The sequence below is a fragment of the Schistocerca serialis genome, chromosome 5, assembly GCF_023864345.2.
Source record: "Schistocerca serialis cubense isolate TAMUIC-IGC-003099 chromosome 5, iqSchSeri2.2, whole genome shotgun sequence".
Classification (NCBI taxonomy): domain Eukaryota; kingdom Metazoa; phylum Arthropoda; class Insecta; order Orthoptera; family Acrididae; genus Schistocerca; species Schistocerca serialis.
Genome location: NC_064642.1, coordinates 247,436,779 through 247,508,867, shown reverse-complemented (window position 1 = coordinate 247,508,867; position 72,089 = coordinate 247,436,779).

The window sequence follows — 72,089 nt, the reverse complement described above, 5'->3', positions numbered from 1 at the left end:
TGCCGTATCAATATAAATCTTTAATTAACTAAAGTTTTACCATAAAGCTCTTCTTTGTCCAACTCGATTCAGCACATCTTCAATAGTTTTTCATTCTGCCCATCTACTTCTTAGCAGTGTTCTTAGACACAATATTTCTAAAGCTCCTATTCTCTTCTTGCCTGTAATGGTCGTCGTTCACGCTACATATCCACATAACACTGTACTCAGACAAATATTGTGAGAAAATTTTTACCAACAGTTAAATTTATATTCCATGTTAACAAAAAATGGTTCAAATGGCTCTGAGCACTATGGGACTCAACTGCTGAGGTCATTAGTCCCCTAGAACTTAGAACTAGTTAAACCAAACTAACCTAAGGCCATCACAAACATCCATGCCCGAGGCAGGATTCGAACCTGCGACCGTAGCGGTCGTGCGGTTCCAGACTGCAGCGCCTTTAACCGCACGGCCACTTCGGCCGGCCCATGTTAACAAATTCCGCTTTTTTTCAGAACCACTTTTCTTGCTATTGCCAGTGTGCACTTAATATGCTCTTTGCATCTGCCGTCATAAGTTTTGTTGCCCAGTTAACACAGTTCCTCAGCTGCATTCAACGTCTCTTTTTCTAAAGTAAGAGGGCCATTACAAAAGTCAAGTTGAAATTCATGTCTGTTATGAGCGAGACTTTAGGCAGGACGGTCATATATGTGTTTGGCGGTTCGCGTGACTTTGTAGTGAGTAATTCAGATTTATAATGGAAGCTGAAACCGAGTCACTTCTGATTACACCTAATGACCAGCATTCCTACATGAGAATCGAACCTCAGCGAGGAGAGAACGCAACGGAAATTTACAACGCATAGAGAGAGGTGTGTGGGAATAGAATAGTGGAAGTAGCACAGTATCACGGTGGTCTGCTCGTCTCCATGAAGATCGGGTAAGCTCTGAGGACAATCCAAGAAGTGGTAGGCCATCTACCACAATAGACAACACCTCTCAGGTATTCGTTAACAACATTTTGAGAGAAGATAAACAAGCATGTGAGGTGATTTATATGAGGAAAGAATGTCACTTCAGTTTACAGAAACGTAACTGAAAAAAATGACAAAAGCTGCTGCCAGGTGGCATCCACATAGTCTGAGTGGAGAGCAGAAAGCAGATCGCAAAAGAATCTCTGAAGAATTGCTCCAACGTTATCGAACAGAAGGAGAACAGTTTCTGAAAAGGGTGGTTGTACTCGATGAAACGTAGATACGAGATTTCAGTCGACACAAAGGAAAACTTTCGATCCTCTTGAGTCCGAAAAAATTCTGCCAACAAAAATCAAAGGTGAAAGTGATGATGATATTTAGGTGCGACATAAATGAAGTTACAGAAAGAGTTCCCCATGGACGGTTGGCGAGCATCCTTGGCCGAATTTAGATGATCTTTTTATCTTCCGTGTGGGTGTGTAAATTACCGAGATGTTCCAGTTTCTCAAGGTTTTTCCTATGCGTCAGTCACGTCCGTAATGAATGGCAGGAAAACATAGCGACGCCATCCGTCTGTTCCGTGAAAGAATACAATAATAGAAGCAGAAAAATTTTGGTAAACATGGGCCTGTAAATGACCTGTTTGCGACTGCGTGGTTACGAGATGCGCTCAGAGAAGCGCACATTCCACTTTTTAGCTAAACTACCCAGGCAGACAAGCTGCCACCCGTAATCAGCCGAACGTCCAGGCTGTGTTACTCCCATCCAAGCCGAACAAAGTTCACCCCATGCAAGCTGAAGGTGTCTTGGTTGGCTACCCGTCTTTCCCCGGTGCTATGCTACATAGCACATGCTACATGCTACATAGCATATTCTGTACATTTTCACTATAGCGTTATGAGTAGGGAACAGAAATTTTTTATCCGAATATCATAGATTGAAGCCAAATATACTACACATATTCAGTGACTCGTTGTAACCCAGAAAACTGTGGATTTGTTCGTCCTTTTTTCGCTTTCTATGTATTTCAGGCTCATTTATTTGTTTCCATATGAATGGTTTTCTTTGCAACTTCGCCCTCTTTCGACATGTATAGGCTATTGTCAATTCGAACAACTATCAGGTCATGTGTAATCTGTGTTTTCTATAGCAAACAGAACCGTCTCTGAAAGTTGATGTTGTTGTTGTTGTGGTCTTCAGTCCTGAGACTGGTTTGATGCAGCTCTCCATGCTACTCTATCCTGTGCAAGCTTCTTCATCTCCCAGTACCTACTGCAACCCACATCCTTCTGAATCTGCTTAGTATATTCATCTCTTGGTCTCCCTCTACGATTTTTACCCTCCACGGTGCCCTCCAACGCTAAATTTGTGATCCCTCGATGCCTCAAAACATGTCCTACCAACCGATCCCTTCTTCTAGTCAAGTTGTGCCACAAACTCCTCTTCTCCCCAATCCTACTCAATACCTCCTCATTCGTTACGTGTTCTACCCACCTTATCTTCAGCATTCTCCTGTAGCACCACATTTAAAAAGCTTCTATTCTCTTCTTGTCCAAACTATTTATCGTCCATGTTTCACTTCCATACATGGCTACACTCCATACAAATACTTTCAGAAACGACTTCCTGACACTTAAATCTATACTCGATGTTAACAAGTTTCTCTTCTTGAGAAACGCTTTCCTTGCCATTTCCAGTCTACATTTTATATCCTCTCTGCTTCGACCATCATCGGTTATTTTACTCCCTAAATAGCAAAACTCCTTTACTACTTTAAGTGTCTCATTTCCTAATCTAATTCCCTCAGCATCACCCGACTTAATTTGACTACATTCCATTATCCTCGTTTTGCTTTTGTTGATGTTCATCTTATATCCTCCTTTCAAGACACTGTCCATTCCGTTCAACTGCTCTTCCAAGTCCTTTGCTGTCTCTGACAGAATTACAATGTCATCGCCGAACCTCAGAGTTTTTACTTCTTCTCCATGAATTTTAATACCTACTCCGAATTTTTCTTTTGTTTCCTTTACTGCTTGCTCAATATACAGATTGAATAACATCGGGGAAAGGCTACAACCCTGTCTCACTCCTTTCCCAACCACTGCTTCCCTTTCATGCCCCTCGACTCTTATAACTGCCATCTGGTTTCTGTACAAATTGTAAATAGCCTTTCGCTCGCTGTATTTTACCCCTGCCACCTTCAGAATTTGAAAGAGAGTATTCCAGTTAACATTGTCAAAAGCTTTCTCTAAGTCTACAAATGCTAGAAACGTAGGTTTGCCTTTCCTTAATCTTTCTTCTAAGATAAGTCGTAAGGTCAGTATTGCCTCACGTGTTCCAACATTTCTACGGAATCCAAACTGATCTTCCCCGAGGTCAGCTTCTACCAGTTTTTCCATTCGTCTGTAAAGAATTCGCGTTAGTATTTTGCAGCTGTGACTTATTAAACTGATAGTTCGGTAATTTTCACATCTGTCAACACCTGCTTTCTTTCGGATTGGAATTATTATATTCTTCTCGAAGTCTGAGGGTATTTCGCCTGTCTCATACATCGTGCTCACCAGATGGTAGAGTTTTGTCATGACTGGCTCTCCCGAGGCCATCAGTAGTTCTAATGGAATATTGTCTACTCCCGGGGCCTTGTTTCGACTCAGGTCCTTCAGTGCTCTGTCAAACTCTTCACGCAGTATCTTATCTCCCATTTCGTCTTCATCTACATCCTCTTCCATTTCCATAATATTGTCCTCACGTACATCGCCCTTGTATAAACCCTCTATATACTCCTTCCACCTTTCTGCCTTCCCTTCTTTGCTTAGAACTGGGTTTCCATCTGAGCTCTTCATATTCATACAAGTGGTTCTCTTTTCTCCAAAGATCTCTTTAATTTTCCTGTAGGCAGTATCTATCTTACCCCTAGTGATACAAGCCTCTACATCCTTACATTTGTCCTCTAGCCATCCCTGCTTAGCCATTTTGCACTGCCTGTCGATATCATTTTTGAGACGTTTGTATTCCTTTTTGCCTGCTTCATTCACTGCATTTTTATATTTTCTCCTTTCATCAGTTAAATTCAATATTTCTTCTGTTACCCAAGGATTTCTACTAGCCCTCGTCTTCTTACCTACTTGATAGTCTGCTGCCTTCACTACTTCATCCCTCAGAGCTATCCAATCTTCTTCTACTGTATGTCTTTCCCCCATTCCTGTCAATTGTTCCCTTACGCTCTCCCTGAAACTCTCTACAACCTCTGGTTCTTTCAGTTTACCCAGGTCCCATCTCCTTAAATTCCCGCCTTTTTGCAGTTTCTTCAGTTTCAATCTGCAGTTCATAACCAATAGATTGTGGTCAGAATCCACATCTGCCCCAGGAAATGTCTTACAATTTAAAACCTGGTTCCTAAATCTCTGTCTTACCATTATATAATCTATCTGATACCTTTTAGTATCTCCAGGATTCTTCCAGGTATACAACCTTCTTTTATGATTCTTGAACCAAGTGTTAGCTATGATTAAGTTATGCTCTGTGCAAAATTGTACAAGGCGGCTTCCTCTCTCATTCCTTCCCCCCAATCCATATTCACCTACTATGTTTCCTTCTCTCTCTTTTCCTACTGACGAATTCCAGTCACCCATGACTATTAAATTTTCGTCTCCCTTCACTACCTGAATAATTTCTTTTATCTCGTCATACATTTCATCTATTTCTTCATCATCTGCAGAGCTAGTTGTCATATAAACTTGTACTACTGTAGTAGGCATGGGCTTTGTGTCTATCTTGGCCACAATAATGCGTTCACTATGCTGTTTGTAGTAGCTAACCCGCACTCCTATTTTTTTATTCATTATTAAACCTGCTCCTGCATTACCCCTATTTGATTTTGTATTTATAACCCTGTAATCACCTGACCAAAAGTCTTGTTCCTCCTGCCACCGAACTTCACTAATTCCCACTATATCTAACTTTAACCCATCCATTTCCCTTTTTAAATTTTCTAACCTACCTGCCCGATTAAGGGATCTGACATTCCACGCTCCGATCCGTAGAATGCCAGTTTTCTTTCTCCTGATAATGACGTTCTCTTGAGTAGTCCCCGCCCGGAGATCCGAATGGGGGACTATTTTACCTCCGGAATATTTTACCCAAGAGGACGCCATCATCATTTTATCATACAGTAAAGCTGCATGTCCTCGGGAAAAATTACGACTGTAGTTTCCCCCCTGCTTTCAGCCGTTCGCAGTACTAGCACAGCAAGGCCGTTTTGGTTAATGTTACAAGGCCAGATCAGTCAATCATCCAGACTGTTGCTCCTGCAACTACTGAAAAGGCTGCTGCCCCTCTTCAGGAACCACATGTTTGTCTGGCCTCTCAACAGATACCCCTCCGTTGTGGTTGCACCTACGGTACGGCCATCTGTATCGCTGAGGCACGCAAGCCTCCCCACGAACGGCAAGGTCCATGGTTCATGGGGGGCTGAAAGTTGATATCCTTCGCATTTAGGAACCTGAAGATGTCTACTACACTGCAAAGACAACTAAAATAAGGTTTCAGAAGTCTAGTTTCCGTAATGTTGTTGCGTGTCAGCCAAATATGAACCAACTTATAACAATTTAAATTACTCTTCCATGATGTGTATTGCGCATTCACTGAATTCATTTTAAGAAGCTAAAATAGCTCCGTCTGCATTCTGCAAATGCATTTTAGCTGCTAAACAGCCTCAAGTCCTTAGCGCACATTTCCACTCACTTGCCAGCCACTAAATCTTCGCCCTACTAAAATATTACTACTACTAACAATATCGAGTGCTGGTTAAATTTACGAGTGAATGAGTATTTAGTAACTTTTAACACAGTATCCACTGCAAGACACCTACATTTTTATTTGAAGCTGACTCATAAGCGCACGAAAACTTTTCCCTTGCTGGAGTTGGACTGTCGTGACTGGTGTATATTCCCTAATTCTTAATTTCTCCCCAGTTTCTATTAAGTTTTGTTTGTTCATTTTACTGCTCACACTGTTTAGGTAGCTCAGCTACAATGTATCTACCAACGTGTGTACCTGACTATTCTGTAATCACGTTGGATGTACAGCGCAATCTGTTGGCAGGTACAGCAAGTTGAATGGGTCACAGGGTCCCGTGAAGTTTGCCAGACTGCCGTAACCTAAGTAGCTTGCTTGAACCACCGTGGCTCAGTACACATGCGCTCTTGTGTCTCCGTTTCGACAAGCTGAGCGGCATTAATGGTAGCGGCGGCGGTACGGGCAGGCATACTGGAAGAAGAATTTGTACACCTCTGGCTGCGACAGAGTTTATCATGTAATGTCCAAGTTAGTATGAACAAATTTGAAACGCAAACTTTTTGATCAAGTCCCCATCTAAATTTCTCTCAAAACACATGCAAGGTAAGGTAAACCCCTACGTTTTCTGGCCCAGTCGACCACCATGTCTTCTCTGCCAATGATATCATTGGATGCACTGTTGAGTGACACGTGGCTAACACAACGCACTCACAGACGATTTTGGGTCCTTGACCTTGGAACATGAAGTGTTACTTGTACTACCTAAAGAGCTATTTTTTCTTCGTAATAAAAGTGAATATTTATCGAAGAAGCTAAGGTAGAATTTCTACAGGATGATCGGATGGGAGAAGACATATCTGCCACGAATAGGGAAGCGATTTCCTCTGAGAAGAACTACCCATGCGCTCATAGATCGTCAGATCCGGGGGGCGCGTAGATATTTCAATACGAATGCCGTTCATCGCCAAACCCCAGGCCAAAGGAAGATAGGCGAGGTCACAGGCTGGAAACCCATTCCGGACCAAGATCGCTGTGCCACATACGTCTGGAATCGGCGCCAGCTAAGTGCTACAACCATGCATGTCTGGAAGAGCACTTTTCGCAAGCGATCATAAATTATTAATTGTCACTGTTACCACATTATATGCTTGTTTCCCGTATCTCTTCGACTGGCTGTGTCCAGTCACATTGCTGTTCAGTATCAGAAACGACTTCTGCTGTATTTCGACGTGACTCCTTCATCAGCATTTCGGTTCAGTGTCAATGAATCAATGAAGAGGGACAGTCTGAGAGGCAGGACATACAGTCACCATCCGAAAGCAGCCTTTCGACGTCCACTAAAGGCACGTGTTTCATGTTATGCACCTTCGGTTCAAAAAATGGCTCTGAGCACTATGGGACTCAACTTCTGAGGTCATCAGTCCCCTATAACTTAGAACTACTTAAACCTAAGTAACCTAAGGACGTCACACACATCCATGCCCAACGCAGGATTCGAACCTGCGACCGTAGCGGTTGCGCGGTTCCAGACAGTAGCGCCTAGAACCGTTCGGCCACCACGGACGGCTGCACCTTCGGCTCTTTGCCCAGATCTTCTGTGTACCCTAGGTTAGGTCAGGACGTGTCACCCTTTTGTGAATAGCTAGAATGTGTGCAACTTGAGACGCTTGATGCGCCAAGCATCCGCTCTGACACCACCCTCTCCGATCAAAGGCTCTCCCCATGGGCGTCACTCAGCCATATCAAGGGCCGCTTGGCACGGCGCTCGGTATGAGACAGCCAGTATACGAGCACAAATTCAGAACTTCCACATCTCTGACCCCCTCCCCCCCCCCCCCCCCACCTCTTAGCTCGCTGCCCCGTGCCTCTTGACCGCTTGTGTCTCAAAAATCAACTCTGCACAGACCGCAGTTGCGTTACTAATTCTCGGAATTCTCATATCAACCGAACTCTGAATCAAGTATTGATTCCAAAATTTTATGTTCAAATAAAACAGATTGTGACGCTGCTGACACATAGTTTATTTTACCAACAGACGTCCTAGAATTGCAGTTCAGTCCAAGCTGTTATAAGATAGTAAACAGTCCGTCAGGTTGTCAACTAAGGTCAGACCGAGAGAATTGTGAAGCTGTCCACTGGCAGAACTGGTTGACTGGAATCAGCCACCAGCTGATTCCCGTGTGGTGTATTAACTGGTTCGGTGTGAGGCGTAGCGCCGTATACCGATCCTGCCTTGGGGGCGGTTAAGTGGGAGATGAGTATCAGAGCTGGATAGTGACAGATGGTGACGCGAGACTAGACGCGCACGTAGCTTACGTATCAGCCGATAGAGGACAATATTGGATGGGGGACTCACTTAGTTTCGATTCTGACCAGTAGAGTGCACTAAACTAATAGAATGTTTTTCGTAAACTGTTCTAGTATTTTCATAAAGTGTTATTATGTCTTTTTGTGTATGTAAAATGTTATAAATGTGTTTTAGCAGTATGACTGATGCGTGAGTGGGGTTTAAGGTTAATATGAAGATAATTGTTTAACGAGTTATGTAGGGGCATTTAGTGCGGGAACATTCCGAAGAAGTATGGATGCGGACAAAGGGGATTTTTGTAGAATAGATTTGTAAAGTAAGTTTATGGTAAAGGGAAAGTTAATTCAGGTATAAATAACAATAGTAAATAACTTGATGCATAAACAAAACTTCAGCATATTAGATAATTACGTCGGTAAAAAGTGCTGTCGTTAGGTTTACTATTTTGCGATTGGTTATTGATGAAAAGCGCGGGCTGACGCGGGAGAATGTTGTTGTGCTATTGGCTGTTGAGTAAACTGACCAACGGTAGAGCAATATTCTTCGCGCGCCTTTCTCTGTTGGTAGAGAAGACTTAGAGTATTCTAGGGAAGAGTCGGAGCCTAGCCATGAAACACTTCGGACTGTGTAGTAGTAGTTCCGATGGAAATAAGTTGCCGGATCTAGCAGTGTTTCATACATCAAAAGTGTGGTAAAGTGACCCATAATTATTCCGATGGGTGTGTAGAAATGTCGGAATTTTTAAGTGAATTTTGTGACGAGAAAAGACATATATTTCGCGTGGCGTATTGAGGAGATCGGTGGCTAAAAACAGTGACTGCATTAGGTACCGACAGACTTAATATTTGGCGAGCGTTCTCAACCAAAAACAATACGTATTTTTGTAGCTATTACGTTTTCGGGAAATGCAACACCATAAACTTGCTAACGTGAGTGAAAGGGATAGTGAGTGACTGCGTTAAGACTAGCACGGGCTTGGCAGTGATACTTGTTCACCTAAGTTTCAGAGTGTATTAATTAAGGAAAAAATTTCCAACCTTTCATTTCGTGTGAAAACTTTCTCCCGAAACGTAGATTTAGTGACTTTAATTGCAGCCTGGTTCACGTCGAAGTATAGTAGGTTTCGCTCGGCTTCCCTACTGATGATCTGTTGAGACAATGTTCACAGGTAGGTGAACGCAGTGCAATTACTGGAACAATGATCCGATTACCGTTCCGAATCCAAACGGATGGCGACACAACCGATCAGCAACCGCTTCTGGTGTGACGTCAACGAGTGACAAGACTCTTTAACCACGCGTTGACGCAGCATTTCGGCAGACGGCCATAGAGGCCTCTACCGCCACACTTTCAAGTAACTCAATGCGGAAATGCTATAAATAGGCGGTCACAATGGCGTAGCCGCAGCAGAGATTTAGGTGATAGAATGCAGCAGACGTATATGTCACGTGAGATAGCTTCCTCTAGCCAATTGCTGGCCACGCTTCTCAGGGTACTAAGTTCGACGCCGTTGGGTTGCTCATGGAATCCAGTGAGCCCACAGCTGACTGCCGCCGGCTGCAGTAACTACTTGTCATTCGGGACTGTAACGATGCTACGCTAGCTTCGGCTGGGCGCTGTTACCGCCACCGGTGTCACTCAGCACTTGCTCTGCAGTGCGCGTTGCCTTCAGCGACGATTGCCTCCAGTGCGCAGGTACGAATACGCCGAGGATCGATATCTAAATGTGTCCACCGAATGATAGTGCAAACATGTGTCTACTCTAATTTTATATTACAATTGGGGTTTCCTGAAATCCATCTATCGTTCTGCAGCTACCTAAATCTTTGAAAAGTTCCAGTCTCCCTCACTTACCGATAGAACCCACAGTGCCCAGGTAGAAGAGTAGCTACGGCATCCAGGCAGACTGAAATAATGTTCCCCACCGCTGAAGTAATGGACATACCTAACTGGTCTGTTATAGAGTGCAGGGGTAGCACCAGACACCTCCTTCCTTTAACTACACCGTAGGATCACTGGGATGGCATGGGAGAAGCTGCTAAGATATACTCAACTTACTGATCAGTGGTAGTGATGGGTGTTTGTGATGCCAGGTGATCCACTCGTAGTTATTTGGGACGACAAACATCTAAACTATGATCAATACTCAGGCTACTTTCTATCATACTCTGAGTTATAGTGAGGTTACTGTTATGCTATTAGAGTCATGGTGTAATCCATATGGTTATGTAACCATGTTATAGCTTTGAGGACTTTCAAATCATATAAAAGAAAGATACAATGCTTATCTAATTGACGTACTGCTTTTATTTTCATGTGACAATGGTCGGTACGACCGAAACTTGTAAAGACTAAAGAAAAATTCGTACAGTTGATTGCTAAAATGCCGCTCTTCAGAATGTTATTTGGACCACTCACGCAAAACTATAGAGTGAGGCAACCAACTGGCCGTGAAATTTCACATTTTACGATGTAAATGGTCTGTCACAGAGACAATACCAGCCCTCCCCCTTCCTTTAACTGTACCATAGGATCATAAGTGAAGTATGTTGCCCGCACTGGTGCGGCAGGGGAGAAGCTGCGAAGGGGGCATTCATCTTCGGATCCGTGGTTGTAATGGTTGCGATGATTCCCTGTCCCTGACCCACCGATGTTGGCGCCTTGGTCTGTGGCGATGGATCGACTTCCGTAGGCGGCCAGACTTCACCTCTCAGTTCCCTCTGTTCTTGTAGCGGCAGTGTATCGTGACAGTGCAAATGTGATACCGGAGGATGATCACTTCAGAGTGGGCTAGGTATGGTCGCTGTAGGTATCTGATGATTGCCGAGGAACAGGCGGAGTTATTTGTACCATTGGTCTGCCACGTTCCTAGTTGATTCCGATGCCACGTGAACCACTCGTTGTTATTTGGGACGACAAACATCTAAACTATGATCAGTACTCAAGCTACTTTCTTTTCATACTCTGTTCTGAGTTACTGTAAGGCAAATTTTATGCTATTTAGAGTCATGGCGTATTACGTATGGTCATGTAAGTATATTGTAGCATTCAGGAATTTCGCCTCATCTGAAGGGAAGATGAAATACTTATCTCTCTGATGTGCTGCTTTTTCTTCCTGTGACGATGGTCACTCTGACCGAAACTTGTAAAGAATAAAAAATAATTCTTACATCTGATCGCTAAAACATCGTTCTTCAGGATGTTTTTTCGACCACATACGTAAGATTAAAGAGTGAGACCAGCACTAGGAACAAAATTGATAACGGGGGTGATTCTAAGAAGCCAATGCGGATACTACAATAACTCACACACTCGTTGGTTGCGCATATTTGATGAAGCATTCGCAATGTAATGCCTTCGTAGATGCGGGACACAAAAGTAGCTGAAACTCGTTGTAATTCTACCACAGTTTGTTGCTGCTAGTGTTACCTTACTCGTGACGGATGTTTCTTGGTTCGGGTCGGACGCGAAGTTGTTCATATGAAAGCGATGACAATCTCGTCCAGAACTGGACAAGCGTCTTGCTCTGTAGCACCCTCTCTCACTAAGGCTGTACAACACTTCAGCAGGTATTTGTGAAAGGTTCGGGGCAAGGAGGGAATGGACTGCAAAGTTGAGGCTCCAAGTATCTGTTTTGTGAGATCGCATACGAAGAGAGAAACAATCGCTTACAGTCTTACAGTCTGAACCGAATTGTCACAATTACTAACGACCGATCGGGGCGCCAAGCTGAAAGGGGCACGCCCATCGAAGATCTGTATGCAGTGCGTATCAGATCCCCTGCATGGATCTCATAGACAGCAGGCTCCACGCCTTCTACCACGTGGCGCATTGTAGCCCGACCGAGCAGAGTCAGGAGACTGGATGCCCAGCACTTCAGCCATGTTGACGAGGTAAGACGAGACAGCAGCCATCGTGGTCTCCTTGGTGGCTGTCCCATTGACAGCGAGGCACGTCACATCGCGTGCGAGGATAAACCGTGTCGAATTCTCGAAAGCTCCCTCCAGTGAGGTTGCGTCCGCTGTGGACACAACCATACTCTCTGTAGACAGCGTAAACTTCTGTATCCTCTCAATTATATTTCAATGAATGTTAGCTGTTGCAAACTAACTGCAATAAAAAATTATTTAGTTAAGGGTGAAGTACTCAAGCCAATGAGCATGGATTCTGAAAACATCGATCATGAAAAACCCAACTCGCGCTTTTCTCACGTAACATACTTAAAGTAGTGTGAAGGCAGTCAGGTAGATACAGTATTTACTGAGTTCCGAAAAGCCTTCGATGTAGTGTCATATCAACCCTCATTATCATTACGATCGTAGGGAGTATCGAGCGAAATGACTGGACTGAGGGTGTTTTTGGGAGGGAGGACGGAGCAAGTTATCCTGGATGGAGAGTCATTGACAGATGTAGAAGTACTTTAGGGTATGCGGCGAGGTACTGCGTTCGGCCCCTTGCTGTTCATGTTTCATACTAATGACCTTGCGGAGAATATTAAAAGTAACCTCAGACTTTTGGCAGATGATACAGTTATCTATAATGAAGTACTGCCTGAATGAAGCTGCATAAATACTCAGTCAGACCTTGATAAGATTTCAAAGTGCTGCAAAGCTTGGCAGTTTGCTTTAAACATTCAGAAATTTAAGATAGTGCACTTCACAAAATGAAAAAAAAATACTATCCTATGACTATTATATGAATAAATTACTTTTGGAATCGGCCTACTCATACATGTACCTGGGTGCCACATTTTGTAGTGATATTAAATGGAATGATCTGATAGGCTGAGTCGTTGGTAAAGCAGGTGGTAGACTTCGGGGTATTGATACACTACTGGCCATTAAAATTGCTACACCAAGAAGGAATGCAGATGATAAACGGGTATTCCTTGGGCAAATATATTATACTAGAACTGACATGAGATTACATTTTCAAGCAATTTGGGTGCATAAATCCTGAGAAATCAGTACCCAGAACAACCACCTCTGGCCGTAATAACGGCCTTGATACGCCTGGGCATTGAGTCAAATAGAGCTTGGATTGCGTGTACAGGTACAGCTGCCCATGCAGCTTCAACATGATACCACAGTTCATCAAGATCAGTGACTGGCGTATTGTGACGAGCCAGTTGCTTGGCCACCATTGACCAGATGTTTTCAGTTGGTGAGATATCTGGAGAATGTGCTGGCCAGGGCAGCAGTCGAACATTTTCTATATCCAGAAAGGCCCGTACAGGACCTGCAACATGAGCTCGTGCATTATCCTGCTGAAATGTAGGGTTTCGCAGGGATCGAATGAAGGGTAGAGCCACGGGTCGTAACACATCTGAAATGTAGCGTTCTCTGTTCAAAGTGCCGTCAGTGCGAACAAGAGGCGACCGAGACGTGTAACCAATGGCATCCCATACCATCACGCCGGGTGATCCGCCAGTATGGCGATGACGTATACACGCTTCCAATGTGCGTTCGCCGCGATGTTGCCAAACACGGATGCGACCATCACGATACTGTAAACAGAACCTGGATTTATCCGAAAAAATGACGTTTTGCCATTCGTGCACCCAGGTTCGTCGTTGAGTACACTATCGCAGGCGCTCCTGTCTGTGATGCAGCGTCAAGGGTAACCGCAGCCATGGTCTCAGTGCTGATAGTCCACGCTGCTGCAAATGTCGTCTAACTGTTCGTGCAGATGGTTGTTGTCTTGCAGACGTCCACATCTGTTGACTCAGGGATCGAAACGTGGCTGCACGATCCGTTACAGTCATGCGGATAAGATGCCTGTCATCTCGACTGCTAGTGATACGAGGCCGTTGGGATCCAGCACGGCGTTCCGTATTACCCTCCTGAACCCACCGATTCCATATTCTGCTAACAGTCATTGGATCTCGACCAACGCGAGGAGCAATATCGCGATACGATAAACCGCAATCGCAATAGGCTACAGTTCGACCTTTATCAAAGTCGGAAACGTGATGGTACGCATTTCTCCTCCTTACACGAGGCATCACAACAACGTTTCACCAGGCAACGCCGGTCAACTGCTGTTTGTGTATGAGAAATCGGTTGGAAACTTTCCTCGTGTCAGCACGTTGTAGGCGTCGCCACCGGCGCCAACCTTGTGTGAATGCTCTGAAAAGCTAATCATTTGCCTATCACAGCATCTTCTTCCTGTCCGTTAAATTTCGCGTCTGTAGCACGTCATTTTCGTGGTGTAACAATTTTAATGGCCAGCAGTGTAGAATATTTGGAGAATGCAATGAATCTAGGTTTGATTGATCCGCGGGAGAGTACCACAGAGATGCTGAAGAAACTGAACTGGCAGATTCTTGAAGATAGAGGTAAATTATCCCGAGAAAGCCTATTTACTAAGTTTCAAGAACCGGCTTTATATGATGACTTTAGCGGTATATGAGGTGCGTTCAATAAGTAATGCAACACATTTTTCTCGGCCAATTTCAGTTGAAAAAATGCAGAATTTGTTATGGGACGTAGTGGAATATTCCCACTTGAGCCCCTATGTTTCATGAAGTTCAGATAGGTGGCGGCGCTAACGTAGCCTTCAAAATCGCGTCTGTAATGAAGGTGCTATCCAAGTTGAGAGCTGCAAATGAGTTTCTTTTGACAGAAAATCAGAGCACTGCAGGTATTCAGACGCTCTGCAGAATGCCTGCTGAGGCCTGGCAGTGAATGAAAAAGACAGTGAGTCGCTCGGCGAGGCGTCTGTCATTATAGCAGCAATGTCGCGCGGACCAGTCTGATCCCCCGCGTGCCGGCCGGCCGCACGCAGCTGTGAGACCGCCAATGTTGGAACACACGCCAGCCGCTGTAGCCGAGCGGTTCTAGGTGCTTCAGCCCGGAACCGCGCTGCTGCTACGGTCGCAGGTTCGAATCCTGCCTCGGGCATGGATGTGTGTGATGTCCTTAGGTTGGTTAGGTTTAAGTAGTTCTAAGTCTAGGGGACTGATGACCTCAGATGCTAAGTCCCATAATGCTTGGAGACATTTGAATCATTTTTGTTGGAACATGCGCACACTGTCATTCGAGGTAATTAACGGGTGACCTCGCTGTGCAACTGGACGCCTCTGCTGGTAGTGCTGAAACACAGGCCCACCAGCTGTGGCGGTCAAAGATGTGTGTACGCTGCATTCCTCGTCGCGTAACGGAAGACCGTTAAGAGCAACGAAGGGCAATCTGAGCGGAATCCCTTACGCGTCACGAGACTGATTTTGTCAGACATTGTCACAGGTGATGAAACATAGGTTCATAACTTCGAACCTGGAACGAAACAGCAATCCATGAAGAGGCGCCACACCACTCCTCCGAAGAAAAAGTTCAGTGCCACACTCCCAACGGTTAAATCATGGAAACGATCTTCTAAGACTCTGAGAGGGTTTTCCTGTTTGATGTCCTCCCTCACGGTGCAACAGTTAACTCTGAAGTGTACTGTGTTACTCTCAGGAAACTGAAGAATCGACTTCAGCGCATTTGTCTTCACAAAAAATTCGAAAGTCTGTGCACCCTTGCGGAGCTCATAAAACTGAATAGAATTGTTCTCCCTGATCCCCGCTTCAGCCCGGGATTCGCATCTCCCGACTTCAAGCTGTTTGGCCCAGTGAAGCAGTGTGTGGATGTTGGGGAGGTTATTGATGCAGTAAGACGTTGGCTCCGACGTCAAACTGTAGAGTGGTATCGTGCGGGCATATAAGTTCTCCCGGTAAGGTGACGTTGAAACGTCCCCTTTGAACAATTTTTACAGGACTGTGCTTAACCTGACACACAATATTTTTTAGCGCAACGCAATCTGACTTTCAATAATCCCTACAAAAGAATGGGCCCTGACTAACAGTAAACTATACCTTTCACAAATCACTTACCTCACAAAAATCTTCGCTACTCAAGCTACTGCAATACAGCAAGCGCCACTACTGCCAGCTAAATAAAAGATTCCAACTACTGAAGGCACTAACTACTGATAGGGATAGTTAGCAAATGAAAGATATTAATAGAGAACAAACAATGTATTTACCTTGATATCATCATATATAAATATAGCAGTTCATGACAAATTTCAAAACTCCCCCATCTCTCTCTTCACATCCACCACTGCTGGCGGCTCACCTCCAACTGCGCAACGCTACGCGCTGTTCGCATCCAGCTGCCGCTGCCCAACACTACAATGGCAGACAACAATGCAAACTAGAGACTGCACACAGCACAGCCAGTGATTTTTTTATACAGAGGTGGCATTACCAATAAAAAAACCTAAACAGCCTACTTACATAGCCCCCATGCTCCCCACAAAAAATTTTACAAATTGTTTTGGACAGTGGGCAATAACGATTTGATAATTTTTTTTTATAGTTACAATAACAAAGATATCAATTGCACACACTTATTGATAGAATGTTGGTCAAAAGCTAAACTTTCGCACAGTTCATAAAGACAGTCCTAATCGTTCATCACAGTACAATTGCAGTGTTTTTCTCAAAGTCTGAGCAGTAAATGAAAATGCACACGGAAGTAGTGGCTTTCCATGCTGTCTTGAAGAAGTAGTGTTGTCCTTCCAACGGAAAGACAGTGCTGACTCTTGACATGCTGACAGGTAATGGGCCACAATGGAGCAAACCCACAGCAGAGTCATTCGAAGTTTTGAAGAATATTGGTAGGTAGGTCATCACAGAGCAGACCCACTGGAGTCCTGGTAGAGATTGTGGTATTGCTGGGCCACCAGAGGTGCAGACCCACTGCAGTCCTTGTAGAAATAATGGCATCTTGGGTCATCAAAGATGCAGACCCACTGTAGTCCTTGTAGACATAATGGTATTGGTGGGCCACCAGAGGTGCAGACCCACTGTAGTCCTTGTAGAGATGGCCAGCAGCCATCTGTTGCGTTTGTGCAGGTGCACATTCACCATCGAAGAGTCTTGCGGAGAATATAGCAAGTCCATAAACCCCCACTTGTGCACTCACAAAGTTTTTGGAATTGTCCTTAGAACCAGCAATGCTGTTATCCAGTCCCTTGCTGAATTATTAACACACGTGCAAACACTAACAGTCCCAACTTCTCACATATTGTCCATATACTACGACCAACAGAAACGTGTGCAGTGAAATGTAACTAAAAAGTTAATAATATCATGAACTGGTCACAATTACAATTTTATAACATAAGAATACAATGACAAAGGTACAAAATACATCATTAAAAACATAACAATACAGATAACATTTGTAGTACAGGCTTTACAAAAGAATCGAACTAACATATACATCAGTGGAATTATGACATGAGTACATACATAAAAGATCAGAATAACTTTTGGAACATCAACTTTACACATGAGCATTAAAACAAAACAGAATAAATAATGTCTAAGCATATTTAGAAGGTAAATAACATATTATTAATGCCAATTATATTTGAGGATAACAGTATTCCTCATCATAGTGAATGTAGCTTAATATTAAAAGAAAAAAAAAATTCTATGAAACTACACAGAGACAGGAAGAAAACAAATACACAAGGGTACACAAACACATAGTGGGATAACACAAAAGGGAAAGGACAGGGTTTGTTTTACTGCAGTATTTTCCATGGAGATCTCCCGTTGTTCATCATTATTCCCAAAAAGTCCTATCTAAGCCTGCTTTCTGTATTCTGTTCATATTTCTTTCAAAATAATTATTTCTGATTGTACAACACTCATTTGGGCCCAAATCTTTTTCGTATAACTTCGCAATGCATTCTTTACCTATTCTCCATAGTCAGTTTCTTATATAGTCTACCCCCTCTTAAGCTAACTTAAATCTACTGAGCTCAGATGCTAAACTAAGGGACGAGGCAATGCAGCAGCACATAAAACAATTAATATAAACAGCAATGAAAGAAAAATGGAAAATCGCAAAGCAAGCTACAGTAAATCTAAATTACCAAGCAATTCAACATTACAACTAATATGAGGCAATGCGCAGCAAACAAAAAAAAATAAATCTGGCTTAGCAGAGTAACACAAATTAAAGTTCAGTAGCACTATGCCTGGTAAACAGCAGCTTATATCTAAACATGACATAGCTCAAGCAGAAAAAATAGTACACTAAAGATAACAATGCAGATAAGGGAAATGTATAATCACATCTTAATGTCTAAGTAATTAAAGTGGTGCACCACAACAACTTATTGTAAAAGAAATATTACCATGTACTTGAAAAGAATATTATGTATGCAGTTACTGTTACTAGTCCCTTCTTATTGTTCTTTCCTTTCCAAGTGCACCTTTTTTGAAGAATGTGGATCACAAAATTATTATTTAATAGATCTGTTGACAGAAAGTGTTCACATTAGCAAATGCATTTAATTTTATTTTATGAAACCAATGCTGCAACACAGCTGGAAAACAGATGTCAAATGAAATAAGCAATTACGCAAACCAAAGCATAAAAACATCATTGAATAGCTATGTGGCATTTCGTAAGTCAGTAGCTCTCAACTCTCGTAGAAAGACACTTGTCATTATCAGGTTTGCAGATGTAAGAATATTTCCCATCAATTCATAAGCATTTCAGTAAATATCATAAATTACGAGCTCCACAGTATGCTTTCGACAAGGAAATGTCAATAGCGAGGATAATGGCCCCCCTTTTTTTTTCTACCTGTGCCGCTGAAAGGCTAATGGCTTTTTTTCGGGCGGCTGTCGCCCAGGTGGGTGCCCACGACGCATTACGTGCAGGTGGTCACTTAACTTTCTAACGGAAATATTTACGACAGCAGTTTCCGCTACAGTGACAGTCACATATACAAAATTTCACAGGTCGAGAATTTACGTTGCGAATGTGTAGAAACAAAATCCTATGAATACAACAGTGTCCAAAAAAATTTTCAGTGGCATTGTGATACATTCACACATGATTCACACATGTACACACATTTCATAATTCTAAAGTATGATTCTTGGTTTCCAACACCCTTTTCCATAAGTCAGAGTCCCTAATCACTATTCATTACTCCTTACCTTATTACACATATATATATTCGTCGACACGTCAATCTTGCGACGACACTTCAATATTTCATCATAATAAATACATAGCATAACCAAATTCCTCATATAGCATCAGCTTATTGATCATAAACATACCTCAACAGCATAATACACATCGTCGTCGTAAAAATAACATCATAACACCTCAGTCAAATCTCAAAAACGTCGTAGCTTTCTGCAATAATTTCAAAACCTAAAAAAAATTCTCTGCTCATTTCAATAGTGTCATCTACCTCAAACGTACTTTAAAATCATGCTCCCTTACCAAATACATCATTCAAAGCTCTCATAGTATCACAATGATTCCGAAAAAATATGAACAGTTTACAAAGTACAGACAAAATACAGTTTCATAAGTGTGAATTTATCCAACTGTGTAATTGCGTAAACATCTGTCACTGATGTAGTAAAAAGAATGTTTGTTTCTCTGTCAAATAATCAGATAGCTGTGTAATTTGTGTGTTAGAGAAATATGGTACCGATGTGTAAAGTTGTATAAGCAAATACCATATTAGCTAGGGTTCCTTGTGGCTGCCACACACATGGTACACAAAGTAAGCGTGTACCCCCCTGAGGATTAATGTAATTATACCCTCAGGTGTTACAGATTACAGCAATGGAATGAAATGTATCATGGAAAACTTTCTTTGTAATTCAAAAATCTTTAAAAATAAATGTTTTAAGTACAAAATTAATCACTCAAATACGTGTACTGTAGCGCTAAATGTGCATCTTGTTGCAACATAATCTGTCTGGAAGTGTCGTAGTTGTCGTCCTCCGAAAGCTAAGTTCTGCAGAAGTCAATGTACTTACCTCATGATAAAAAAAGTGAAATGCTTTGCGTATAGATATCTTAGTTATTACGCTTATTGCCATGATGAAGAAAGTACTGTGCTGTAACGTATTGTTGTGCTACGGAAAAGGCAGTCTCATTGTAGCTATACCACAAAAGTTACTACTAAAACATGTTTTACTTTCCAGAATAAAACAGAAAACTGTGCAGATATAAAACAGAAACACTGCAAAAGCAACATTGTAAATTGTCACTCATTAGTAGCGTCGTGATAAAATCGTGTAGCTGTCACATAAACTAACCACTGTGCCATCTGGTATCTCACTGAAAGTACTTTAAATCCAGAATGTATTTTCAAGTAAACCAAAATGTTGCATTAAAATCTCATTAGCAGTACCAGTATGTGTCCTAAGTATGTAAGCCTGATAGTCGTTACGTACTCGTGCAACTAACAAGCAAGAATGTACAAATACAACACTGTGTCGTCTGTTCACTATAACAATGCATTCGTAATTTCTGTTTAAAAATGTTCCCTCAGTTCTAGACTAGATATTTAACTTCAAACATTGTTGCATGTTAACAGTTTCTTAAGTCAGACAAAGCATACTGGAAATGTGAAGTGAAAAGTTTTATGGCAAAGACAAAGTTAAAAAGTAGATTATCTTTCAATAAACGGTTTTACCTGTGAAATGTGGTACAATCTTTTACTCTTCCTAGCGCACAGAGTTTCAACTTCAAAGCAATTATCATGTTGTATACATCGGTAAAGAATGCTAAAATTTTTCTCAAGGCTAGCGTCTTATGTTATTTTTCTCGGAGCGAGCGGGCGCACGCGGCTGCCTGCTGTGCGAGTCATTGTCTGTCTCTTTGTTGGCGCACGCCGTTATTGGGATTAGGAGACCTAACTTCTACAAATTCACTCTGTCGAGAAGGCCCTGCTCTGTTTGAATCACGCCAGTTCTGATGCAATTCAGGTCTGTCGTTACGATCATATCGTCTGTCGTCATGTCGGTAGTTCCTGTAGTTTCTTTGTTGTCGGTTAAGTGGTGGAGAATTTCTCCCTGAATCGTAACTGCGCGCTGGACCGTTGCGTCTAAAGTTATTCTGCCTCCCTTGATAATAATTGTTTTGGTTCCCATATTGTCTGTTTCTCTTATTGTCTCTGTGATAGTCATTACCACGGAGAGGTGATCTTTCCCTGTAGTTATTACTACTCTGCCAACGGTTGTCATACGGGTGGTGTCTGTTTTGGTCACGATTTGTGTTGTAAGAATAGCCTTGTCGCGTCCAGTTATTATTCCTTTCATCGTGGAATTGAGACGGATATGACCTGTAATTGTTATGTTCCTGTTTCCGCTTTCCGCGATTGTCAGTGTCAGTTTCTAATTCTTCTAACAGTCCCTGAAAAGCTTCAATGTCGTCTTTGCAACGTCCTGCCAAAATAATATGTCGTAAATGTTCAGGTAATTTGATTAAGCAAATGCGGATGAGTTCTGAGGGGCTGTATGGGTTTGACAGGTACTGATTCTTGTGCAACATGTCTTCAAAATATTTCATAAGACTGGAAAATTCTGATTGTTCGAAACGTTTCATCATTATGATGCTGTGTTTTACTCGGTCTTGTGTGGCTTGAGACCAATATGCTGAGAGGAAGGCATGGTAAAATTCTCCTTCACTGTAACAATCATGAATGACCGATCGCATTCTTACAGCTGGTTCATTCTCTAAATAGCCACACATAAATTCTAACCTGTGCTCCAATGACCAGTTGGGAGGAAAATAATGAGAGAATTGATGGAGCCACGCTTGTGGATGAATGTCGTTGCTGGAATTCTTAAATGTTTTGAATTTACGTGTAGTAATGAACAGCTTATAGTCAAAATCATCATGTCGGCAAGTCGCATGTCGGTCATTGTTATGTCGTGTCGGCTGTTCAATCTCAAAATTCGGTGCACATTGCCAATTTCTTTCATAATTTCCGAAATGCGCTGTGTTATTATTTTGTGGCTGTTCCGTATTTCTATGTCCCTCTTCCCGTATTGGGGCGCGAGTGTCCTCTGAAATACGTAATTCTTGTACTACTTGTGCCAACTGATCTTGCACTTCCCGGATTTCTCTTTTGTACTGTGTATTGATTTGATTTTGATTTTGTTTGAATTTTCTAATTTCTACATACTCTTCAGTGTCAGTGAAGGCTACAGGTGTTGTGTTATTCAGATCATCATCTACCTTTGTAGATAAGTTAGTGAACTGATCTGAAAGTTCGGCTACTTTATCCGATAGTGAAATTATTTCCTCTGTATGTTTTTCTGAACCAAGTTTCAGAGTATCTACTGTGTCCTTTAAGTTTTCCTAAGTTTTTGCAAGTTGCGTAACCAAATCGGTAGATGCAACTGAGTCAATTTTAGCTTGCAAGGTCTCATGATTTTCATGAACAATAGTTTGCAGTTCTTTTATGGCTGCTTCGTGATTCTGTAATACATTTTCATGACACGAAAAAATAGGTTGGAAATGGTCACAAATTTGTGTTTTTACGTCATTACAGACTTTTTGACATTTCGATTCAATGTTATGTAACTCACTAGTTAAATCTTCACGTGTTTGTTCAAGTGTGGTGTCTAACTTTTGAAGATTTTGTCCCATTGCGTCTAACTGTTGCTGTGTTTGTCTCTGGTGTTGTTCCATTGTGTCTAACTTTTGAAGATTTTGTTCCATTGTGTCTAACTTTTCAAGCTTTTGTCCCATTTGTTGCATTAATTGTAATAACAATGCACTGGTGTCTGAAACATGTTCCTCATTGCTTTTCGGCAGTGAATTTGCACCGGCAACATTCACATTTTGACAAGCGGAAAATGTGTCTTGACTCATTTGAGAAAACGGTGAGGACGCAAAACCTGAATCTACAGTATTTGCAAAATTGTGTTCTGTCATTTCGGATTCCTGCGGCGAGCTGTTGCCGACCGATCGATCGATAATGCTTCCCTCTTCACTAATTGTTTCACTGTCCACGCCATTGTTTGCCGCCCGCTCCATTTCCCTATGCACAATTACCAAATTACTACTTTGCACATCAGTTAATTCATTACTCGGTGGCGCTAACACACTGCTTTCATTTTCACTGACATTTCTCAGTTTACTTTGGAGCCTGGTATTACGTTTTTCACACGCCATTATTGTCACAGTATTTCACACGACAACACAGAAAAACACAATTTGAAGATCAAAAATAAGAGAACACATTAACATAGCACTGAAAATAATATCTAGTTAATTGCAGCTGCGAAATACTTGGTGCACATCTACATGCATGCCACAACTGTTTTACTGTACAACAATGAAAGTCTGCAACTACAAAGGAGATTTTCTCTACAATTACGCGCTAGCAATAAACAAAATCTACACTAACTACACAAACTACACGAAAAAATCAGAAGATTCCAGTGAGGTATCCTGGCAGGGTTGCCATATGAAACGTCCCCTTTGAACAATTTTTACAGGACTGTGCTTAACCTGACACACAATATTTTTTAGCGCAACGCAATCTGACTTTCAATAATCCCTACAAAAGAATGGGCCCTGACTAACAGTAAACTATACCTTTCACAAATCACTTACCTCACAAAAATCTTCGCTACTCAAGCTACTGCAATACAGCGAGCGCCACTACTGCCAGCTAAATAAAAGATTCCAACTACTGAAGGCACTAACTACTGATAGGGATAGTTAGCAAATGAAAGATATTAATAGAGAACAAACAATGTATTTACCTTGATATCATCATATATAAATATAGCAGTTCATGACAAATTTCAAAACTCCGCCATCTCTCTCCCCACATCCACCACTGCTGGCGGCTCACCTCCAACTGCGCAACGCTACGCGCTGTTCGCATCCAGCTGCCGCTGCCCAACACTACAATGGCAGACAACAATGCAAACTAGAGACTGCACACAGCACAGCCAGTGATTTTTTTATACAGAGGTGGCATTACCAATAAAAAAACCTAAACAGCCTACTTACAACGTAATTTCATAAGACTGAACGGAAATTACGTTGCAAAATGGGGTTTTGTAGCTAAAGGAGTAGGGAATAATATACTGTATTGAAATTCTGAATGAAACCAACCTGCTTTCAGAAGAAAAAAAGTTTGATTTCTTATTGAAAGCTCCTCTTACAACAACATATCGCTCCCATAGGGATCGTGAGGACAACATTAGATTAATTACAGCACACACTGAAGCATTTAAACAATCACTTTTCCAGACGTGTATGGAACGGGAAAAATCCTAATGACTGGTACAGTGGGATGTACCCTCTGCCATGCACGTCGCAGCAGTTGTCAGAGTATAGAAGTACCCCTCCTTCTGTTGCGACTTTAATGCAGTGTGGTATTGTTCAATGAGGGTTCATAGATGCCGTAACATCTGTGACGTCACAAACGTTTTAACCAAAGCAGCGGAAACATTTAGTTACTACAGAAGTTACCTCAGCCGTCTACCTCGGAGTACGAAATGCCTCTTACGGTTACATAAACGTATTTATCCGTCAATTTCTTATCAGACGTTTACCGTGGCTTCTTCGATGGTCGTCAGGTACTGATATTTCCCTGATAACAGCCGTGTCGGTAAATTGGTGGACGTCAATAAACTTCATTTTAAGTGCCAATTGGAAAGTAATGAATCTATTATCTCACTTACATTTCCGTACGAATGAACTTTAAACTGGGTCAGATCGAATAGCAACTTCTTAACGCAAAACAGATATAGAAATAATGACCCATACATATAGAATATCGTCAGTCGCCTGGTTTCATCATATCAGAAGTCTCAGTTAGATCCTAGAAGGGTCAGTCGATTTACCAGCTGCACGTAAACACAAATGTTGAAATGTTCCTGATGGAGTACATCGATCAAGGTTTTTTCATCATTAGTTATTTCTGCATCTTCACAAATACGACACTGCTTCTCTATCAACGGGAACAACCAGAATCACCTCAAATGGATGAACGATATTTGCATACTCCAGCTTACACTTTGTATGTTAATTTTTTGGGTAATCACGATAATTATACTTTATTAAATATCAGATGCTTTATGCTCTAACATTTTCCGTCAGAGTACTTGATACTTGATCAGAGTCCCCGTTTCAAACATTGTAATTATGTAGTAGTAGTAGTTTCATTTATCCATGGCTCAGTTTGACAAGGATATTGGACATATCATTCATAAATACAGGTATTTAACAACTACCGGACTACTCTATAAAGATCATGCAGTTAGTCTGCCGTGGCTTATACCCGTAACCATACCAGCATTTACCTGGAGAAATTCACGGAAGCAACGGAAAATACAAACCAGGATGGCCGGATGGAGGTTAAAGCCTGCATTCTCCCAACTACAAGACCGGAATTTATAAAACAGCGCAACCTCATTTGGGTTACCCATAGTATACAACAGCATTTTGTTTACACATTCTTGCAGAGAAGTTGTTCCATATTGCAAACAGTTATTTGCTACTAAAATGTTCATTCATTTTAAAAGTACCATCACTTTTCAGACTGTACACACATTATTGCATAATGCAAAAAGCTGGTGCTACAATGTTCATTCGTTTTTGAACATCAACAGTCATTCGGAATATGTTTTTTGTTAATCTCGTTATTATTTTTATTCAAAGTATTGTAGTATTCTTCCACTGCTAGGAAATGCTCTTTTATGTTGACGCATGTTGCACCACAGAAACAATTATGGGCAATGTAAAATATTCTAAAGTTTGTCCTCAGTAGTGACACAGCTGAGCACAGACAGGCTCAAAGGCACTGCCTCGATCGGGATGTAAACCAGGACCAAAGCTCCTGTTGCAAATATCGAGGCACGCGACTGGCGCACTGCTACACGATACTAGATCAGAGAGAGCAGAATGCGACCACAGCAGAATGGCTACACTATAACGCCATTCTACCAGCACTGGAAGGTGAAATAAGACCGCCTGACACACACGAAAAAGCGCCTACACTACATGCAGATGTTGCAGAAGGTACCGAGCTTAAGATCTGAAAACATCCACTGGGATACCACGGTGTGGCATAGAGCACTGATAAGTCTAGAAAACGGGGACACATTTGCTGCTTGCTACGCCTCGGTAATGTCATAGGCGCGACCTAGTCGCCACAAATACTTGACCTTCTGAAGCGGACAGGAACTGTGTCGGTATGAAATCCTTGTAAGTTACAGGAAATCCACAACGATGCTGTTCTGTGACGTGACGCTTATCGTTCATTTGATGACTTCGGCTACAAGACGCCAGACATCAACGCTGATACATTCCACTGTTGAGAACTGCCGTTGCTGTCACACTTAGACGTCACCGATGTGTAAACAAATGGTTCAAATGGTTCTGAGCACTGTGGGACTTAATTTCTGAGGTTATCAGTCCCCTAGAATTTAGAACTACTTAAACCTAACTAACCTAAGGAACATCACACACATCCATGCCCGAGGCAGAATTCGAACCTGCGACCGTAGCAGTCGCGCGGTTCCAGACTGTAGGGCCTAGAACCGCTCGGCCACACCAGCCGGCGATGTGTAAACCTGAGTGCCTTCGACCAACGGCCCAGTAATCGAGGGTGGTACGCGAGCTGCCAACCTCACGCCTTCCGGGAGAGCCGAAATCGTGCTCCCCCTATCGGTCGCTGTGAGCAGGTACTGGTGTCTTCTCTTCTCTTGCTGGGAGGCCAGGGCATAATTCTACACGGCTACTGTCATCCTGTGCAAAGCTATCGGGCAGCTACCAGAGCGCAAACTACGACAGTCGGAGAGAGCGTCTTGGTGGAAGCAGTCGCCAAGCTGTTAGCACCCAACCGGACGGGCAACGCCTGCAGACCTTCGGGCCAGCATTCTGTAAGACGGGACCTCTGCTTAATTCTTGGCACCTGGCCGCGCTCAGCAACGTTTACACCTACAGACCAGACGAATTAGCAGATCTCCGACACACGCGCCATTCTACCACCACCTGTTAATGCCACAGAATTTCTGTTCAACACTGTATGGAACTTGAAAATAAATGTATTCATAGCCAACACTTTCTTATTAACGACTTCGAGTGTACCTTCGGACCACACTTCCACACTCTAAGTTTTGCATTCTGAGCAAATATAGACTACCTTTCCGCAGGTCTTCACACCTGGTGTCAGAACTGGCTGCCAACTTCGTTGATAGTGGAACCACATCTGTAGTATTAACCATCGTCGACTGCTCAGACTTGCAGTCCATCTCGAGGCAATGCAGTGAGTGAACATTTTTCTGCTGACCTTGTTTCTCGTGGTCATTTTGTTTTAGCGGTGGTAGAACATGCTGATGTGCACCGTCATCCTAGGGTTACATCTGTGAGGCCGCATGAGCCTGCAGACTTGTCGTAGCTTAAAAGGAATTTTAGGGAAACATTTTTAACGCCAGTTAGATCTAAATTCTGTAATTTGTCAGAGCACGAGTACCAATGTACTCAGTGTCAACCAAATTTGTCATTTGTAGACGATTTGTTCTGTTGGTACAAGACTGTTTTGAGTCACATAGGAACATGATACGCTGTAAACACTAATTTAGTTTAATTTTTGTTGTGTATTGTAAGTACTCTTTTTTCCCATTATTTCCAATATTTTAAGTGCATTTGCAGAACACAAAAAATGCCGAACACTAGTGCAGCTACTATGGAAGTGAAAGTATTGCAAGCCATTCAACAGCACATACAATCGGAAATATAGCAAAATGAGCGTTAAATGTACCCCTCCTTCTGTTGTACCATTAGCAGCCAACCTGACTGCGCCTTTATCTGGTAAAACAACGGAGACTGTATATGTATTTGTTAACGTTGTTGTATCTACCGCCAAACTGAATGTTTAGTTAGGCGAGACATGTTATGTATGACTAATTTATGGCTAACACAAGGTTACGTATCACGAAAGGTTTAGTAAGGCACAAACGTTCGGCGTCAGCGCTAGCAAAAACAGAATAACACGAGAGTCTTCAGGAAAAAACGTAGTTGTTTGGAACAGTATCACTATGACACGGTGGAGTCCTTCTCATTCAGAATCCCACCGAAAGTTGATTTCAGTGTCAACAGATGGCTAGTTAGTGGCACATCCAGATGTCTAGAAAACAAAATTCCATGATGTAGCTGCTGGTTCTGAACTGAGTTTTGTATTCTCCCTCCCCTGCGAAAGTGTAGTAATATCAGGACTATGACAATCCTAGACAGGCAATTTGGCTACCACCTAAGAGGAAGGAACCCTTATCAGTTCCCTCTGTCCTCCAAAAATGCAATCTACATGAGGAGAAAGAAAACAGAAAAATAACTTCTTCCCTACTTAATAGCAAATAATGGAAAAAATCTAACCTCCAAATTTCATGATACAAATCACACCAATAGATTTAAGTAACGCTCAACGAAATAAACACAACGATTGTACGTAATAACTCTAGAAACAACGTAAAAATCCTTGGCCACAAACTGCTTATGCCGTGATCTGAATGCATAAGATACACCGTGTGCAAAATGGGATAATATTCGCTCATCGCCACAGCTTGGTCACTTCATCGTCATGAACTGACGAGCATAAATACACATAAGGTATTTGATCCTAGTCTATGCCGTTTAGTTACAAGTAGTTAGCTGTCAACCGATCTGACAGTCTTGTGAATTACAGCGAATCCACGTTGAGACTGTTCTATGACATGATACCTAATGTTCGTTTGGTGACTTCAACTACGAGACACCACACAGCCTGACGCATTCCATTGTCGAGGGATGCCGCTGCTGCCATCTATATGAGGATCTGAGTCTCTTTAACCCATTGGGGGTCACACCTGGGAGAGTCGCATTGTTGCTGCCCAAATGGACGTCCCTCTAGGAAGCTATAAGAGGCCTGGCCATCTCTTGTTGAAAATCCAGCGCATACTCCTGCTTGGCTACTGAAGAGGTGTTGGCCACTGACCTGGTAGCGTAACTTCATTGTCTTTGAGGGCGCCTCCGTAAAGCAGTGTGCCATGGTGCCAGCATCCCAGCACAGCAGCCAATTCCTGTAAACCGCCAGGTCGACATCCCATGCGACGATGCCCCTGCTGATGGTGTGGTCCCTGACCTCCAGGCTGCAACGTAGACGCTGCTAGCTGGACAAGTAAGAAACCCCCGACCACGTACCGCCCTCTACCGCCTTCAATAAATGCCGAGGAGAAGCTACTTTAATTCTATGAATCCTGAAATAAATGCATTTACAGCAAACACTGTAGCGACCAAAAGTATCCGGACACCCCCAAAAACATACGTTTTTCATATTAGGTGCAATGTTCTGCCACCAACTGCCAGGTACTCCATATCAGTGACCTCAGTAGTCATTAGCAATCGTGAGAGAGCAGAATGGGGTGCTCCGCGCAACTCACGGACTTCGAATGCGGTCAGGAGATTGGGTGTCGCTTGTGTCATACGTCTGTACATGAGATTTCCACACCCCTAAACATCCATATGTCCACTGTTTCCGATGTGATAGTGAAGTGCAAACGTGAAGGGACAGTACAGCACAAAAGCTCACAGGTCGACCTCGTCTGTTGACTGACAGAGACCGCCGACAGTTGGAGAGAGTCGTAATGTGTAATAGGTAGACATCTTTCCAGACCATCACACAGGTATTCCAAACTGCATCATGATCCACTGCAGGTACTATGACAGTTTGGCGGGAGGTGATAAAACTCAGATTTCATGTTCGAGCGGCTGCTCATAAGCCACACATCACACCGTAACTGCCAAATGACGCCTCGCTTGGTGTAAGGACCGTAAACGTTGGACTATTGAACAGTGGAAAAACGTTGTGTGGAGTGCCAAATCGCGGTACACAATGTGACGATCCAATTGCAGCGCGAGGGTATGGCGAGTGCCCGGTGAACGTCATCTACCAGCGTGTGTAGTGCCAACAGTAAAATTCATAGGTGGTTGGTGTTATGGTGTGATCGTGTGTTTCATGGAGAGGGCTTGCACCCCTTCGTTGTTTTGTTTGGCACTGTCCCGGCACAGGCCTACATTGATGTTTTGAGCTCCTTCTTGCTTCCCACTGTTGAAGAGCAATTCGGGGATGGCGATTGCATCTTTCAACACGATCGAGCACCTGTTCATAATGCACGGCCTGTGGCGGAGTGGTTAGACGACAATAACATCCCTGTAATAGACTGGCCTGCACAGAGTCCTGACCTGAATCCTATAGAACACCTTTGGGATGTTTTGGAGCACCGACTTCGTTTCAGACCTCACCGACTGATATGGATACCTCTCCTCAGTGCAGCACACCGTGAAGAATGGGGTGCCGTTCCCCAAGAAACCTTCCATCACCTGATTGAACGTATGCCTGCGAGAGTGGAAGCTGTCATGAAGACTAAGGGTGGGCCAACACCATATTGAATTCCAGCATTACCGATGGAGGGTGCCACGAACTTATAAGTCATTTTCAGCCCGGTGTCCGGATACTTTTGATCACATAGTGCATCACTGACGCCCTCGGACGTTTCGCGAGGCCACACTCTCGCACTCGGAGCTCAGCATTCTGCGCCTGTACATACAACGGTTCCCTGGATCTCTAGAGTTGTTCCTACTGCCTAGTTAAACATTTGACGCATACTTAGGAAAAGAATACGATGGGGGGATCTTATTTTATTTCCTTTATAATCAACAAGCTCTTCCCTTTCCACGCCACATCTTGAAAAAAGTCTGTAAGATGTGGATACTTGGGTGGGTGATTTCAACTGTACAGTACAGCCAAGAGACATTTCATTTCCTCGCAGTATAGAAGTACCAACTCAACGAGTCCTCTCCATAGATATCCAGTAACATAGCGTGCTACAGACTCAGAGTTTTCCCATTTCCCTAGATTCGTTCCATTGGCTGGGTCCACACAATAGGGTCCTTCCCCAACATGCGAAAAAAGAGGCCGGCTCCAACGGTGCCCATTGACTGGTTTTTTATGTTTTGGTGAAGACTGGATTTTGATTTCAGTAAAATTTGCGGATATTGCATGAACTTGTGATTTTACTTTGTTAGAAGTCTGCATCTGCAAACATCTTCTCGACATGTTCGATTTGGTTAAGTTCACTTGCTTTCCCCGTATCTAATAATTAATGCGTGCTACCAGCTTCTACCAGAGTGCGCAATAGTAAGTAAATTTGTCGGATTTAACTGGATATTGTATCACAAGTGACAGGGCTTCTGCTCTGATATCCAGTAGGTCAAGTTCACTAATCATTCAACTAATTAATCGCCTTCAGCGATTTACTCGGAACATTTGTACATGGCTCACAGAGGTTTACCGTGTTTCCACCACCACACGTCTTCTAGGTTGCACGCATTCTTTATGTGATTCCGGCCATCACATGTAACCACATCAGTGGCATGGGGAACATTCTGATTAGACTGGGCAACATTTACTGAACAAAACAGAGTTCTGTGCCTATGGCAAATTTACATGCCTCTTGTTTTTACCGAAGTTATTACATTTTCTTAGGTTGGCTCTGAAACTTCAGTTTCCTCTCTGACTGCATAGTAGTAACATTTCTGAAAAAAAAGAGCGCTTATATGTATAGCAGTTTTCCATACATCGAGATTTACCAGAACTGATCCTTTTTGTTGGGTGCCATTGACTTTAGTTTCCATCGTTTGTAATCTACTGCGATCAAAGGGCTTTCTGGTATTGGTACAATGTGTAGTGATTTCCATAGTTTCCTACTGTGTGAGGGTCACTCGAGGTGCAGAACAGAGTTAGTCATTCCTCGAAAATTCCCGAAAGTTGTGTCCTAATATTCTTATGGGGTGCTAAACCTGCTGATTATGCTAAAGAGTTTTGTTAATGATTCCTCATGTTTGTATGAAAGAGGCCACATAGTAGTAATATTTATCCCTTGATGTACACATTGTGGTTTGTGTAGTAGTATAGTATAATCGTAATAAACGTCCATTTCACAGTGCATTGTCTGACGCGGAGCGCTGGTAATTTCTGTAATTTCAGTGACCAAAGCCAGCAAGCTGTGAAAAGATTTTCTTGCCATATACAGGGTGGAGAAAATTTGTCATCCTGGATAGCTGATGCAAGTAGGAACAAAAATTACCAATGTTGTGTAGCTCGATAACGCACCATTTTTAAACTACGGAAACCTGGTGCCACGCCCTCCGATCGGCTGTGGGTTTGCCCTGTTGCCGTTCGTCGGTTGACAGGCAGCACTATGGTTGTCGGTATGCCGTCAGTCACACCAAGTAAATGCCAGGAATTTTTGAAAGAGTTCGGTGAAACACCGTTCGACGTTACCAAGCTTGTGTCGCGTCAGAGGGTTGCCATTTCGAGCACGTGCTTTAAGTAAACAATGTCCTAGCTACGAAAAAAAGGCCCTTTTCAGGGCCAACACAACTTGTAAGAGACTTTCTGTATGCGAACTAACAGCTGTTCACGGGTTTGTACCCGGTATGCCTTATCCTGAAACTACAATCGATGTGTCGGGGCCCCGGCGGACTCGCCCACAGGCCCCCAGAGTGGAAGGCTGTCGCGCTACCACCGAGCGCGCGGGCCGCCCTGGATACATCGCGATCTCCGGCAGGCAAGGCATTCGCGGTCGTGCGTTGTCCAGAGCATCTGGCAACAGGGCAATCCCGCGGCCAATCGTAGCACGTGGCACTAAGTTTCCGTAGTTTAAAAATGGTGCATTGCCGACCTACACAACAATAGTAATTTTGGTTCGTACTGGTATCAGCTATCCAGGGTTAAAATTTCGTGACACAATTTTTCTCCGCGCTATATAGCTCAGAAGGGACTCTCCGCTATGTTATTATAAACCCTCAAGGGAGTCGTCACCGTATACACTGTTGTTGTTTTGTTGTGGTCTTCAGTCCTGAGACTGGTTTGATGCAGCTCTCCATGCTACTCTATCCTGTGCAAGTTTCTTCATCTCCCATTAACTACTGCAACCTACATCCTTCTGAATCTGCTTAGTGTATTCATCTCTTGACCTCCCTCTACGATTTTTACCCTCCACGCTGCCCTCCAATACTAAATTGTTGATCCCTTGATGCCTCAGAACATGTCCTACCAATCGATTCCTTCTTCTAGTCAAGTTGTGCCACAAATTTCTCTTCTCCCCAATCCTACTCAATACCTCCTCATTAGTTACGTGATCTACCCATCTAATCATCAACATTTTTCTGTAGCACCACATTTAAAAAGCTTCTATTCTCTTCTTGTCCAAACTAGTTATCGTCCATGTTTCACTTCCATACATGGCTACACTCCATACAAATACTTTCAGAAACGACTTCCTGACACTTAAATCAATACTCGATGTTAACAAATTACTCTTCTTCATAAACGCTTTCCTTGCTATTGCCAGTCTACATTTTATATCCTCTGTATTTCGACCATCATCAGTTATTTTGCTCCCCAAATAGCAAACCTCCTTTACTACTTTAAGTGTCTCATTTCCTAATCTAATTCCCTCAGCATCGCCCGACTTAATTCGACTACATTGCATTATCCTCGTTTTGCTTTTGTTGATGTTCATCTTATATCCTCCTTTCAAGACACTATCCATTCCGTTCAACTGCTCTTCCAAGTCCTTTGCTGTCTCCGACAGAATTGCAATGTCATCGGCGAACCTCAAAGTTTTTATTTCTTCTCCATCGATTTTAATACCTACTCCGAATTTTTGTTTTGTTTCCTTCACTGCTTGCTCAATATACAGATTGAGTAACATCGGGGAGAGGCTACAACCCTGTCTCACTCCCTTCCCAACCACTGCTTCCCTTTCATGTCCCTCGACTCTTATAACTGCCATCTGGTTTCTGTACAAATTGTAAATAGCGTTTCGCTCCCTGTATTTTACCCCTGCCACCTTCAGAATTTGAAAGAGAGTATTCCAGTCAACATTGTCAAAAGCTTTCTCTAAGTTTAAAAATGCTAGAAAAGTAGGCTTGCCATTCCTTAACCTTTCTTCTAAGATAAGTCGTAAGGTCAGTATTGCCTCACGTGTTCCAATATTTCTACGGAATCCAAACTGATCTTCCCCGAAGTCGGCTTCTACTAGTTTTTCCATTCGTCTGTAAAGATTTCGCGTTAGTATTTTGCAGCCGTGACTTAATAAACTGATACTTCGGTAATTTTCCCATCTGTCAACACATGCTTTCTTTGGGATTGGAATTATTATATTCTTCTTGAAGTCTGAGGGTATTTCGCCTGTCTCATATATCTCCCCCATGACTATTAAATTTCGTTTCCTTTAACTACCTGAATAATTTCTTTTATCTCATCATATATTTCTTCAATGCCTTTACCACCTGCGGAGCTAGTTGGCGTATAAACTTGTACTACTGTCGTACGCATGGACTTCGTGTCTATCTTGGCTACAATAATGCGTTCTCTATGCTGTTTGTAGTAGCGTATCCGTGTTCCTGTTCTTTTATTCATTATCAAACCTACTCCTGAATTACCCCTTTTTGGTTTCGTATTTACAACTCTGTATACACCTCACCAGGAGTCTTGTTCCTACTGCCACCGAACATCACTAATTCCCGCTATATCTATTTTTAACCTATTCATTTCCCTCTTCAAATTTTCTGACCTACCTGCCCGATTAAAGGATCTGACATTCCACGCTTCGATCAGGAGAACGCCAGTTTTGTTTCTCCTGATAAAGACGTCTTCCTGAGTAATTATGATTGTTTGTGTGCCAGTAAGTTTTGTTTTAGGTTTAATTTTCCGCAGTGAAGTACAAGCTCGGTAATGTGGAGATTACCCGCCATCCGCGTACTTTTACATGGATCATTTCTCCGTTCATTTTAGAACCTGCTGTCTCATTTGGTCTTAAAACGAAGTGCGAAGATTTATTACTGTATATTGCGATATATTTCATCAAATTGTACTGCAGTTTTGCGCGGTCACACTCACCCGACTTATATCTTTCCAACAGTACACTGCGCCTGCATATATATCTTCAAACACAAAAGGTAACTGGAATAAGCGCAGAACCAACGGTAGAGGGAGTCTGATACAAACAAATATCACGTTTCTTTTTAAAAACGTTTTCATTAGCCATTTTCACTCCCGAAGCAGCTCCTGCAGTTTCTTTGGTAATGAGATACATAACAATTAAACTGACATTTTAATTGTACAGACTACGAGACAAATTCCAACTGGCTCACATAGTCAGGACGAGAAAAACTTGAAAGATATTTTATGTTAATTTTATTCTCATTTTAGTGTATTGTTGCAATCAGTTTTTTTTCATGCACAAATGACAAAATATGATGATGGCTACTATAAATAGCGAGTAAAAGCAAAAAGGACAAAATTTGTTGAAGCAATACAAACAATGACAACCCAAGAAAAAGAGAGTATTGCTGACTGGCCCTAGGGTACCATATCAGATAAGAACAATAATGTCTACTGCAATATCTTGTGTATAGAGCTGTGTTCGTGCAGACAGTGCTCATTCAACAGTTTGCTTATTACAATCGGCTAGAAAATTTTATTTTGAAATACTTAACAATAGTATTTAATGGAATGCGCAAATTGCTGGAATTCATGTTGTGGCAGGGCGTAATGGTGCAGACATGTTTCGGCTTAGCCATCTTGCATGCAGAGAACATTCTTACTCTGTGAAACTAATATTTAAGAGAATTCACTTAATTACCTGATACTTAAAATATGTAAAATACAATCATATTACATTGTTATGGGAAAAATAGAGAAATTAACTGCCACGGATCAGGAAACACAACATAATGATGAATCAGTTGCTGACAAGGATGAGCTTTATGACATAAGTGTTGACAATGTGGTCGCCTCAGCGCTCGAACTGGATTTGCAAGCAAAAAAAGGAAGAATTTACTCTTAGGACTGTAATGAATACTATTGTTAATCCCACTATGGCCAAGAATGTTGTACAAATATTGCGCAACCATTCAATTTAGCGGACATGCTAAATTAAATGTGAGATCACTATATTCTCAAATGAGTGAAATGTACAGTAAATTATCCAGTGAAATAGCCACTAAATTTTCGACTGAAATATCTCCTGTTAATAATAATATACCCATCTTTTGTAGTGAAATATCCACGTTACTAGTGAAATGTTTACAGAAATTTCTTGTAAGTTTCTAAGGTGGCAGATTGAATGAACGTCAATTTCGCACATTATATGAGAGGTTTTATATGTCGTTACAAGTAGGTGAGTATGCCACGTGACAAACTTCATTGATAATGAGCAGATTTGCCTATTAAAATGTACAGTATGCAATGCAAAGGAATGACACTCGATTTGACGGTATTAACACACCAAACCAAAATCCTGCATGTCAATGAGCAAAAGGTTACTGGAGGAAACATTTTAGTTTGGGGACAGACGAGAGTTGTGCCGTCATGGCCCGAGTGCAATGGAATGCTTTTAAAAAGGGGTTGATGACCTGTGGCGAAAGGGACAACAAACGTCCCGGGCGATACATTGAGGAGAGCAGGTATTAGGCCAGTGCTGCTTGCTAAGGAGAAATTCTTTAGAAAACTGCATTGGGGAATTTCCATATGGATGCAAACAGACCAGTGATGCAGGTGATCATGTGAAATGCCCGTGCCGGCCACGGTGGCCGAGCAGTTCTAGGCGCTCAGCCCGGAACCGCGCTCAGACCGGAATCGAAAGTGGAAGAAAACACCAAGATGCCGACTATCTCTCAAGAAACCCTGTGCAAGACCATCGAGACTTTGATGAAGATAGTGACTGTCTCGCTGCACTCCAGGATCTCTCTGCTGAGCAGACGAAGGACGCCAAGATATCTCAAATTATGCTTGCCTTAAATAGGTCAGAGGATGTGAAAGGACAATTTAAAGTAGTTGATGGATTACTTTACAAGAAAAACTTTGATCCGTTTGGAAAGAGGTGGTTAGCAGTGATTCCTAAACACATGCACTTAGATGTTCTACAGAAATTCCATGACACATGAGGCCGGACATTTAGGATTTATTAAGACGTACGATCGGATCCGCAAGAAATTTTTCTGCCCAGGTTTATTTAGGAGCGTCCGTCACTATGTGTCGCACTGTCGAGATTGCCAGAGGAGAAAGGCAGTTCCACAGAAACCACCTGGCTGACTCATACCAATTCCACCAGCCGAAACGCCTTTCCAGCGTGTTGGGATTGACCCCCTCGGACGATTTCCAACGTCTGCCAGTGGCAATAGATGGATTATTATTTGCACGGATTATCTTGCCCACTACGCCATTACAAAAGCGTGAAAGCAGCCGAAGCATTCTAAGTAGCCAAATTCATCGTAGAAGACATTGTATTAAAACACGGTGTCCCAAGGTCGTTAATTACGGATCGAGGGAAAGTTTTACAATCGAATCTTGTGACAGAGATAAACCGTCGGACTAGAAGGACGTAACACCGAGACGCTGTTCTCTTAAGGAGGGAGCAATGTCGCAGAAGAAGGGGAGTAGTGCAGTCGCTGTAATGTAGTGGTTATGTTACTAGGCTGTTGGATGGAGGGTCGTGAGTTCAAAAGTCATATGAACGGAAACATTTTAATTTCTATCTTAGGTTAGAGTACATTCTAGAAGTATCATTGTTCTGGAATGTTCTGCAGCTGTATATATACAGTATGTGTTCTGGCCGGAGGCAGTTCGCTACGCGCTCTTGTATGTGCAAGTGCCGAATAAACCTTCGTGAAGTTCAAAAATGGTTCAAATGGCTCTGAGCACAATGGGATTTAACATCTGAGGTCATCAGTCCCCTAGAACTTAAACTAATTAAACCTAACTAACCTAAGGACATAACACACATCCATGTCCGAGGCTGAATTCGAACCTGCGACCGTAGCAGTCGCGCGGTTCCGGACTGAAGCGCCTAGAACCGCACGGCTAATGCGGCCGGCCTTCGGTAAGTGAAGTGAACTTAGTGTTCGTCATTCATCTACTTACACCTTCCTCCGCCCCCGGTAGTGGCCGGCACGGTAGCTCAGCGTGTTCGGTCAGAGGGTTAGCTGCCCTCTGTAATAAAAAAACTGAGTTAATCGATCAACAACGAACTTGAACGGATGTCTTACGACGTCCGCCCCGAGCAGATACAACGAACGAAAACGAACAAAATGAATAAAACAAAAAAAAGTGGTCAGCGCGACAGACTGTCAATCCTAAGGGCCTGGTTTCGATTCCCGGCTGGGTCGGAGATTTTCTCCCCTCAGGGACTGGGTGTCGTAGTGTCCTAATCATCATCATTTCATCCCAATGGACGCGCAAGTCGCCGAAGTGGCGTCAAATCGAAAGACTTGCACCATGCGAACGGTCTACCCGACGGGAGGCCCTAGCCACACGACATTTACATTTTTACCTTCCTCTACGTGATATTATTGTTCAAGAAAAGCGTGCATATTGTGGTGTGTTGAGGTTAAAAAATGTTCAAATGCGTGTGAATTCTTAAGGGACCAAACTGCTGAGGTCATCGGTCCCTAGACTTACACACTACTTAAAGTAACTTAAATTAACTTGTGCTAAGACAAACACACACACACACACACACACACACACACACACACACACACACATGCCCGATGTAGGACTCGAACCTCCGGCGGGAGGGGCCGCGCAGTCCGCGACATGGCACCTCAAACTGCGCGGCCACTCCGCGTGTCTGTTGAGGTTACTGTGGTTGCTTGCAAATGGGGCATGCGGTTATTTTCTTGAAAAGACAGCGATGTTGATCTTGTATGTTGTTATTATTATCCTGTAAACACAAACAGAGAATTGTATTTGGCAGTTTTACGTAAATAGTGTTTTAGCTGGTTAGTGGCATTCGAATACATTCTGAATGAGAATTATTTTAATACGAGTATATTAGAACTTATTCAGAGCTACAGACAACTATGCTTACGTGACTAGACGAGGATGGCAACAGACAAAAATGAACAGCGGGACATCTCCTAGCTGCCCACAAAAAAAAAAAAAAATAAATAAATAAATAAAAATAAAATACAAATAAAAAAAATTGAAAGCTGCATCATTGTTTATTTGTACATATAGTATAAATGTAGGTATATAACCTCTTTGGTCTTGAAACGTTAGACAAAAGTTTACACATATAAAAGAATTTTTATTAACAAGGGGTCTTAAAAAATTCTACATTTACTTACAATCATATTTGACCTCATAGAGTAGAACATACTTGAATCTCCACGGACTACATAGTTCTATCAGTATACCATATTACCCAGCTATCTTCTCTCTCTCTCCCTCTCCCTCCCTCTCTCTCTCTCTCTCTCTCTCTCTCTCTTTCTCTCTAGCTCTGCAGTAATATACATGATTGTGATAAAGTTTATATAGAACAAAGTGGACGGAAAGTACATGTCAGATACAAAAAAACATATTTGCAAAGGTGAGAATAATAGTCCACATTCTCTTTACACCTGAAAATGAAAAGCATTCCGTTTCAAACACAAAGACCAATTTACAATTGTTGCACAGAACTCACAAATGCAGCGATATGGATATTTTAGAAAAACTTGAAATTTACATACATTTGCAAAAAAAGAACCATTGCAGTGTTTTTAAAACACTGAAAAACTGATCTAAATTACATTGAAAACAGTCCAGTTCTTATTCTGTTTAAGGTTGACTGATTGTATCAATACTTTTTGAATGCAACCCAAAGACACGCTGCAGACCATGAAGTTTTCCAACATAGATATCAATACATCTGGTCTTAATTTTATTTTAGTATCACTATTTCTTCCACACTATGCATTCAGTGATCTGTTTTATTCATAATATGATTTTCTATTTATTTATTTTAAAAATCTGTAAAATATCTGTAGTCTTGTTTTTTTCATTTTTAAACGTCTGTAACGATAATTGCAGTACTTGGATCGCCCTGTTGCCTCACTATATACATGTTGAACATGGCTGGGCTGAGATACTCGTTACATCTGACCATCTGTTGATATTGTTCATTCTAATGACAAGACTGTATACATAAGAATTCAGGTTACGTACATTACAATATAGAACATCTGTAGACTTACAAAAGCTGTACACTTCACACAATATGATTTTAATTCCTCACGTCTCTGTTACTGTGTAAAATTTTAATTAGTCGTATATTAGACAACTATCGCTTTGGGTTTTTACATGAGAAGTTGATCGAACTGTTTGTCTGTGAAATCGAGCTTGTAAGACCTGTTACATTGCAGTTTATTCCGACACACATGTTGCGTGTCTGTACGGCCTGTCGCTTAAAAGTTACTGAACAATGGAAGCACGGCAGACGCGTAATGATGCTGTAGCTTGTTTCTCACCACCGCATATGCGTGTATGTATGTCGTTACTTTCACACATTTTGTTTCTGTCACACAACTGTGATTGCAACACACGTAAGTTGTTATTAGATGCAACACAGAGACTATCTGTTACGATTGTGACATTTACTTATCGTAGGATATGATACACAGCTTGTATAATCATAATATACTAGGCACTATGTGATCAGCTGTTCAATCTGCCCGATGTGGTATGCATCCGTTCATAGCGTTAGCGCTGATTGCTGATGCTACATGGGAGATCGCACTGGCCGGCCGGTGTGGCCGAGCGGTTCTAGGTGCTTCAGTCTGGAACTTCGCGACCGCTAAGGTCGCAGGTTCGAATCCTGCCTCGGGCATGGATGTGTGTGGTGTCCTTAGGTTAGTTAGGTTTAAGTAGTTCTCAGTTCTAGGGGACTGATGACCTCAGATGTTGAGTCCCATAGTGCTCAGAGCCATTTGAACCTTTGAGAGCGCACTGCGTGAACACCGCTTATGCAGGATATAAGGGGTATAAGGGCAGATAATTTTCTTATTGACTGAGAAAAGCATATTGAACAACATTAAAACAAGTATTTACCTCATTTGCAGACAAATAGCTATAGCTATTACGAGTATCATGTTTTTAGGTTGGTTAGTACCTCCAAGCAGACGTGGCAAGAGCAAGCCATTAATGTTTATTTTCCCCTGGGCAGGAAGTCAGATGTTGAGCTGTGGACACGTGGATGCAATACGGTTAGTCTATACTGACAAACGTAATCCACTACATGGTGCAGTTACATCCATGCAGAAAACATCAGGCAGGAAATTCTATGATGTGTTTGCAGAAAGACTGTCAGACACAGAGAAAAGAAAAGTAACACACTGCCGTAGGTCATATTAATCTACCAATGACAACAGTATCTGCACTTGTACCCCTAATGCACTCTATATTGACGACGTAATTGAAATTATGATGTTACAACAGGCAACTATGTATAAATACGAAGCATTTATATTCTTATCATACGATTTGTTGATATTTGGTGTTTGTCATATTTTGTGTTCACTGACAAATCCTTGGTTTTATTATATAACATAGATTATTTTATATTTGCCTAATATTATGCTATAAACGCTTTTAAGTGAGTATGTGACATTTTATTAGATGTATGTCGTCAATTTTATTAGCAGCTTGATGTGATAATCATGATTTTTCTCAAATATTTACGCGCTTTGGGACACAACCTCCTGAAAATATACCTTCTTATTTTATTTATTGTTTCCTTAGAGAGCTTTCTTTTGTGGGGGTTACTGGTGCGTTGTACTTCTTTCTGCCCTACGCCTATTGCTTCATTTCTGCTTACTTTCTGCCCCATTCAATATCTCATAAGAGAGCTGATACTTGACAAGACTGCAGCTCTTATCCTCCCCTTGGGTGAAGTGAGCACAACATATTCCAGTGTCACATCTCCACAAATTATTCTGCTGCTACAATCATTTTTTTATTGCGTTTCTTTCGACGTCTTTCTACAAGTAGAATTACACTGAGGTGACAAAACTCGTGGGATAGCGATATTCACGTATAAAGATGGCGTTAATATCGCATACACAACGTATAAAGGGGCAGTGCATCGGCGGAACTGCCATTTGCATTCAGGCGACTCACGTGAAAAGGTTTCCGACGTGACTATGGCCGCACGACGGGAATTAACAGACTGAATGCGGATTAGTAGTTGGACCTAGACGGATGGAGCATTCCATTTCTGAAACCGTTATTGAATTTAGTATTCCGAGATCCATAGTGTCAAGAATGTGCCGAGAGTACCAAGTTTCATGCATTATCTCTCACTACGAGCAATGCAGCTGCGGAAGGTGTTCACTTAACAACCGAGAGCAGTAGCTTTTGCACGGAGTTGTAAGCGCTACCAGTACAAACAACACTCCGTGCAATGGACGCAGAAATCAATGCATGACATAGGAAGAATGTATCCGTTACGACAGTGCATCGAAATTTGTCGTTAATGAGCTATGGCAGCAGACGACCGACGCGAGTACCTTTGCCTACACAGGACATCGCTTGTAGCGACAGCAGGCTTCTGGGCTCGTGACCATATCGGTTGTAGCATAGACGACAGGAAAAACCATGACCTGGTCACATGAGTACCGATTTCAGTTGGTAAGAGAAGATAGTAGGGTTCGAGTGTGGCGCAGACTCCACGAATGCCAAGTTGTCAACAAGGCACTGAGAAAGCTGGTGGTAGCTTCATATGCGGCTGGTCCCGGCAGAGGTTCGAGTCCTCCCTCGGGCATGGGTGTGTGTGTTTGTCCTCAGGATAATTTAGGTTAAGTAGTGTGTAAGCTTAGGGACTGATGACCTTAGCAGTGAAGTCCCATACGATTACACACACATCTGAACATTTTTTTTTTTTTTTTTTTTGTAGCTTCATAATGGTGTGGGATGTGTTCTCATGGAGTGGTGAAACGTATATACACAGAGTATATTGAACCAGAGATAGTCAAATGTAATATCGATTGCGTAGTAGCGTCGCTGCTCAAGAGCGATCGCTGGTTTAAGGTAAAAAAAAAAAAAAAAATGGAAATCTGTGGTAAGTTGCTATGGGACCAAACTGCTGAGTACACACAACTTAATCTAACTTACGCAAAGGACAACGCACACACCCATGCCTCAGGGAGGACTCGAACCTCCAACGGGGTGAGCCGCGGGATCCGTGACAAGGCGTCCAAGACCATGAGGCTACCCCGCGCGGCCTGTATCAAGGTGTTATGGGTAATGTGTTAGAGCAATATGAAATCGAGAGATGTAGAGAGTAACTTTAGATAGGTAGATGTACAGGGTCACTTTAGATCGAGAGATGTATGGAGGACTCTCAAGAGTAAACACTCATTGTATCTCATGTGTGCTGGAGATATACCAACTCGCTACGGGCAGTAAAGATTTTTTTTTATTTGCAAGGTAAAGTAAGTTGTTTTGTTACCAACGCAATGCACGTATTCATAGTCATGATTGAGACGCTGTATAGGTCTCATATCCAATGATTTTGTGAAGCTAATTGTTAAAGCATAACAAGTTTATTGTGTATTTATTGTGACCATTATTAATTTTCAATGAGTGTAAATACAAGTTTTAAAGTTAGTGCCACATTGTTACTTAACACAAATTAATACCAGTTCCCAGATCCATGTCGTTTTTTATTAACTATTTTGCTCAAGAAGTTATTGTCTCAGTCATATTCGATTTAATTAAAATGTATGCCAATCAACAGCCTTGCACAATATCTTTATGCTAAGTATAGAATTTAAAGTACTAATAGAGAGCAGCGCGAAGAGCATTACCATTGCGCAGATACAGGTAAGAAATTTTATTATTTTAGGGATAGCATTCATTAAGAGCAGGGACCATTATTTTCAAATTGATAAAATTTTTTTATTAGTAGGGCCAATTTCAAATCAATAGTGTTTCGTAAATTCATGCAGTTTTGGTTTTCTTTAAAGTTATTGACAGTTTACTTTCTCGCAGTTCGAAAAGTTCAGCACAGGGCAACGCGCATAAGCGACGTGATAAAATACACGTTCACATGCCATTCACATTCTAACAATTGTGTTTCGGACCAATGTCCGTTACGTTATTTCAAACGTAAATGTTTCCCTTGTTGGGCCCCTGGCCCAACTGAACCAATCATTGACTGGAAATGGGTACGCCTGCCTACTTGGAGGCCATTTTCAGCCATTGATGGACTTCATGTTCTCAAACAACGATGGAATTTTTATGCACAATAGTATGCAATGTCAACGGGCCACAACTGTTCGCGACTGGTCTGAAGAACATTCTGAACAATTGTAACGAATGATTTGGCCACCCAGATTGACATAATCGAGAAGACAGCTAGTGTGCTAAATCTTGCACTAGCAACGCTTTCTCATATATGGCATCTACAGAGATTGCATGCCTCAATATTTCTGCAGGAGACTTCCAACGACTTATTGAGTCCATGCCACGTCGAGGTGCTGCACTATGCTGGGCAAAAGAAGGTCCGAAACGATATTAGGAGTTATCCCGCGATATTTTATTAAAATAATTCTTTTTTTAATGGTGTGCCGTGAATCAGCATTTCACTGCCATTTGAATTCCTATCCCGCCCAGAAGCTCGCTCCATTGCGACTCATACGCCCTAGTGGTGGCAGAGTGCACGGGTTTTTGCTTGTTGGCTGCACCGCAGCGAGACGAGAACAGGCGTGCAGGCAGACGGAGAGCAGCCTGTCATATGGAACCGGAGCAGAACCTTCCGCTGGGAGCTGGCGCCAGGTCGTCGTGGACAGCGGCTGGTTAAGTCACCGCTGCGGCAATGTACGGCCCAGCAGGCGAGCTTCTTTCAGTATTAGCTAAGCTGGCCCTGGAAGCGACGGTGTCAGCACAATTCTATATTGACCGAGGATGGCCCGCTGATGTCGCCATCAGAGAGGATGCCACATTAGAATAGATAAGGGGCAATTGGTGACGTTCGAGTGAAGCCACTTGGAGACGGAGCTGATAGCATGGAGAGGAGCGAGGCAGTTGAGCTGAGTAAGGCAAGAGCTGGCAGTCAACGTGAGGCACCATTCTGGCCGTATCAGTGGACGGGATTTGTCTCCATGCGTCTTGAAGACATACTGCAGTGGAAAATGTTGAACCAATAATCGAAGAGAGGTGTCCGTTGTAGCGGTTGGAAGGCAGTATACAGGATGAGCCACTAACTATTGCCACCTAGACTAACTCCGGAAGTGTTATACTAGCTGAAAAGTTTGTGGGACAACTGTTGCATGGGACGAGGGGGCCCATAATATGACGTTGGTTTTTTTGTTGCAGATAGGGTCGCGTCAGAAATAAGGTCAACTTTTTTTATGGGATGCTATAGTTTGGTACTTATTTTCTGATAGCGGCTATCGAGACAAATCCAATGATGTGTAACAGTAAGGTCTTTGAAGGTCAACGAAGGTCAGAAAGGTGGCATGAACGTCCATTAAATGGAAATGTCGTGTGACTAGGCCTCTCGTCGGGTAGACCGTTCGCCAGGCGCAAGTCTTTCGATTTGACGCCACTTCGGCGACTTGTTCGTCTATGGGGATGAAATGATCATGATTAGGACAACACAACACCCAGTCCCTGAGCAGAGAAAATCTCCAACCCAGCTGGGAATCGAACCCGGGCCCTAAGGATTAACATTCTGTCACGCTAACCACTCAGCTACCGGGGGCGGACATGATCGTCCATTCACAGAAGGTTTCGAAGTGATGACCATTGGAATAAATGCAGTGCTGCAACCTTATTACCATGGATTAAGTGGTATTCCTTATCATTTCTGCACTTATCGAAGCACATGCTCTGACAATTCTCTCTCGCATATCGTGCAAATAGTAAATATTCGCCGAATACGGCGTATCCATCTAACGTGCCATTAAATGTGTGTGAAATCTTATGGGACTTAACTGCTAAGGTCATCAGTCCCTAAGCTTACACACTACTTAACCTAAATTATCCTAAGGACAAACACACACACCCATGTCCGAGGGAGGACTCGAACCTCCGCCGGGACCAGCCGCACATTCCATGACTGCAGCGCTCGGCTAATCCCGCGCGGCTAACGTGCCTTTGAGATTTAAATGGTAGTCGACGGTTTCACAATACAACACTAATAGGAACGGTAACACTAGTATCGTCGAATCAAGCGAATGTGAATGATGTGTTTCTTCGAAGAACAATTCGATATGCTTTTGATTTACGGAGAAAGCCAACGGAATTCAGTGAGAGCTAGAGACTTACACGTCGAAAGATATCCTCAACGTACTCACCCTACACGTCGTACATTTAAATACGTGTATGATGAATTGAGAACAACTAGATCTTTAACGCGTCGGATACATATCCGACATAGTAAAGTTACTAGAGGGAACGGAAATTGGTACTCTTGCCGCTCTGGTTCGAGAGCCTTGTGTTAGTTCGCGTCAAATCGCAAAGCAGTCTGGCATGAGCCAGAGTAGTGTTGTTCGTGTCCTGCAGCGCTCTAAATATCATCATTACCATATCAGTCTCCACCAAGAATTAACTGATACGGATTGTATGCGTCGCATTGAATTCTGCCGATGGGATCAACTTGAGATTCAGAGTAATGACACATTTATTAATTTGATTTTATTTACTAACGAGGCTACATTCACGTTCCATGGAAATGTTAATTTGCATAACATGCGTTACTGGGCAACTGAATATCCATGATGGCTGTGGGAAGTTGCTCATCAAAAACCTTGGTCGGTGTGGTGTGGGATCCTGAAGGACAGAATTAAAGGCCCCTATTTCATCGAAGGAAATCTTAATGGTAGGAAGTACACCACATTCCTGCAAGAAATATTAGGTCTTTAATTGGAAGAAATACCTTTATGAACAAGGTTGGTTGGTTGGTTTGGGGGATTAAAGGGACCAGACTGCTACGGTCATCGGTCCCTTTGTCCAAGTACTAAAAAAAAAAAAACACCCACAGAGAATAAAATACGAGTAACAGAATAGAGCACAGACGACACGGAACAAGAGAAACTGAGACAAAGACCAGACAAAACAAACTAAAAGCACACAGAGTGTGACGGTGGTTGGCCGACCAGAGAAATAAAAAAGGAAAAGCCAACCACTTGAAACACATTAAAAAATCAGTATAAAACCGGAGGCCAAAGGCCAGAATCAACACAAAACAATAAGATAAAAACAGAAACACTCAGATTAAAGAATAAAAACCCCCTGCCCGAATAAAACGTAAAACTAAGTCAGCCATAGCCGAGTCATCTGTTAAAAGGGCAGGGAGCGAGTCAGGCAGTGCGAACGACTGCCTGAGCGCAGCTAAAAACGGACACTCCAATAAGACATGAACCACGGATAAAACGGAGCCGCAGCGACATAGAGGCGCGTCCTCACGGCGCAATAAGTGGCCGTGCGTAAGCCGAGTGTGCCCAATGCGCAGCCGGCAGAGGACAACAGACTCCTTGCGAGAGACCCGCAAGGAGGAGCGCCACACACCGGTAGCCCCCTTGATGGCCCGAAGTTTGTTGCGTGAAGGCAGGACGCGCCATTCAGTGTCCCAAAGGTCCAGAATTTTGCGGCGTAGGAACGCTCGCAAATCTGTCTCCGGGAGGCCAATGTCCAGAGATGGTGCACTAGTCGCCTCTTTCGCCAGCCGGTCAACATTCTCGTTGCCGAGGATCCCTACATGGCCTGGGGTCCACACGAAGACCGCAGAGCGGCCGCAACGCGCAAGAGTATGCAGGGACTCATGGATAGCCATCACCAGACGGGAACGAGGAAAACACTGGTCAAGTGCTCGCAAACTGCTCAGGGAATCGCTACAGATGACGAAGGACTCACCTGAGCAGGAGCGGATATACTCTAGGGCTCGAAAGATGGCGACCAGCTCAGCAGTGTAAACGCTGCAGCCAGCCGGCAAGGAACGTTGTTCGGAATGGTCCCTGTGAGTGAGCGCATAACCGACTCGACCAGCAACCATCGAGCCGTCGGTGTAAACAATGCCAGAGCCCTGATACGTGGCCAGGATGGAATAAAAGCGGCGGCGGAAGGCCTCTGGAGGGACCGAGTCCTTCGAGCCCTGTGCCAAGTCGAGCCGAAGGCAAGGGCGAGGAACACACCACGGGGGTGTACGCAGAGGCGCCTGGAAAGGAGGCGGAACAGGGAAAAACCCAAGCCTGCAGAGAAGCTCCTTGACGCGTATGGCGATCGGACAACCCGACCGAGGCCGACGTTCCGGCAGATGGACGACTGACGGCGGGAACAGGAGACGATAGTTAGGATGCCCGGGCGAGCTTAGAACATGGGCAGCATAAGCGGCTAGCAAACGTTGGCGTCGGAACCGCAGTGGAGGGACACCTGCCTCCACGAGTAAGCTGTCCACAGGGCTGGTGCGGAAAGCACCAGTGGCAAGGCGTATCCCGCTGTGGAGAATTGGGTCCAGCACCCGCAAGGCAGACGGGGATGCTGAGCCATATGCCAGGCACCCATAATCCAGACGGGACTGGATTAACGCCTGGTAGAGCCGTAACAGGGTAGAGCGGTCGGCTCCCCAGCGGGTGTGGCTCAAACATCGCAGTGCATTGAGATGCCGCCAACACGTCTGTTTGAGCTGCCGGATATGAGGCAGCCAAGTCAACCGGGCATCGAAAACCACCCCCAAAAACCTGTGCGATTCCACCACCGAAAGAAGTTCGCCGTTAAGAGAAAGCTGCGGCTCCGGGTGGACAGTACGTCGCCGGCAGAAATGCATAACGCAGGTCTTGGCTGCCGAAAACTGAAACCCATGCGCTACAGCCCAAGACTGCGCCCTACGGATAGCGCCCTGTAGCTGACGTTCAACAGCTGCAATGCCAGGAGAGCTGTAATAAAGGCAGAAGTCGTCAGCATACAGGGAAGCGGAGACAGAGTTACCCACGGCCGCAGCAAGACCGTTAATGGCTATTAAAAACAGACAGACACTTAAAACGGAACCCTGTGGCACACCGTTCTCCTGGACGTGGGAGGAACTATACGAGGCCGCGACTTGCACGCGGAAGGTACGACACGACAGAAAATTGCGGATAAAAATCGGCAGAGGACCCCGAAGACCCCATCCATGAAGCGTAGAAAGAATGTGATGACGCCACGTCGTATCGTACGCCTTCCGCATGTCGAAAAAGACAGCGACCAGGTGCTGACGGCGGGAAAAGGCAGTACGGATGGCCGACTCCAGGCTCACCAGATTGTCGGCGGCGGAGCGGCCTTTACGGAACCCACCCTGAGATGGAGCCAGAAGGCCCCGAGACTCCAGTACCCAATTCAAGCGCCGGCTCACCATCCGTTCAAGCAACTTGCAAAGAACGTTGGTGAGGCTAATGGGACGGTAGCTGTCCACCTCCAGAGGGTTCTTTCCAGGCTTCAAAACGGGGATGACAATGCCTTCCCGCCATTGCGACGGAAACGCCCCCTCGACCCAAAGACGGTTGTAAAGATCGAGAAGGCGCCTTTTTCGCTGATTGCTAAAAATGAGTCACAAAGACAATCCCCAAATCGTTGGATTGGACGCGAAGGAGATGTGTCGTGGCCGGCTCGTTCGCCAGACTTTACGCCTCTGAATTTTTTCTTGTGGGGATTCGTAAAGGACATTGTTTACAAAAACGTTCCAACTACACCTGAAGACATATGAGAGATGGTTCTCAGAGTATGTGCTTCGATGAGTGCCGATGTGATAAGGAATACCATTCAATCCGTAATAAGAAGATTGCAGCACTGCATTGACACCAATGATCATCTCTTCGAAACCTTCTGTGAATGGACGTCCATGCCATCTCTGTGAACTTCGTTGACCTTCAAAGACCTTACTGTTACACATCACTGGATTCTTCTCGATAGCCGCTATCGGATAATAAGTACCAAACTATAGCATTCCATTACAAAAAAAAAAAAAAAAAAAAAAAAAAAAAAAAAAAAAAAAAACGAAGTTGACCTTCATATCTCTGAAGCGACCCCAACTAGCAACGAAAAACCAACGTCATATTATGACCCCTGTTGTCCCATGAAACATTTGTCCCACAAACGTTTCAGCTACCATCGTGCTTTCGGAGTTATTCGTGGTGACAATAGTTAGTGACTTACCCTGTATAGTGAGGACTTGTATTGTGTGGGCTTGCTAACAGCTCAGTCCCTCTTATCATTCTGGAACTTCAGGGTGTTATGTTGATGGAAGCGGGCAAGGCCGTTGTAGGCATGTAACTGTGAAGCAATGCTCATATGATTGAAATGTAGGCCGCTGTCAGGCCTGAATTCTGTAAAGCAGTGCCTTATTGGTGGAATTGTATTTTAGAGAAAAGTCTTCTAGTCAGTATGTCTCTCCCTCAGTATTTCTTATTCCATGTACGATTGGTTAATGTGTCACTGTAATATGTGTCTGTGTCTCTGCATTGTCTGAGGGAAGCTTCTTTTAATGTGTCAGGTTTTTGGTTGGGAGCCTTGTGTTTCCTGTTGGTAAGTGTGTCGCAGTTGTAGGTTATTATTCACGCCATCTTTATAGTAAAGTGATCTTAGTGAGGCACGATATTTGAAATGTATTAGGTGAAGGCTTTTTGATTTTGTATAGTCATCTGTGCCGCTCTGAAGCTTTTGTATTACTGTGGGACGAAAGTCATTGTGCCTTATTCTTAATGTCTCGGGTATAAAGGTTATTTTACAAATTGAAAGTTAGTTCGTGGTTTGTGCTTTCTCATACTCATATACTCTCGAATTTGTTTCAAGGTTCATTTGGTTTACCAAAATTAAATAGCTTTTGATTAAGAGACTACACCCACTCCCATAAGACCCCCTACAGCAGAGCCTGCTTGTAAGTTGTGTTTGTTTGATGGTAATGGCAATGTCGTAAAATTACGGTTGCATGTCCTTGAACACAGTGATGACATGTTACAGATACTTATGGATGTCCCAGGCCATTGTTGGCTAAATATGGAGGAGCTGCCGTATGAAGTCATCATTTGTGGACAACCCCTTTTAGTTACCGTGTTGACATTGGAGAGCTACAGCTATTAACGTTATGGGAGCAACAGGAAGTAAGGAAGTTGTTATCGTTCAGTTAGCTCTGACTGAAATAAAGTTGATTGTACAATTTTTTCAAGATGAGGCACCCTCCCACACGGCTGAGAGGATTGCAGGTTGGGGTGAATCATTATGTAAACAAGCTGAACGATTTAATATATTTGACTAAGGGGGAGTCAACGGCAATGGGCTAGAAGAACCGCAGGTTATGGCTGCATAGATGGAGTTAATAATAAGTGACATGTTGTTCGCTATGTCTTTACAGGGTATTAGAATAAACCTTGATATGGTGCAGGAGAAGAATAATGAAGAAGTGAAAGAATTAGATGTCACAGGTGATTTCACAAAAGGAGCAAAAAACATTTATTTATTTGTAAAGTCATACCTCAGAGTTTAAAGTGGCTCTTAAGCATTAAGTGACTGTTCTGTTCGTCGATGGTTGAATGTTTGATACACTATGAATGAAAAACACAGGACACTCGCCACTTCTGACTGCGGATACTACGAATAATCCAGTCCAGAGCACTTCGTAAATTATCCCCCTACACATATGCTCCATTCCTCCTTTATTTGACTGTAGCTTCACTTACGTTTCTAAAATTTTATTTTGCATAGTCATAGATGTTCCACTTGCTTATTTAGTCTCACTTGTAATATTTTATCTGTTTATAATATTGGATCAAGGGGTTGGCTGGTTAACTTGAGGGAGGGGACCAAACAACGAGGTAATCTGTCCCATCGGATTAGAGAAGGATGGGGAAGGAAGTCGGCCGTGCCCTTTCAAAGGAGCCTTGGCGGCATTTGCCTGGACTGATTTATGGAAATCACAAAAAACCTACCGGACGCGGATTTGAATCGTCGTCCTCCCGAATGCGAGTCCAGAGTGCTAACCACTACACCATCTCGCACGGTGTAATATTGAAACAGTTGAGATTATCTTGATCAGCCAGCCCCTCGATCATGCTACCGTCGTTTAATATATATTGTTCAATTTGTTTTTTTTTTTTCTTTTTTCACAGTAGAATTTTTGTAATTCGCCGTGAAGTTCACTATTTAATTTTGTCTACAGTAAATGGTGCTACATCCCACTCAATTAAAATAATTCCTCTCGTTTTAGTCCCATATCAAACGTTAACAAACACCATCTTTGAAAGCCAACTGACATACACCGCAGATGCACCAGTTTTGAAATGTTTGAGCGTTCAAACATTTCGCAGCCTCACATACGTATCTTTGTACCTGACCATGGCGTAGCAGACAAAAACCGGTTTCTAAAATAATAAAGATTGCAGAATATTACAGAGTTGTGTTTTTTCATTCATAATGGCTCTTAAGACTAGATAAAGGTTCTTAAATTCGTGTCAGTATATGTGATGATAACACCACTCTTCATCTGATGTGCCAAGTGGAGAAATAATGTATGGATTATCTGACATTTCCGTATGAATACATTTTAAACTGGATAAGATCAAGTACCAACTTCTTGACTCAAATCAAATTTAGAAATAAAGACGCACATGTACAGAACGCCGTCAATCGGCTGGTTTCAAGATCAAGTCAGAAGCCTCGACGTGGTTTGACAGTAAACGATCAGTAAGTAGCTGCACATCGTCACAAATGTAGAAACGTTACTGCTGGAGTACTTCTATCAAGATTTGTTCGTCGTTAATTATGCCTCCATCCTCATGAATAGGAGTTCGGAACTTTATAAACGAGAACGTACAGAATCCTAAAATCGATTGGCAGTATTGCATACATGACCTTATACTTCGTGTTTTTATTTTCTGGTGGTCACAGTACCCAAACGTTTAAATTTTTCGCACGTAATGGCACCGATATCGACATGTAAAAATTCGTATCTTAATGCCGTAGCATATCTGGTTTGTGAGAAGAGTCCGCCGAGCATGCGAGTCTTCTGTTTTAGAGATACCACCATGCTCTTTCCAAGAATGCAGGCTCATGAAGGTAGCCGCAAGATAATACAGTCATTTTGAAACCGTACCGTGTTTAGACATGTTTCAGGTAGCTTTAAGGAAAGTTGGAGTTAAGTAGAACATGTCCCCGTACTCACACATCCAATACGTTCCTGTGACGAAAGAAAAGAAATAGATTAGTACACTCGACCGCATCATCAGTCTGCAAATTTCATCTGAATTCGTAAAGCATAATACAAAAGTATTCAATCATCGAGATATCACTTCCCAAAAACGAATATTCACGTTGCTGCCAGTTGCACGTATATACATTTGGAGTGAAGAAATGCTATGTCCACAGCACTAGCCATCGTCTTGTACCATATGTCGCCGCATGCACTCATCCCCGATGAACCTGTGACGAAAAGAAAACACATAATTAGCGCTCTCCACAACTTCATAATTCTAAAATTTTCATATGAATTTGTAAAGCATAAATTGAAATAAAATATCGACATATTTCTTACCAAAAGAAAGCAATATAAACTCAGCTATCCATTGCACGTAGATATGTTTAATTTGAAGAATTGCTATGTGCATAGCACTAGCGATATTCTCGTAGAACATGTCCCCGTATCCACACATCCCATACGAACCTGTGACGAAAGAAAAGAAATAGATTAATACACTCGACCGCATCATCAGTCTGCAAATTTCATCTGTATTCGTAAAGCATAATACAAAAGTATTCAATCATCGAGATATCACTTCCCAAAAACGAATATTCACGTTGTTGCCCGTTGCACATATATACATTTGGAGTGAAGAAATGCTATGCGCACAGCACTAGCCATCTTCTTGTACCATATGTCGCCGCATGCACTCATCCCCCATGAACCTTTGACGATAAGAAAACACATAATTAGTGCTCTTCACTGCTTCATGGTTCTGCAAATTTCATATGAATTTGTAAAGCATAAATTGAAATAAAATATCGACATATTTCTTACCAAAAGAAAGCAGTATACACTCAGCAATCCATTGCACATAGATATGTTTAATTTGAAAAATTGCTATGTGCACAGCACTAGCGATATTCTCGTAGAACATGTCCCTGTATTCACACAACCCATACGAACCTGTGACGAAAGAAAAGAAATAGATTAGTACACTCGACCGCATGATCAATCTGTAAATTTCATCTGAATTCGTAAAGCATAATACAAAAGTCTTCAATCATCGAGATATCACTTCCCAAAAACGATTATTCACCGTGCTGCCCATTGCACGTATATACATTCGGAGTGAAGAATTGCTTTGTGCACAGCACTAGCCATCTTCTTGCACCATATGTCGCCGCATGCACTCAATCCCGACGAACCTGTGACGAAAAGAAAACACATAATTTGTGCTCTCCACAGCTTCATGGTTCAGAAAATTACATATGAATTTGTAAAGCATAAATTGAAATAAAACATCGACATATTTCTTACCAAAGGAAAGTAATATACACTTAGCTATCCATTGCACGTAGATACGTTTAATTTGAAGAATTGCTATGTGCACAGCACTAGCGACATTCTCGTAGAACATGTCCCCGTTTTCACACATCCCATAGGAACCTGTGACGAAAAAAAAGAAACAGATTAGCACACTCGACCGCATCATCAGTCTGTAAATTTCATCTGAATTCGTAAAGCATAATATTAAAGAAATTAATCATCGAGATATCACTTCCCAAAAACGAATATTCACGTTGCTGCCCGTTGCACGTATTTACATTTGGAGTGAAGAAATGCTATGTGCACAGCACTAGCCATCTTCTTGTACCATATGTCGTCGCATGCGCTCATCCCCGATGAACCTGTGACGAAAAGGAAACACATAATTAGTGTTCTCCACAACTTCATAATTCTGAAAATTTCATATGAATTTGTAAAGCATAAATTGAAATAAAATATCGACATATTTCTTACCAAAAGAAAGCAATATACACTCAGCTATCCATTGCACGTAGATATGTTTAATTTGAAGAATTGCCATGTGCACAGCACCAGCAATATTCTCGTAGAACATGTCCCCGTATTCACACATCCCATACCATCCTGTGACGAAAGAAAAGAAATAGATTAGTACACTCAACCGTATCAACAGTCTGTAACTTTCATCTCAATTCGTAAAGCATAATATAAAAGTATTCAATCATCGGAATATCACTTCCCAAAAACGAATATTCACGTTGCTGACCGTTGCACGTACATACATTTGGATTGAAGAAATGTCATGTGCACAGCACTAGCCATCCTCTTGTACCATATGTCGCCGCATGCACTCATCCCCTATGAACCTGTGACGAAAAGAAAACACATAATTAGTGCTCTCCACAACATCATAATTCTGGAAATTTCATATGAATTTCTAAAGCACAAAATGAAATAAAATATCGAATATCGTCATATTTCTTACCAAAAGAATGCAATACACACTCAGCTATCCATTGCACGTAGATATGTTTAATTTGAAGAAATGCTATGTGTACAGCACCAGCGATATACTCGTATAACATGTTCCCCTATTCACACATCCCACACGATCCTGTAACGATAGAAAAGAAATAGATTAGTACCCTCAACCGCATCATCTGTCTGTAAATTTCATATGAATTCGTAAAGCATCATATAAAAGTATACTATCATCGGGATATCACTTCCCAAAAACGAATATTCACGTTGCTGCCCGTTGCACGTACATACATTTGGATTGAAGAAATGTCATGTGCACAGCACTAGCCATCCTCTTGTACCATATGTCGCCGCATGCACTCATCCCCTATGAACCTGTGACGAAAAGAAAACACATAATTAGTGCTCTCCACTACTTCATAATTCTTGAAATTTCATATGGATTTGTAAAGCATAAATTGAAATAAAATATCGACTTATTTCTTACCATAAGAAAGCAATATGCACTCAGCTATCCATTGCACGTAGGTATGTTTAATTTGAAAAAATGCTATGTGCACAGCACTAGCGATATTCTCGTAGACCATGTCCCCGTATACACACATCCCATTCGATCCTGTGACGAAAGAGAAGAAATAGATTAGTACACTCGAACCCATCATCAGTCTGTAAATTTCATCTGAATTCGTAAAGCATAATACTAAAGTATTCAATCATCGAGATATCACTTCCCAAAAACGAATATTCACGTTGCTGCCCGTTGCACGTATATACATTTGGAGTGAGGAAATGCTATGTGCACAGCACTAGCCATCTTCTTCTACCATATGTCGCCGCATGCACTCATCCCCGATGAACCTGTGACGAAAAGAAAACAGATAATTAGTGCTCTCCACAACTTCATAATTCTGAAAATTTCATATGAATATGTAAAGCATAAAATGAAATAAAATATCGAATATCGACATTTTTCTTACCAAAAGAAAGCAATTATGACTCAGCTATCCATTGCACGTAGATATGCTTAATTTGAAGAAACGCTATGTACACAGCACTAGCGATATTCTCGTAGAAGATATCCCCATATTCACACATCTCATACGATACCGTGACGAAAGAAAAGAAAAAGATTAGTGCACTCAACCGCGTCATCAGTCTGTAAATTTCAACTGAATTCTTGAAGCGTAATACAAAAGTATTCAATCATCAAGGTATCACTTCCCAAAAACGAAATTTCACGCTGCTGGCCGTTACACGTATTTACATTTGGAGTAAAGAAATGCTATGTGCACAGCACTAGCCATCTTCTTGTACCATATGTCGCCCCATGCACTCACCCTGATGAACCTGTAACGAAAATAAAACACATAATTAATGCTCTCCACAACTTCATAAATCTGGAAATTTCATATGAATTTCTAAAGCGTAAAATGAAATAAGATACTGATTATCGACATATTTCATACCAAAAAAAAGCAATATACACTCAGCTATCCATTGCACGTAGATATGTTATATTGAAGAAATGCTATGTGCACAGCACTAGCGATATTCTCGTAGAACATGTCCCCATATTCACACTTCGCATACGATCCTATGACGGAAGAAAAGAAAGAGATTTGTACACTCGACCTCATCATCAGTCTGTAAATTTCATCTGAATTCGTAAATTATTATATAAAAGTATTCAATCATCGAGATATCATTTCCCAAAAACAAATATTCACGATGCTGCCCGTTGCATGTATATACATTTGGAGTGAAGTAATGCTATGAGCACAGCACTAGCCATCTTCTTGTACCGTATGTCGGCCCATGCACTCATCCCCGATGAACCTGTGACGAAAGGAAAACACATAATTAGTGCTCTCCACAACTTCATAATTCTGAAAACTTCTTCTGAATTTGTAAAGCATGAATTGAAATAAAACATCGACATATTTCTTGCCAAAAGAAAGCAATATACACTCAGCTATCCTTTGCACGTAGATATGTTTAATTTGAAGAATTGCTATGTGCACAGCAATAGCGATATTCTCGTAGAACTTGTCCCCGTATTCACACATCCCATACGATCCTGTGACGAAAGAAGAGAAATAGATTAGTACACTCAACCGCATCGTCAGTCTGTAAATTTCATCTGAATTTGTAAAGCATAATACAAAAGTATCATCGAGATATCAATTCCCAAAAACGAATATTCACGTTGCTCCCCATTACACGTATATACATTGGGAGTGAAGAAATGCTATGTGCACAGCACTAGCCATCTTCTTGTACGATATGTCGCCGCATGCACTCATCCCCGATGAACCTGTGATGAAAAGAAAAATCATAATTAGTGTTCTCCACGACTTCATAACTCTGGAAATTTCATATGAATTTGTAAAGCATAAAATGAAATAAAATATCGAATATCGACATATTTCTTAAAAAAATAAGCAGTATACACCCAGCTATCCATTGCACGTAGATATGTTGAATTTAAAGATTTGTTATGTGCACAGCACTAGCGATATTCTCGTAGAACATGTAACCGTATTCACACATTCCATACGATCCTGTGGCGAATGAAAAGGAATAGATTAGTACACGCGACCGCATCATCAGTCTGTAAATTTCACCTGAATTCGTAAAGCATAATCCGAAAGTATTCAATCATTGTGATATCACTTCCCAAAATACGAATATTCACATTGCTGCCCATTGCACGTATTTAGATCAGGAGTGTAGAAATACTATGTGCACAGCACTAGCCATCTTCATGTACCATATGTCACCGATGGCACCCATCCCCGATGATTCTGTGACGAAATAAAACACATAATTAGTGCTCTCCACAACTTCATAATTCTGGAACTTTCATTTGAATTTGTGAAGCATAAACTGAAATAGAATATCGACATATTTCTTACCAAAAGAAAGCAATATAAACTCAGCTATCCATTGCATGTAAATATGTTTAATTTGAAGAGATGCTATGTGCACAGCACTAGCGATATTCTCGTAGAACATGTCCCCGTATTCACACATCCCATACGATCCTCTGACGAAAGAGAAGAAATAGATTAGTACAGTCGACCGCATCATCAGTCTGTAAATTTCGTCAGAATTCGTAAAGCATAATACAAAAGTATTCAATCATCGAGATTTCACTTCCCAAAAACGAATATTCACGTTGCTGCCCGTTGCACGTATATACATTTGGAGTGAAGAAATGCTATGTGCACAGCATTAGCCATCTTTTTGTACCATATGTCGCCACATGCACCCATCCCCGATGAACTTGTGTCGAAAAGGAAACACATAAGTAGTGCTCTTCACAACTTCACAATTGTGAAAATACCAAAAGAAAGCAATTAAGACTCAGCTTTCCATTGCACGCAGATATGTTTAATTTGAAGAAATGCTATGTGCACAGCACTAGCGATGTTCTCGTAGAAGATATCCCCATATTCACACATCTCATAAGATACTGTGACGAAAGGAAGGAAAAAGATTAGTACACTCAACCGCGTCATCAGTCTGTAAATTTCAACTGAATTCGTAAAGCGTAATACAAAAGTATTCAATCATCGAGATATCCCTTCCCAAGAACGAATATTCACGTTGCTGCCCGTTGCAAGTATTTACATTTGGAGTAAAGAAATGCTACGTGCACAGCACTAGCCATTTTTTTGTACCATATGTCGCCGCATGCACTCATCCCCGATGAACCTGTGACGAAAAGAAAACACATAATTAGTGCTCTCCACTACTTCATAATTCTTGAAATTTCATATGGATTTGTAAAGCATAAATTGAAATAAAATATTGACACATTTCTTACCAAAAGAAAGCAATATGCACTTAGCTATCCATTGCACGTAGATATGTTTACTTTGAAGAAATGCTATGTGCACAGCACTAGCGATATTCTGGTAGTACATGTCCCCCTATACACACGTCACATACGATCCTGTGACGAAAGAAAAGAAATAAATTAGTACAATCGAACGCATCATCAGTCTGTAAATTTCATCTGAATTCGTAAAGCACAATACAAAAGTATTCAAAAATCGAGATATCAGTTCCCAAAAACGATAATTCACGTTGCTGCTCGTTGCACGTATATACAATTGGAGTGAAGAATTGATATGTGCACAGCACTAGCAATCTTCTTGTACCATATGTCGCCGCATGCACTCATCCCCGATGAACCTGTGACGAAAAGGAAAAACATAATTAGTGCTCTTCACAACTTCATAACTGTGAAAATTTCATATGAATTTGTAAAGCATAAAATGAAATAAAATATCGAATATCGACATCTTTCTTACCAAAAGAAAGCAATATGCACTTAGCTATCCATTGCACGTAGATACGTTTAATTTGAAGAATGGCTATGTGCACAGCACTAGCGATATTCTCGTAGAACATATAACCGTAATCACACATCCCATACGATCCTGTAACGAAAGAAAAGAAATTGATTAGAACCCTCGACCGCATCACCAGTCTGTAGATTTCATCTGAATTCGTAAAGCATAATTCGAAAATATTCAATCATTGTGATATCACTTCCCAAAATACGAATATTCACATTGCTGCCCATTGCACGTATTTAGATCAGGAGTGTAGAAATACTATGTGCACAGCACTAGCCATCTTCATGTACCATATGTCGCCGATGGCACTCATCCCCGGTGATTCTGTGACGAAATAAAACACATAATTAGTGCTCTCCACAACTTCATAATTCTGAAAATTTCATATTAATTTGTAAAGCATAAAATGAAATAAAATATCGAATATCGACATATTTATTACCAAAACAAAGCAATTAACACTCAGCTATCCATTGCACGTAGATATGTTTCGTTTGAAGAAATGCTGTGTGCACAGTACTAGCGATATTCTCGTAGAAAATGTCCCCGTATTCACACATCCCATACGATCCTGTGACGAAAGAAAAGATATACATTAGTAAACTCGACCCCATCATCAGTCTGTAAATTTCATCTGAATTAGTAAAGCATAATACAAAAGTATTTAAACATCGAGATATCGCTTCCCAAGAACGAATATTCACGTTGCTACCCGTTGCACGTATTTACATTTGGAGTAAATAAATGCTATGTGCACAGCACTAGCCATCTTCTTGTACCGTATGTCGCCGCATGCACTCATCCCCGATGAACCTGTGATGAAAAGAAAACACATAATTAGTGCTCTCCACTACTTCATAATTCTTGAAATTTCATATGGACTTGTGAAGCATAAAATGAAATTATATATAGAATATCGACATCTTTCTTACCAAAAGAAAGCAATATACACTCAACTATCAATTGCACGTAGATATATTTAATTTGAAGAAATGCTATGTGCACAGCACTAGCGATATTCTCGTAGACCATGTCCCCGTATACACACATCCCATACGATCCTGTGACGAAAGAGAAGAAATAGATTAGTACACTCGAATGAATCATCAGTCTGTAAATTACATCTTAATTCGTAAAGCATATTACAAAAGTATTCAGGAATCGAGATATCACTTCCGAAAAACGAATATTCACGTAGCTGCCCGTTGCACGTATATACATTAGGAGTAAAGAAATGCTATGTGCACAGCACTAGCCATCTTGTTGTACCATATGTCGCCGCATGCACTCATCCTCGATGAACGTGTGACGAAGAGGAAACACATAGTTAGTGCTCTTCACAACTTCATAATTGTGAAAATTTCATATGAATTTGTAAAGCATAAAATGAAATTAAATATCGAATATCGACATCTTTCTTACCAAAAGAAAGCAATATACACTCAGCTATCCATTGCACGTAGATATGTTTAATTTGAAGAAATGCTATGTGCACAGCACTAGCGATATTCTCGTAGAACATATAACAGTATTCATACATCCCATACGATCCTGTGATGAAAGAAAAGAAATAGATTAGTACACTCGACCGCATCATCAGTCTGTAAATTTCATCTGAATTCGTATAGCATAATTCGAAAGTATTCAATCGTTGTGATATCACTTCCCAAAATACGAAAATTCACATTGCTGCCCATTGCACGTATTTAGATCAGGAGTGAAGAAATACTATGTGCACAGCACTAGCCATCTTCATGTAAAATATGTCACCGATGGCACCCATCCCCGGTGACTGTGTGACGAAATAAAACACATAATTAGTGCTCTCCACAACTTCATAATTCTGGAAATTCCATTTGAAATTGTGAAGCATAAACTGAAATAAAATATCGACATATTCCTTACCAAAAGAAAGCAATTAAGACTCAGCTATCCATTGCACGACGATATGTTTAATTTGAAGAAATGCTATGTGCACAGCACTAGCGATATTCTCGTAGAACGTGTCCCCGTATTCACACATGCCATACGATCCCGTGACGAAAGAAAAGAAGTAGATTAGTACACTCGATCGCATCATCAGTCTGTAAATTTCATCTGAATTCGTAAAGCATAATTCGAAAGTATTCAATCAGTGTGATATCACTTCCCAAAATACGAATATTCACATTGCTGATCATTGCACGTATTTAGATTTGGAGTGAAGAAATACTATGTGCACAGCACTAGCCATCTTCATGTACCATATGTCGATGATGGCACTCATCCCCGATGATTCTGTGACGAAATAAAACACATAATTAGTGCTCTCCACAACTTCATAATTCTGAAAAGTTCATATTAATTTGTAAAGCATAAAATGAAATAAAATATCGAATATCGACATATTTTTTACCAAAAGAAAGCAATTAACACTCAGCTATCCATTGCACGTAGATATTTTTGATTTGAAGAAATGCTGTGTGCACAGCACTAGAGATATTCTCGTAGAACATATCCCCATATTCACACATCTCATACGATACTGTGACGAAAGAAAAGAAAAAGATTAGTACACTCAACCGCGTCATCAGTCTGTAAATTTCAACTGAATCCGTAAAGCATAATACAAGAGTAATCAATCATCGAGATATCACTTCCCAAGAACGAATATTCACGTTGCTACCCGTTGCACGTATTTACATTTGGAGTAAAGAAATGCTATGTGCACAGCACTACCCATCTTCTTGTACCATATGTCGCCGCATGCACTCATCCCCGATGAACCTGTGACGAAAAGAAAACAGTTATTCAGTGCTCTCCACAACTTCATAATTCTGGAAATTTCATATGAATTTGTAAAGCATAAATTGAAATAAAATATCGACATATTTCTTACCAAAAGAAAGCAATATAAACTCAGATATCCATTGCATGTAAATATGTTTAATTTGAAGAGATGCTATGTGCACAGCACTAGCGATATCCTCGTAGACCTTGTTCCCGTATTCACACATCCCATACGATCCTCTGACGAAAGAGATGAAATAGATTAGTACACTCGACCGCATCATCAGTCTGTAAATATCATCTGATTTCGTAAAGCATAACACAAAAGTATTCAAACATCGAGGTATCAGTTCCCAAGAACTAATATTCACGTTGCTGCCCGTTGCACGTATACACATTTGGAGTGTAGAAATGCTATGTGAACAGCACTAGCCATCTTCTTGTACCATATGTCGCCGCATGCACTCATCCCCGATGAAACTGTGACGAAAAGAAAACACATAATTAGTGCTCTCCACTACTTCATTATTCTGGAAATTTCATACGGATTTGTAAAGCATAAATAGAAATAAAATATCGACATATCTCTTACCAAAAGAAAGCAATATACACTCAGCTATCCATTGCACGTAGATATGTTTAATTTGAAGGAATGCTATGTGCACAACACTAGCGATATTCTCGTAGAACATGTACCCATATTCACACATCCCATACGATACTGTGACGAAAGAATAGAAAAAGATTAGTACACTCAACCGCATCATTAGTCTGTAAATGTCAACTGAATTCGTAAAGCCTAATACAAAAGTATTCAATCATCGAGATATCACTTCCCAAGAACGAATATTCACGTTGCTGCCCGTTGCACGTATTTACATTTGGAGTAAAGAAATGCTATGTGCACAGCACTAGCCATCTTCTTGTACCATATGTCGCCGCATGCACTCATCCCCGAAGAACCTGTGACGAAAAGAAACCACATAATTATTGCTCTCCACAACTTCATAATTCTGGAAATTTCATATGAATTTGTAAAGCATAAAATGAAATAAAATATCGAATATCGACATATTTCTTACCAAAAGAAAGCAGTATACACTCTGCTATCCATTGGACGTACATATGTTAAATTTGAAGAATTGCTATGTGAATAGCGCTAGCGATATTCTCATAGTACATGTCGCCGTATTCACACATCCCATACGATCCTGTGACAAAAGAAAAGAAGTAGATTAGTTCACTCGACCGCATCATCAGTCTGTAAATGTCATCTGAATTCGAAATACATAACACAAAAGTATTTAATCATCGAGATATCACTTCCCAAAAAGAACATACACGTTGCTGTCCGTTGCACGTATATACATTTGGAGTGAAGAATTGCTATGTGCACAGCGCTAACCAACATCTTGCACCATATGTCGCCGCATTCACTCATCCCCGATGAACCTGTGACGAAGAGAAAAGATAATTAGTGCTCTCCACAACTTCAGAATTCTGAAAATTTCATATGAATTTGTATTGCATATAATAAAAAAAAATCGAATATCGATATATTTCTTACAAGACAGCAATATAAACTCAGCTATCCATTGCACGTATATATGTTTAATTTGAAGAAATGATATGTGCACAGCACTAGCGATATTCTCGTAGAACATGTCCCCATATGCACACATCCCATACGATACTGTGACGAAAGAATAGAAAAAGATTAGTACACTCAACCGCATCATTAGTCTGTAAATGTCAACTGAATTCGTAAAGCCTAATACAAAAGTATTCAATCATCGAGATATCACTTCCCAAGAACGAATATTCACGTTGCTGCCCGTTGCACGTATTTACATTTGGAGTAAAGAAATGCTATGTGCACAGCACTAGCCATCTTCTTGTACCATATGTCGCCGCATGCACTCATCCCCGAAGAACCTGTGACGAAAAGAAACCACATAATTAGTGCTCTCCACAACTTCATAATTCTGGAAATTTCATATGAATTTGTAAAGCATAAAATGAAATAAAATATCGAATATCGAAATATTTCTTACCAAAAGAAAGCAGTATACACTCTGCTATCCATTGGACGTACATATGTTAAATTTGAAGAATTGCTATGTGCATAGCGCTAGCGATATTCTCAGAGTACATGTCGCCATATTCACACATCCCATACGATCCTGTGACAAAAGAAAAGAAGTAGATTAGTTCACTCGACCGCATCATCAGTCTGTAAATGTCATCTGAATTCGAAATACATAACACAAAAGTATTTAATCATCGAGATATCACTTCCCAAAATGAACATACACGTTGCTGTCCGTTGCACGTATATACATTTGGAGTGAAGAATTGCTATGTGCACAGCGCTAACCAACATCTTGCACCATATGTCGCCGCATCCACTCATTCCCGATGAACCTGTGACGAAAAGAAAAGATAATTAGTGCTCTCCACAACTTCATAATTCTGGAAATTTCATATGAATTTGTAATGCATAAAATGAAATAAAAAATCGTATATCGACTTATTTCTCACCAAAAAAAAACAAAAACAAAATACACTTAGGTATCCATTGCACGTAGATATGGTTAATTTGTTGCTATGTGCACACCACTAGCGATATTCTCGTAGAGCATGTTCCCGTATTCACACATCCCATACGAACCTGTGACGAAAGATAAGAAATAGATTAGTACACTTGACCGCATCATCAGTCTGTAAACATCATCTGAATTTGTAAAGCATAATACAAAAGTATTCAATCATCGAGATACCACTTCCCTAATAGGAATATTCACGTCGCTGCCCGTTGCATGTATTTATATTTGGAGTGAAGAAATGCTATGTGCACAGCACTAGCCATCTTCATGTACCATACGTCGCCGCATGCACTCATCCCCGATGAACATGTGACGAAAAGAAAACAAATAATTAGTGCTCTCCACTACTTCATAATTATGAAAATTTCATATGAATTTGTAAAGCATAAAATTAAATAAAATATCAAATATCGACATATTTCTTACCAAAAGACAGCAATATACACTGAGCTATCTATTGCACGTAGATATGATTAATTTGAAGAAATGCTATGTGCACAGCACAAGCGATATTCTCGTAGAACATGTCCCCATATTCACACATTCTATACGACCCTGTGACGAAAGAAAGGAAATAGATTATTACACTCGACCGTATCATCAGTCTGTAAATTTCATGTGAATTCGTAAAGCATAATACAAAAGTATTCAATCATCCAGATATCACTTCCCAAAAACGAATATTTACGTTGCTGCCCGTTGCACGTATATACATTTGGAGTGAAGAAATGCTATGTGCATGGCACTAGCCATCTTCTTGTACCGTATGTCGCCGCATGCACTCATCCCCGATGAACCTGTGACGAAAAGAAAACACATAATTAGTGCTCTCCACTACTTCATAATTCTTCAAATTTCATATGCATTTGTAAAGCATAAATTGAAATAAAATATCGACATATTTCTTACCAAAAGTGAGCAATATACACTCAGCTATCCATTGCACGTAGATATGTTTAATTTGAAGAATAGCTACGTGCACAGCACTAGCGATATTCTCGTAGAACATGTCCCCGTATTCACACATCCCATACGATCCTGTGACGAAAGATAAGAAATAGATTAGTACACTCGACCGCATCATCAGTCTGTAAATGTCATCTGAATTCGAAATACATAACACAAAAGTATTTAATCATCGAGATATCACTTCCCAAAAAGAACATACACGTTGCTGTCCGTTGCACGTATATACATTTGGAGTGAAGAATTGCTATGTGCACAGCGCTAACCAACATCTTGCACCCTATGTCGCCGCATGCACTCATCCCCGATGAACCTGTGACGAAAAGAAAAGATAATTAGTGCTCTCCACAACTTCATAATTCTGGAAATTTCATATGAATTTGTAATGCATAAAATGAAATAAAAAATCGAATATCGACTTATTTCTTACCAAAAAAACAAAAACAAAGTACACTTAGGTATCCATTGCACGTAGATATGGTTAATTTGATGCTATGTGCACACCACTAGCGATATTCTCGTACAGCATGTTCCCGTATTCACACATCCCATACGAACCTGTGACAAAAGAAAAGAAATAGATTAGTACACTTGACCGCATCATCAGTCTGTAAACATCATCTGAATTTGTAAAGCATAATACAAAAGTATTCAATCATCGAGATATCACTTCCCTAATAGGAATATTCACGTCGCTGCCCGTTGCACGTATTTATATTTGGAGTGAAGAAATGCTATGTGCACAGCACAAGCCATCTTCATGTACCATATGTCGCCGCATGCACTCATCCCCGATGAACCTGTGACGAAAAGAAAACAAATAATTAGTGCTCTCCACTACTTCATAATTATGAAAATTTCATATGAATTTGTAAAGCATAAAATTAAATAAAATATCAAATATCGACATATTTCTTACCAAAAGACAGCAATATACACTGAGCTATCTATTGCACGTAGATATGTTTAATTTGAAGAAATGCTATGTGCACAGCACAAGCGATATTCTCGTAGAACATGTCCCCATATTCACACATTCTATACGACCCTGTGACGAAAGAAAGGAAATAGATTATTACACTCGACCGTATCATCAGTCTGTAAATTTCATGTGAATTCGTAAACCATAATACAAAAGTATTCAATCATCCAGATATCACTTCCCAAAAACGAATATTTACGTTGCTGCCCGTTGCACGTATATACATTTGGAGTGAAGAAATGCTATGTGCACGGCACTAGCCATCTTCTTGTACCGTATGTCGCCGCATGCACTCATCCCCGATGAACCTGTGACGAAAAGAAAACACATAATTAGTGCTCTCCACTACTTCATAATTCTTCAAATTTCATATGCATTTGTAAAGCATAAATTGAAATAAAATATCGACATATTTCTTACCAAAAGTGAGCAATATACACTCAGCTATCCATTGCACGTAGATATGTTTAATTTGAAGTAATGCTACGTGCACAGCACTAGCGATATTCTCGTAGAACATGTCCCCGTATTCACACATCCCATACGATCCTGTGACGAAAGATAAGAAATAGATTAGTACTCTCGACCGCATCATCAGTCTGTAAATTTCGTCTGAATTCGTAAAGCATAATACTAAAGTATTCAATCATCGAGATATCGCTTCCCAAGAAATAATATTCACGTTGCTACCCGTTGCACGTATTTACATTTGGAGAAAAAAATTCTATGTGCACAGCACTAGCCATCTTCTTCTACCATATGTCGCCGCATGCACTCATCCCCGTTGAACCTGTGACGAAAAGAAAACAGATAATTAGTGCTCTCCACAACATCATAGTTCTGAAAATTTCATATGATTTTGTAAAGCTTAAAATGAAATAAAATATCGAATATCGATATACTTCTTACCAAAAGAATGCAATGTACACTCAGCTATCCATTGCACGTAGATATGTATAATTTGAAGAAATGCTATGTGCACAGCACTAGCGATATTCTCGTAGAACATATAACAGTATTCACACATCCTATACGATCCTGTGATGAAAGAAAAGAGATAGATTAGTACACTCGACCTCATCATCAGTCTGTAAATTTCATCTGAATTCGTAAAGCATAATTCGAAAGTATTCAATCATTGTGATATCACTTCCCAAAATACGAATATTCACATTGCTGCCCATTGCACGTGTTTAGATCAGGAGTGAAGAAATACTATGTGCACAGCACTAGCCATCTTCATGTACCATATGTCGCTGATGGCACTCATCCCCGATGATTCTGTGACGAAATGGAACACATAATTAGTGCTCTCCACAACTTCATAATTCTGAAAATTTCATATTAATTTGTAAAGCATAAAATGAATTAAAATATCGAATATCGACATATTTTTTACCAAAAGAAAGCAATTAACACTCAGCTATCCATTGCACGTAGATATGTTTGGTTTGAAGAAATGCTGTGTGCACAGCACTAGCTATATTCTCGTAGAACATATCCCCATATTCACACATCTCATACGATACTGTGAAGAAAGAAAAGAAAAAGATTAGTACACTCAACCGCGTCATCAGTTTGTAAACTTCAACTGAATTCGTGAAGCATAATACAAAAGTATTCAATCATCGAGATATCACTTCCTAAGAACGAATATTCACGTTGCTGCCCGTTGCACGTATTTACATTTGGAGTAAAGAAATGCTATGTGAACAGCACTAGCCATCTTCTTGTACCATATGTCGCCGCATGCACTCATCCCCGATGGACCTGTGACGAAAAGAAAACACATAATTAGTGCTATCCACTACTTCAATATTCTGGAAATTTCATGTGGATTTGTAAAGCATAAATTGAAATAAAATATCGACATATTTCTTACCAAAAGAAAGCATTATGCACACAGCTATCCATTGCACGTAGATATGTTTAATTTCAAGAAATGTTATGGGCACAGCACTAGCGATATTCTCGTAGAACATGTACCCGTATATACACATCCCATACGATCCTGTGACGAATGAGAAGAAATAGATTAGTACACTCGACCGCATCATCAGTCTGTAAATTTCATCTGAATTCGTAAAGCTTAATACAAAAGTATTCAATCATCGAGATATCACTTCCCAAAAACGAATATTCACGTTGCTGCCCGTTGCACGTATATACATTTGGAGTGAAGAAATGCTATGTGCACAGCACTAGCCATCTTTTTGTACCATATGTCGCCGCATGCACTCATCCCCGATGAACATGTGACGAAAAGAAAACACATAATTAGTGCTCTCCACTACTTCATAATTCTGAAAATTTCATATGATTTTGTAAAGCATAAAATGAAATAAAATATCGAATACCGACACATTTCTTATTAAGAGATAGCAATACAAACTCAGCTATCCATTGCACGTAGATATGTTTAATGTGAAGAAATGCTATGTGCACAGCACTAGCGATACTCTGGTAGAACATGTCCCCGTATTTACACATTCCATACGATCCTGTGACGAAAGACAGAAATGGATTAGTACACTCGACTGCATCATCAGTCTGTGAATTTCATCTGTATTCTTAAAGCATAATACAAAAGTGTTCAATCATTGAGATATCACTTCCCACAAACGAATACTCACGTTGCTGCCCGTTGCACGTATATACACTTAGAGTGAAGAAATGCTATGTGCATGCACTCATCCCCGATGAGTCTGTGACGAAAAGAAAGCACATAATTAGTGCTCTCCACAACTTCATAATTCTGGAAGTTTCGTATGAATTTCTAAAGCATAAAATAAAATAAAATATCGTATATCGTAATATTTCTTACCAAAAGAAAGCAGTATACACTATGCTATCCATCGCACATAGATATGTTTAATTTGAAGAATTGCCATGTGGACAGCACTAGCGATATTTCCGTAGAAAATGTCCCCGTATTCACACATCCCATACGATCCTGTGACGATAGAAAAGTAATAGATTAGTGCACTAGACTGCATCATCAGTCTGTAAATTTCATCTGAATTCGTAAAGCATAATACAAAAGTGTTCAATCACTGAGATATCACTTCCCAAAAACGAATAGTCACGTTGCTGCCCGTTGCACGTATATACATTTGGAGTCAAGAAATGCTATGTGCACAGCACTAGCCACATTCTTGTACCATATGTCGCCGCATGCACTCATCCCCGATGAACCTGTGACGAAAAGAGAACGCATAATTAGTGCTCTCCACAACTTCATAATTCTGAAAATTTCATATAAATTTGTATAGCATAAAATGAAATAAAATATCGAATATCGACATATTTCTTACCAAGAAAGCAATATACTCTCAGCTACCATTACACGTAGTTATGTTTAATTTGAAGAAATACTATGTGCTCTGCACTAACGATATTCTTGTAGAACATGTCCCCGTATTCACACACCCCATACGATCCTGTGACGAAAGAAAAGAAATAGATTAGTACACTCGACCGCATCATCAGTCTGTAAATTTCATCTGAATTCGTAAAGCATAATACAAAAGTAATCAATCATCGAGATATCTCTTCACAAAATCGAATATTAACGTTGCTGCCCGTTGCACGTATAGACATTTGGAGTGAAGAAATGCTATGTGCACAGAAATAGCCATCTACTTGTACCACATGTCACCGCATGCACTCATCCCCGATGAACCTGTGACGAAAAGAGAACGCATAATTAGTGCTCTCCACAACTTCATAATTCTGAAAATTTCTTATGAACTTGTAAAGCATAAAATGAAATATAATATCGAATATCGACATATTTCTTACCTAAGGAATGCAACATACACTCAGCTATCCATTGCACGTAGATATGTTTAATTTCAAGAATCGGTATGCGCACAGCACTAGCGATATGCTCGTAGAATATGTCCCCGTATTCACACATCCCATGCGAGCCTGTGACGAAAGAAATGAAATAGATTAGTACACTCGACTGCATCATCAGTCTGTAAATTTCGTCAGAATTCGTGAAACATAATACAACAGTATACAATCATCGAGATATCACTTCCCAAATACGAATATTCACGTTGCTAACCGTTGCACGTATATACTTTTGGATTGAAGAAATGCTATGTGCACAGCACTGGCCATCGCCTTGTACCATATGTCGCCGCATGCACTCATCCCCGATGAGTATGTGACGAAAAGAAGACACGTAATTCGTGCTCTCAACAACTTCATAATTCTTAAATTTTCATATGAATTTGTAAAGCATTAAATGAAATAAATAATCGAATATCGACATATTTCTTACCAAAGAAAGCTATATACACTCAGCTATCCATTGCACGTAGATATGTTTAATTTGAATAAATGCTATGTGCACAGCACTAGCGATATACTCGTAGAGCATGTCCCCGTATTCACACATCCCATACGATCCTGTGACGAAAGAATAGAAGTAGATTAGTACACTCGACCGCATCATCAGTCTGTAAATTTCATCTGAATTCGTAAAGCATAAAACAAAAGTACTTAATCATCGAGATATCGCTTCCCAAAAACGAATATTCATGTTTCTGCCCGTGGCACGTATATACATTTGGAGTGATCAAATGCTATGTGCACAGCACTAGTCATCTTCTTGTACCATATGTCGCCGCATGCACTCATCCCCGATGAACCTGTGTCGAAAAGAAAAAACATAATAAGAGCTCTCCAAAATTTCATAATTCTGAAAATTTCATATGTATTTGTAAAGCATAAAATGAAATAAAACATCGAATATCGACATATTTCTAACCAAAAGAAAGCAATATACACTCAGCTATCCATTGCACGTAGATATGTTTAATTTGTAGAAATGCTATATGCACAGCACTAACGGTATTCTCGTAGTACATGTCCCCGTGTTCACACATCCCATTCGATCCTGTGACGAGAGAAAAAAAATAGATTAGTACACTCGGCCGCATCATCAGTCTGTAAATTTCATCTGAATTCGTAAAGCATAATACAAAAGTATTCAGTTATCGAGATATCACTTCCCAAAAACGAATATTCACGTTTCTGCCCGTGGCACGTATATACATTTGGAGTGATCAAATGCTATGAGCACAGCACTAGTCATCTTCTTGTACCTTATGTCGCCGCATGCACTCATCCCCGATGAACCTGTGACGAAAAGAATACAGATAATTAGAGCTCTCCAC